This window comes from Ruditapes philippinarum, unplaced genomic scaffold (genome assembly GCF_026571515.1).
Source record: "Ruditapes philippinarum isolate M1 unplaced genomic scaffold, ASM2657151v2 ctg3609_1_1_1_1, whole genome shotgun sequence".
NCBI lineage: Eukaryota > Metazoa > Mollusca > Bivalvia > Venerida > Veneridae > Ruditapes > Ruditapes philippinarum.
This window is the reverse complement of record NW_026859554.1, coordinates 4,388-76,476: the sequence shown is the minus strand read 5'-3', so window position 1 is coordinate 76,476 and position 72,089 is coordinate 4,388. Positions and strand designations below refer to the sequence as shown.

Genomic DNA, 72,089 nt, shown 5'->3' with positions numbered 1-72,089 from the left:
TTCGATAATATTGATACATAGTACTTCTTTCCATTTTAAGTATACCATACTTAAAATAATTATACACATTTCTAGTGCTTTTATATGCAACAGAAATAACAAGAGCTTTCGGAGGACATCAGTGCTGGACCTTTCGATAGAGTTGCCTGTAGGATGTTTTATGGAGTATAAAAAGGGCATAACTATGATAGATAAACTTTATTCATACAAAGGTAATATGCCCATCAGTACACAGAAATAATACAATCAGCAGTTACTTAACTGCAATGGCATGATATAGCATGGTATACATAAAATAGGTATATTAAAATGTCAATTCTTATTCTAATTCATCGTTACATATCTAGTTTTCAATATATGTGATGCAAATACTATGTATATGATAACATCAATGACATGATATAAGCATGATATACATGAAATAGTTATATACCAAAGTCGAATCTCATCATCACTTATCTAATATATGATATATACGACACAGTAAGAGGACAAGGTTATCGTTGATACAATGCACTGCCTTTTTATCAAAACTTTTGAAAACAAATATTGCTAAATTTTTAACAATCCAAATATTTTCAGATTCAAATAATTCTCTTAATTTGATTAAATTAGGTCTCTTCTAAAAATATTTTTTTCATATGCTTTAGTCAAATGATATTTTTTGTGGCCTATGCCATTACCCGCTTTTACCTCTAAATAATAGTCTTGTTAATGCTTTTCTAAATTTAGTAATTATAAAAATGTCTAGATATATTTGTGCATTTGCATTCTAATATTTTAAACCAGTATCTAACTATACATATTAACATATTAGAAAGTAAACTTGCTCGACCTAATTCTCCATAGACAACATTATTCTAGGTTTGGGCACGCACTCCTTAAAGTTGTTTACAATATTGTAAATGTATTATTTATATAACATTTGTTTCCTTATATTTCCCCAATATTTCACACCCATAGTTTAAACATAGTAAAAACGTAACCCTTATCGAGTGCTTAACATCAATTATAGTGAATTAAAACTAAATAAGACTTGAGTTTGTATATTGCCTTTAACGCTTACCCGCTAATGCCTCGTGCGCGTTGCGCTAAAATAACCACCTGCGGTAAATGTAATACCTAAATTAGAATTTTTTAAGAATGTCTACAGTGTGACTATTACATGCGAAGTTCATATTTCTTATGTGTGTGCCACCTTTTCTAAATACAATTACCTTTGTTTTTTTCAACATCAACTGCTAGTTTCCATTTCATACAATAGTCAAATAACAGATCCAAACCTTTTTGTAAAACTAGTTGCGGTTTCAGCAAAAATCACAATATCAGCATATAGCAAATCTAAGTTTTATACCATCAAATCCATGTTATATCAAATGCTCCTCAATGTCGTTTAATTACATTGTGAATAAAAAGGGGAAATACATTCTCCTTGCCCGCGACGCTTAACATACATGAAAAATCAGTGCTAACTCTAGATTTTACATTATTATACATTGATCTTATAACATCTAATATCTTACCTTTAATGCCTTACTTAAGTAATTCATAGCGATATATTACGGAATCCCGTTTCCGCCATCGACTTGTCGACTAAAAATAACCCGAACAACTAGAAATTAAGAATAAATTTCGGACTTTTTCGCGATACAAAATTACCCCGAAAACAAGTCAAGTTGAGGTTTTTTACTCGATAATTATCACAAAATCGTCAACTTGTCGACCTATAACTTAGCACGAAAAGCGTAGAAATTTATTGGCCTTAATTCCCACTTCTCGTGTATTATCACAAGTCGACAAGTGATATATGCATGATAATTATCAAGCAAACGTCGACTTGTCGACCCAAATATAACCCGACAAATAGAAATTATCACTCAAAACCTCGGGTTAGGATTATATATACGTGTCATATGTACTCTTTTCACCGTACACCGCAAGACTAACCGGTGACGATACACCGTTTCCGGTGTAGCGTGAGATTCGTCAGACCCGTGAAAAATGTCAGATTCTAACGAATCTCACGGGAGGTTCGTGAAATGTCAGACGTGAGAAACGTAAAGACTATTTTAGCGAGAACATTTCCTGTTGCAATTAAATTAAATACTGCATCAATAAAGTAATGGTTAAAGCGAAGGAGTTTTGTCTGTTTTTACGAGTAAATAATAACAATTTTAATCAATGTTCGGCTTTAAAATAGCCGCTCTGATGTTCAAGGATTTTCTACAAATTAACTGTGGATTTTTATATTATTGCATACTATAAAGTAACTAATGGACCACTCCTTATGTTTTAAAAATAAAAAAATACAGTAGTGAATGTTGCTGTCCATACACAAATGCGAGTATTAAATTGAAATCATCTTGTTCGGCCCTAAACGAACTCGACGGAGTCGATCATCTCGGCCACGATCTGTATCCGTTCAAATAATCTATATGATCTGTTAAGAAATTATCAACAGAAGTTTTATAATAAGATAATAACATCAGGTTATTATTAATTTCACATAGGGTAGATACTTGAACCCTCACCTTTCTTAGGCTGATGCTTTAAACCTATAGATACCTTTTACCACAGATAATTGGATGCCTTTAAAATCCGCAAATAAAAAATATCTTTGTCAAATCCCAGCACATTTCTGGTTTATATGTAAAAAACCTTTTAATAAGCCGTTTTGGAAAAAAAATATAATTTCAACTTAATATACCACCACACACACGAAGCTCCAACTCCCAAAAGGTCTGTTGCCTTTTACCTGCCACTAATTTGGTGTCCTAAAACTAGAAAATCTTTCTTTTTTATTTCAAGGGAGGCGTCAGTTCAAAGGACAGGGGGTCCCTCAGAATTCTTTCAAGCATTAGCTGGTTTGAGAATACCACTATTGCGGCAATGAAGTGGGTACCAAACATTTATTTCAAGCACCAAACATAATCTTACAGCAAGCACACCAATAAATCTTCCTGAGCAAGCAAAAACCAAGTTAAGGTCCAAAAGTAAGTTAGCCTGCTTAAAACCTTTTATATTTTCCAAATTATGAGATAACCCCCCAACACATGTTTCAATCATAAAAACATGATCTATAGACTTGTAATCAAATTTTCACTTGTCAAGTTATTGCAGTCAGGTAATAAACATAAAATTATAACTGAAGAAATAGAGGATAGCCAAGTTTTTTTCTATACAATTTTATACAATATTTATTTTCATTGCGAGATATTAACATAAATATTTCATGAGTGGTGGTAGCCACGAGTGAAACCATGATAATTTTCATACTACCAGCTATTTATTAGAAAATACTTAAATTTACTTGTTTATTATATGCATTCTCTTTTTTGACATCACAATATGAAAGGCTTACTCGGCTGAATATAGAAGAAAGTAGTCTGGCAAAGACACCGGTGAAAATACGGAAAACATGTTTTCACTGCAGTGAAACATATTTTATTTTGCAGTGAAAAATAAGGAAAATGAAAAATAAGCATTTAATTTATCAATAATTTCTAATCAATTTTTATTTATAAGTATATAATAAAACATAACCCATTCCACTGAGACCTGGAAATACCATGTTTCCAGCTTAGAAAGGGTGCACATCTTCTCTTCGAAAATGTTCTTTTATATTCGTTTCTGCCGGGTACTTTACATACCAGTCACGAATACCAAATATTAACAAAATACCCAGACTCTTTCATATGTATCGAAACACAAATCAGCAAAAGTTGTACAAAAATTAATTTAATCAATTAATTATTATTAATTAAGTAAGTAAAATTTTACTGTTTACTATCTTTATTGGGGATATAGTGGTTTATTATGAAACGGACACTGGAGAAGTCATATGGCAATGTTTCAACCTGAACTGGAGTGAAAAGGAAGATACACTAGATATCATTTCTGGCTTGCACCAGAATAAAACTTTTAAGTATACTTAAGACATTTTACATACTTTATATTTATCAGTATTTGTCCTAGATGCTGACTGCTTGCTAGATAGTCTCATATTAGAGTATTTTTTTCCTTATCAGATCTGAATTATCCATGCTAGAGGTATGGGTTAGCATGTGACAACAACTATTTCTTGCATATCAGACAGGATAATCTACTGTTTACGCCGGTGCTAAAAAACCTTGCTTACGCCCCTGGCTTTAAAGGCAATATCTAGCTTTTCGGGTAACTGTTTACAGAAAACTCTGCAGAGCATATTGCGCGAAAACAACTATGCTTAAAGCTAGATGTTCAGATCTGTACTGACAGCCGGTATAAGATTCTTATGTTATAACCAATATGACTGGTACCAATTTGAATACATTCAGTGGTTTAATGCAAAATCATTAAAACAGAAATTTGCACATTTCACCCAGAGAAAAATCCTTTTTAAGCTATCAAGCACTTTGAATATTTAAATAATAATATTAATAAAATTATAGGTTAGTAATATGCACACTTTTGTAGTTAAACTGATCTGTCTAAGTCACACTTGTTTTGTCTAAGTATGAATCATTTCCATAAATAAATGACTAAGTTATGAATCACTTCCATAAATAAATGACTAAGTTAAGAAAATGTAAGCGAAATTCAATCATCTGACCTGGATGGTCAAGGTCATTTAAAGTTATAGCCGGCTACATGGATTTCATTAATTTGACCTTGACGGTCAAGGCAATAACTTACCTTCAAGTTCAAGATCATTATCAAAGATATTTTGTGGCAAAGTATGAAGACAATACAGCAGGATCTTAGTATTGTTATGATCAAGGTTTTCTGTAAGTTTGCGGATAACAACGGGGAACGCTGCCAATAGTGAATACCTCTATATTTCTTTTTTCCTAAAAAAAATTCTAGTTAAAAAATTCAAACAGGGTAAAGTAGTGATTCTCGGGCACTGTAATTCTTCCAAATGGCCTCCTTTCAATGTGTAAAGTTTTAATCAGGGACATCTCTGGCAGAAGTGGTTATGGTTGTTGACTTCAAAACCACTAGCCCCTTACCACTGTGGATACAAATTCCTGACAGGGACTTTAGATTCTTTCATGTGATGAAGCTATATTAGCTAGCTTACGAAATGTCGGTGGCTCTACCGAGGTTCCCGTCTGGACCAGAAATAATGCTATTTGTAGTGCTTATGATTATGCTTAAAATAACAAATGATACATATGTACTTCAATTGAGTCAAACAAAGTGAGTCCTAACCCTAGACATGAGTGTTTAAGGGTTTTAAAACACAAGCAATTTCAGATGAATTAATGGTTTGTGCAACTGTTTAGGAAGTTTGATGGGACACCAGCTACAATAGCTTCAATTAGTTATCTTTACATATTTTCAAATATGCTTTGCCTGGTTATAATCAACTATAATTGTTTCTTAGGTAAAACTGAATGAAAGCATAAATTGTTTAAATACCAATAAAAAAAGTTGACAATGCAACAAGATAAGGTCCTCTATAATTATTTTTACTGTTGTATTTCAATATTATGAATAGGATATTTACTAAAATAGGAAAAAACAATGACGAAGCTATGTCTATCAGCTGGAATTTCTTGCCAATCCCCATCTCATGGATAAATCAGGAAGATTAAGGACTGGAGTTGAATGAATTGATGCTAGTAATTCCCAGGTTTAACCAAGTTAAAATAGAAGATTACCTACTTAGGTCGTTACATGATAATACTTGAGCTTTTCTAACCCTTTCATAAAGTACAATTGAAAATATGAATGTAAATGTTAAATACACTTTTCTCCATGATGGGTGTTTCTCAGCTTTCTTTCAGTTATAACTTGTTATAATCTTATGATTCTAATTGAATTCTGACTATAATCACAGAGTCTATGAAATAATAAAGATGTAATTTATTGTTACATTCATTTATACCTTTTCTATCTCCTTGTTAACTCCATAATGTCTTCTTTACCACATTTAGTTCACTTAAATTGGTATTTTTATTTTCAAAGTTCGCTTAATTTACTTTCACTAACAGTTTTATTGTCATTTCATCCAAAGTATCATAAAATTCAATATTGACAAAATAAGGAAAAGATACATTTTGCTGTCATTTTTGGCACTCTTAAACATTTAATTGCCCGAATTAACTATATTTTCCATACTTTTTTGATAACTCTGTTTTTATAGCTTCAGTCTTAATTACATCCAACATAATCAAGTGGAAAAAGAGAAATGTGCCTTTTTTATTTGCACTTGTGTCTTCTGGAAAAATATATTTTTTAAGACTGACACTGACTTAAGATGAGGACTGATCCGGTGGGCTACAATTCTTTTTCATTTGAAATGAAAATCTGGTAATTTTACTTATACAAATATATTGAATTTTTGCATCAACATATTTGCATTTGTAAAGTTCTTCTTTCATATTACACATTTTTTGTATCACCAAACAATATGCAGATATCCCAACAGATCTACACCCACTTTTTTCAGGTTGATGTTTCTTGCAGCAAATTTTTGGCCCATCTTGTTTTTTGCGAGAGTTCCCAGAAAAAAAGTTTTCCCCCTTTGGGTTTTAAAACTCGCTGTTTTAGAGAAAAAAAATTTTTTAAACAAAAAATTTCCAAATCTGTTAAGGGGGGGAACCCCCACAAATCGAATAAATTTTTTTAAAGAAAAACTTTATAAGGGGGGGCAAAAAAATTTTTAAGAAAAATATATTTTTTTTTTAGAAAATAGCTCCCATTTCTAAAACTAACCCTTTGGGAAGGTAATAAAATAAATTAAAACTTTAGCTTTTAATGGGTTTTTGAAATAAACCCTTAAAATAAAAGCCAAATTTCCAAAGTCCCAGGGCATTAACAAACAAGTTTTTCCCAATTCTTTTAAATGTTTATTTTTTATATTTTTTAAAAAAAGAAATTTTAAGAAAAAAAAATTTTAACATATTTGTAATAATTGACAAAAACTTTGGTGGGTTTTGAAATTTTTATTACTTTCAAGATAATGTCTTTGTTTATACAATTTTTCTTTTTTAAATGTTTTAAAATCATCAAAGTGTTTAAAATTTTTCAAATGATACCTTTTCTGTTTTGAAATTAATTAAACCCTTAATTTAACCCAATTTTTTAAAAAAAAAGTCCAAAACCCCAAAAAAAATTTTGCGTCGCCCCTAGAATTTTTAAAATTTTTAAAAATTGTGTCACAAAAAAAATTTAAAGGTCCAAAATAAAAAAAACATTTTTTGCATTTTGTAAATTGCCTGCTTTTGTTTTTGAATTTTTGGAATTTTTGGGGAAAAAAAAAATTAATTTGACGGGCCCAAAATCTCTTTGATAAAAAAGTGGATAAACAATTTGTCCCCCAACGAAATTAAAAAATTTAATTTGGGTGAAAAAACCTTTTAAACCCAAAATTTAAAAAAATTTGGAAAACCAAATTAACTTTTTCAAATCGAATGCATGCTTTAATTAAATACCAGCAATATGTATGAATTTTTTATAAGTGAAATAAAGCTTGCAGCCTCTTCAAATATCATTCTATTTTTCGAAATTTCATTTTTTATTTCAAATCTTTTCAACAGCATTTAAATAGGAAACAGTACGGGGGTTTTACATTATTTAAGAAGCTAAATCCATTTAAAAGACTCCAAACAAGAAAGAAAAATGAACATGTGTGTTATTCTTTTTATATATTAACCACAAATTATGGCGGGTTTATAACACGCCTCTCTGCGTTCATTAATTTCAACCCAAATTTCGAATGTACAAAATGAAACCATACGTTACAGGAAACATACGTTCCTACTTTTCAAAGTAATTTTATCAAAAGGGAAATGAAGTTTCAGGAAAGCAGGATATAACAGCAAAACATCAAAATTTTCCAATTTGAAATATTTAAAAGGGAAAAAATTTTTTTTAACTTTGGTGGAGTTTTAAAAACTTGTTAAAAAGAAACCCATGGAAAACCAAACGTTACTTTTTAAAAAACAGACTTTTTTATTTGTTTTAAAAATTCAAAAAAAACCAATTAAATTTTGGGGGAATTTAAAGGGACAATTAAGAAATTTATTCTTTAAAATTCCTAAAAAAAAAAAAAACGGTTTTTAACAAAAAAATGCCCCCGGATTTCCGTTTCCCTTTGTCAGTGCAATTTTTAAAAAAAGGGTTTCCCCCATTCTTTCATTTATAGGAACAAGAATTCCCCAAAAAATTTTGTAAACCAAAATTTTAAAAAGCTTAAACAGGCCCATGGATTTTTTAAATTGTAAAAATATTAAATTTTGCCAAGTCATTGCTATGACTTGTGAAGTGATAAACATTCAACTTTATCAAATATATATAAATGTAACAAATCTATACTTGGCACCCTTGACCTTGACCCACTGACACCTATAGAATATCATGCAAGTTATCTTCCTACCAAATATGAAATACACCTGTCAATAAATAAAAGCAGTATGGGCAAAAATGTTAAAATCTATTTTGCATTGATGACCTTGATAAAACTGACCCCTAACTCCATCTAAAGGAAGAATACCATGCAAGTTATCTTCCAACCAAATATGAAATGAATCTGTCAATAAATAAAGGTTATATGGGCAAAATTGTAAAAAATCTATTTTTAGCACTTGTGACCTTGACCCAACTGACCCCTAACTCCATGCAAAGTAAGAATAACATGCAAGCTATCTTCCTACCAAAATATGAAATATATCTGTCAATAAATAAAGGATATATGGGCAAAAGTGTAAAAATCTATTTTTAGCACTAGTGACATTGACACATTGATCCCTAACTCAATCAAAAGGAAGAATACCATGCCAGTTATCTTCCTATCAAATAAGAAATACATCTGACAATAAATAAAGCCTGTATGGGCAAAAGTGTTAAAATATATTTTTAGCACAAGTGACCTTGACCAACTGATCACTACCCTAATCAAGTACCAAATATGAAATATATCTGTCAATAAATAAAGGATATATGGGCAAAAGTGTAAAAATCTATTTTTAGCACTAGTGACATTGACACACTGATCCCTAACTCAATCAAAAGGATGAATACCAGGCAAGTTATCTTCCTACCAAATATGAAATATATCTGTCAATAAATAAAGGCTGTATGAGCAAAAGTGTGAAAATCTATTTATAGCACTGGTGACCTTGACCCAACTGACCACTAACTCCATCAAATCTTATGTTCCTATCAATTATAAATGACACCTGTCTATAGAATATGGTAAATACACATGTATAAATGTAAAAATCTATTTTTAACATTGGTGACCTTGACATTGGTGACATTGACATTGACCCACATGACCCCTTACTATACCCAAAGAAGGAGGACCTTCCTTGGCATGTTTGTATTAAACATGAAAGACAACAACCAAAAAATAAAGGCTGTATGTTTAAATTTATTTTCTAAACCAGTGACCTTGACCTTGACCCTAAAGACCACTTACTCCACAAAAAATTAGAGGACCATTAAAGGAATCCACCTACCAAATATGCAAGATAATATTAAATAAATTAAGCAATTAAAAGAAATTTACGATAAATCCAACTTGTCGGAATAGGTTAACCAGACAAGGCCCTATTTTCAAAGTGAAAAAAGGGAAATAACTGGTAAATATGGATGACACGGTTATATAACTTGGCAATATCATGTACTTTGTATTGATAAGTAAGTGTGGAAATTATAAAACCATTAGTATAGATAGAACTTAAGATATTTCCAACTTGCCGTTTTAGGTTAACCATTATTCATTTTCTAAGTGCTGAAAAGGGCAATAACTTGATAAATACGGAAGCCATAGTTATGTAACTTGACCAGATCATGTACTTTGTATTGATTAGTAAGTGTGTAAACTAAGAAGCCATTGGTACAGGTAGAACTTAAGAAAAATCCAACTTGCCGTTCTAGGTTAACCTCGTACGGACAGACGGACCGACGGTTCAATTACTATATGCCCGGGAGCATGAAAAGTCGATTTTTCAATTCCGTGATAAAGTTCATAAATAAGCCAGTGTGAAACATACGTTACTCCAATTTACAATTCAACAATTTTTGAAAATTAAAGATAAAGTTGGGATTAGCATGCCTGTTTGTAACGGTTACCTTGTATTAGATGTAAGAAGATACAAAAGTGTTTTGCAAAGGAAAGATATGTTAATAATATGTTGATGTACCAGCAGAAATGTTAAAAAAATTTATTACAAGATATTGAAGTTCTCAGCAACAACTAATTCGTTTCTGCAAAGAGCTTACTGGCCGTATTTCATTCTATATATAATAATGTTAAAATGATATCCATAAATATAAATTATTTTACAAAACATAAAATTGTTTTCTTAAACTTTATTTCTATTTGAATAAAATGAAACATACGTGACATCCTATATGGGGATAAATATAGAACTGATTAGCAGTAAATTTTCCAGATATAAAGAAAGTGAAAAGTTGAATGTTTTGAAAAAATAAAATGCTAAGTACAACATTTGTGTATACATTCGACCTCTCATATAGTATATATGATATCTATCCTTTGAATGAAGATTTCCAAAATCGACTCTTTTTGCTTTTTACGACTATTTAACTTTGAAGAAATTAACTGAAAATTGGCAAGGCGCCAAACTTCCTTGAATTTTCCTGGGTTAGAAAGTCCCTCTAGATGGAGAATTCACAGATTTTGATATATTTTACAGACATTTGTTACTTATAGGCAGCCAATATTTTTCATTATTAGATCAGAAATCTACGTTACCGAGGAAATACAGTGTCAATACCGAAATAAATTCCATCCTGTTATATTATCTGACTATAGTTTCTTGTTGAAAAGATTTCTGGCAAACTTGCAAAATACCCTAAACTTTTACTTCAGCGATAAAAAATGACACAATGACAACACCACATTTTTAATATTTTTCAACATCAAATGCTTTATTTTATTGAGAATGGGCGATTTACAATATTTAGGCACATCATTGGTATTTGGGAAACAGATATCTATCATTAAATAATAAATAATACAACATTATTAAATAATATTTAAATTTAATCACCTAACAGGCACATGTATACACCAACGTTAATAATAGCTATCAATTTGGACCTACAAATGCTTAAATAAGTCAATATTTGGGTAAATCAGGAGTATTGGAATGTATTTAAATAAAAATATTGACGTATTTTGTTCTATTAAACATCAATTTCTTCCTAACAATTTAAAGTTTCCCTTTAATTACTATCTAAAACGGCATGTGAAAAACTAGATCTATTATCTAGATGTGCCTTTTTGGCTTGCAGCCACGGCTGCAAGCCATTTCATTTGGAAAACTTCTTCCGGTTAGGTGGTTTCCTGCTTACATCTGTGGGTGCATGATTGAACGGGAAACCAGCTGCAATCGTGCCAATCGCAACTTTTCGGCCTTTTCCGTCACTCTTCGAATAATGATAATAGCCGATGTAGTTCCGGTTGAAATCGTGACAATTCGGGCGATTCCGTCATACTGCGGAATCAGACGAAGTAATATTACGGAAATCTAAGCTATTTTAGTTACTTCGGTAATCCCAGTTTGTTTATATAAATGGGATTTCTATTTTTACCTGATTTATCGGTTTAAACCGTAATAAATTATAAACGAAATTGTTCCGTTTCAATTGTTTTTCAAGACGCAAAAGTTAGTTTCTTTTATAATTGTTTTTTGTCTGTATTAGTTTTATACACTGTAGTAGTATTCCGTCTTCAAAGGGTGGTCCTGCTTACCAAATCACGCATGATCGAGTTATATTTAGATCTACTGAACTTGGTGAGGTAATCTAAAAATAGCCCATGCATATCATTAACCTTGCCACGTGCTGATCTACAGATAGCGCATCGTCTTTTTGTGATCGTGTAACATAGTTGATACATGCTTATTAATTGGTACCACGTAACGAAGTATTTTAGTGCATTTACTTGTCTATAAAGCAAAGGAATGATTTCGCTGCGAAAAAGGGGAAATGAAATGTGCACACTTGTTTTCCTTCAGTATCACGTTAGTATTTTTACGATTGATCATTTTCTTTATTAGTTTTATACAATAGAGAATAGATTTCAAATCGTTTTGACAAAAAATATTCGGTTTTCCAAAAAAAAAAACAAAAAAAAAAACAACTAAATAAACCCTTTATGATATACAAGTACCGTAATTAAAAAAAATGTGATAATAAATTGAAACCAAAAAAAAAAAAAAAAACAACACAATTTTAAAGGGTTGGGATGAAGGCACAACTGTGCAAGCCTTTCCTTTTAAAAGGAAACTTTATTTAGTTTATATCTCACCTTCATCAGCCTAATGCTCCTTAGCCGCCATTTTTCACGGTGATTTGACTAAATTCTACTCGTATTTTACACGGGGAGAATCACGCCGTTCGTTACCCAAACAAACAAGATGGCGGATGCAGCTAAAAGTAGGTTTTTCCCTTTTTTCTCTGAAATTCGTGATGTTCTGATGTTAAAGTACATATAACAACCTTCTCCACAATTTTCCTGGCACACAAGATTTTATTTTATGATGTTTCGTCCCGTACTTCATCTGAAATGCGCGTCACCAGATTCGAAGCGAGAGAATTTTCCATCGGTTTGATCGTGGTAACGTACGGCTTTTTCTCTAAAATTCACTGTTTCGTTTACATATATGTACATTAACTGAAACCACAGACTTTAAAAAGTTGTAATATGTCGTCATCTAAGCATTCATGCCCATTCTGGCTAAAATAACCGCTGAAAATATTAATATCGGGGCATTTTCTGGAAATGATAACGTATGGCGCACAAAATATTAATGATAACGTACGGCGCATTTTTTCTGATTAATATATTGATTTTCTTTATAATAGAAAAGTTATGTTTACAAGACAAAGAGGATGTGTAGAACCAAATTAAGAAACTGAAATAAATAATATTAGTGTCCAGCTTTATTTGTCACCCAATAAGAAATATTCACCGGTCGCTATCGCTCCCGTCGAAGTTTCTAATTTCTGTAGAACAACACGGATGAACACTTTCATATGCTTCGTAAACACTAGTTTAAGAGTAGCGTAATAATTTTTAAAACCGTTCTTTCATAAGGATAATGACGTCATCTAAGCGGGTTTTCCGGCATGGATAAAAACATTGAAATCCAAATCCGATTTGAAACTTTATAATTGATAAGCAAATTCCAATGTCACTCTTTTATTGCTGATACCTGCAATACTTAAAAAAAAAAAATATTTTTTTTGTTGGGGGGTTTGTGGAAAAAAAACGCCAGAATATGATAGACAATTTCTTGCATGTAATTATTTTGATCAAATTATGACGTTCCTTTCATTTACAATTATGAAATCCGCTATTGATGCGAAGGGACCTTCATTTTTTTAGGATATGTGTATAAACATACGGTAATTGCGTTTATGTGTTAAAAATCGATTAATATACAACAATTTTGCATTAATGGTTCATGTAATGTATGTTTTTTGTATGTATGTACATGTATATTATTAGTTATAAAGATTATTGACAGGTTATATGGCCCTATATAAACGGCTTTTTGTAAATATAACCCGAGCCGCTAGGCCATATAACCTGTCAACAATCTTTATAACGAATTTATAATACAGCAAACATCATTTGTTAGAAAAAAAATAAGATTTCTTCATGAATCGACAACAGCCGTGTATATAAAACTATATAAACGTCACGATTATCCAATGAAAAGCGACGTTACATACGTGCAGTATTATAAGTGTGTATGTATATGTATATACAAGAGACCTATAAGTTACTGGTTTAAAGATCAATTTTGAAAATTTAAGTTATGTAACTCCTTAAGAAAATTTCGGATGGTATTTACTTTATTAATCAAAATTGATCTTCTTCAAACCTTTTCATGATTTTTGATATTATGTTTATATGAACTGTTCGTTATTGTGCATGTTTTATGTCCTCATCGGCTTTAAAGCCTATTGGAATAAAATAAAATGTCTACTGTCTACTTAGTACTATAATAAATCAAAGGACAGAAGGCGCTGAATTTGATTGGGTCTCAGAATGTCAGAAAGGTGAAGGTTTTGAGATTATAAATTTGTTTTTGTATAGTGCCACCAATGCTTTCAAGTGTTTAACTGTAGTAGATTGGCTATAAGACTAATTGCAACACTGATATTCAATCCAATGTTTATTTGACTTAAACAATTAAAAAATAAATTGAATTGCCTTAACTTGGATTTGAACTCAAGACCTCTCGATTCCTAAGCGAGCGTGCAAACCCCTCGGCCACTGTGAAATTATATGTTGACCACCTGAAGAAAACCATATCATTCTAAATAAGGGGATGTAACACTTATTATTTCGACTTAACACAGATGTAAATAATCATGAAGCTTACGATAAGCATGCATATCTATAAAGATTAAAACAATATTAGAAATATTCGGCCATTCGGAAACTATTTTGCTTGAAAATTAATGCGCCTGTCATTTGACAATCTTTACGCAGTGATCTCCCCTGAATTTTTCGGCGTTAGTGTTCATATAAAGGGAAGTAACCGCTTCAAAAAAGCGGACTACTTTCGGCATTTGCAATTAACAGCATTAGGGTCTGAAATTTTGCTAACATTATTTGTTTGGTCTGGCGACCCAAACAAATAAAAAACTGTAAGGCTTTTTCGCGTAAATATATCTGACGTCATAGTGGCACAACGTCACGCTAAATGATAGCGTTTCAATATTAACCGCCCGTCAAATAAACAGAAAATTTCTTATTTACTGAATTCATTGAATTTTTTCGCATAACATTATTTTCCAACTCATTCAATAAATTCATTATAAAACCTACACTCATTCATTATTCTCTGTAATGTATTTTTCTTTCAATGAGCGACCAGATTGAATAAACACAGGCTCATCTCATCTGGGTGTAAGCTATTCGCAATCAATTTTCGTTTTGTTAATGTTTGACGGGTTCAAATATTAAGATTTCCTTATCAGAAATTTGTTAGGAATGATTTTAGACTTTTTCTTTGGAAAAGAAAATATATCAAGCCGTCCGTACCTTTTTAACATTATTGCTCTGCTGAATGCGTTTCTTCTTTCTGATAAGGGTATAAGACCATAATTATCGCACAACACTGGCGAAATTTAATGTGAAGACAACACTTCACAAAGGTTTCCTGAAAGTGGAGGCTTTTCTTTCTATTCTGCATTTTATACAAACTATTCTCAAACTGTACACGTGTGTTTTAATTGGTATATTAACAACGGATATCTATTATGCCACCAGCTAGAAAGATATTTATTTCCGATGGTACAGCATTGTTCAATTAATTATTTCTGACCTGACCAACACATTTTTCAGATATCTATCATTTCCTACATAAAAGTAATTCATTATCAGCTGATTGGACAAATGGAAATCCACCAAGTAGTAAAATGCGCCGTACGTTATCATTGATATTTTGTGCGCCATACGTTATCATTTCCGGGAAATGCCCCGATATTAATATTTACAGCAGTAAATCTAACCAGAATGGGCATGGTTGCTTGCTTGACAACATATTACAACTTTTTAAAGTCAGTGGTTACAGTTAATATACATATATGTAAAAGAAACAGTGAATTTGAGAGAAAACGCCGTACGTTACCACGATCAAACCGATGGAAAATTCTCTCGCTTCGAATCTGGTGACGCGCATTTCAGATAAAGTACGGGACGAAACATCATGAAATAAAATCCTGTGTGCCAGGAAAATTGTGGAGAAGGTTGTTATATGTACATTTACATTAGAACATCACGAATTTCAGAGAAAAAGGGGAAAAACCTACTTTGTAGCTGCATCCGCCATCTTGTTTGTTTGGGTAACGAAAGGCGTGATTCTCCCCCGTGTTATATGTTACAGGTAAATGATCCATATCGGACATTTAATCCTACTTCGACAACTAGAGGTTTTATGGTTAATTTCTACTTGTCGCGCTAGATTATGGATAGACAAGTTGACGTTTTTGCGATAACTGTCATGCAAATATCAACTTGTCGACCTTTTGATAATACGCGACAAGTGGAAATTAAAGTGATTTAACATCTACTTTTCGTGCTAATTTATAGGTCGACATGTTGACGATTTTGTGACAATTATCGAGTCAAAAACCTCGACTTTTTTTAGTTTTCGGGGTACGTTTTTACCGCGAAAAGTCGAAATTTTATTATTAATTTCTAGTTGTAGGGTTATCTGTTTAGGCGGAAACGGGATTCCGTAGTATATTGATAAAGCGTTGATTTTTTTTGCATGTACACTCAAAAAAGCCCGTTGATAATTTTTATCCATGACTTACTGGTACAACCCTCGTATACTTCAGTAAAAAATAAAGTTTAAAGTGTTAAAAGGATACATGTAGTATGAGTATTTTATAATTAGAAAATAAAGACATGTGAGTTTGTATGAATATATACATCTGCAAAATATTTTTCACAAACATTGAATCCCAAGAAGGATACACGAACGTAGACAGAATAACAAAAAACTGGGAGAAAATAGACTTTAATACAGTGCTAAAGCATAGATACAAAATTACTTTCGGTGTATACACGCCTTCATCAGGGGTGTATTACATGTATAATATGCACACAATAGAGCACAAAATCTCTATATATGTGTACTGTATAGTATCAGAAATTGAACTGGTTGATAATATAAAGAATAGATAAATAATATAAACAAATTCAATGAAATGAAATTTATTGTCATATAATCAAACGGTACATTCGCTGAATGTATCATTTCCACGAAAACAAAATCGTTTAAAGGGAACATAACAATCGATGTCTTTAACTTTTCAAGAATGTTTATCGTGTTCTCGCCATTTTGTTAGCAGAAACATCTCTTGATGTCTCCCCAACCAGTATTATATCCTCGTAACCAACTCGTTTCATATACTATAACTATAGTACATATAAGACACATATACGTATCTATCTACCTACCTACCTACGTATCTATCTATCTATCTCTTTATCTCTCTATTTATATCTAATTTATATGTAACAGCAAACTTCCGGCGTTGTTTCCATTTAAACCGAAAAAAACGTATAAGTATTTTCTTTAGTGCTTGTTGTAAATCCATTTAAAAGTTGGTGAAAAATGAGCTACGACAGATATTTAGATGCATGTTTGGCAAAGGTAAGCTATTTTTATTCTATTTACTATGTACACTCGTATATATTTAAGAAGTTAAGCATAATATCTTTATATGATATATCTATCTATGTATGTATATACACACACCAGTAAGCCAAATCGAAAGTAAAATCTACAAAATAATTTTTTAAAATGTTTAAGTTCCAAATAGAGAAAAACAAAATCCCTAAAGAAAGCCCTACGCGGCATAATTGAAAATGTTGCTGGCGTGGTTTGATTGAGCCTGTTCATGGACGGTACTAGAAATTACCGTCCAGGCCCCTAATCACCGGCTTAAGCAGAATTCAACATTAAAGAATGAAAATTGTGAAATTTTGAATTAGGAAACATCCGCAGATGTGTTCATACGGCGGTTATCACGGAACCTTCAATGTGACACGTTCCATGAAAAGAGGTGTATGGTTCCCAATTAAAAAAATACGTGTGCCCTAAACGAGAAAACAATGGGTGGAACTAAATAAAATGGAATTTTGAAAGGGGATCTGAGGCTATGAAGCCTGCATATCACAGACAAGACCCCCCCCCCCTCAAAAAACAAAAAACAAAAAAAACAACAAAAAACAAAAACAAAAAAAACACACACACAATTTTATAAAACTAAGGTATAATGATGGTTACGCAAGGTCTTTTATGTGCTGTCGCATTTGTTTATTTCCTTTTAGACTTTTGTCTAAAGCATTTATCAATAATGTGATTAAAGAAGATTATAAAGATTTCGTTTTTTAATGATATGTCCTATGTTATTATACGTTTTAAATTGAGATAAACAATTACATCATTATCTAGATTCTCAAGTCAATGTCAAATAGTTTTATTGTCATAAACAGTTTACATGTTCATCGCCCAATGTTTGATTTGCGTTTTATAATTTAACGTAAAGATTGTATATACAAGTACATTCGACCCCCCCCCCCCTCTTTAAGGCCTCAAATTTTGAAAAAATGTCCTGTCTGGGCCCCAAACACACGTTTTCGTTTGAGAAATGTTGATAAAAAAGTGAACACTTTTTTGCGCCGCCCCCATCCAAACAGTACATCAGGGGGTTGCCAGAAGCAGGATGTGCCTGTTTGGGGGGTTTGAAGTGGGGTGGCAGTCCCCCTCATCGCCAAGAAAATTTTGGACTTGTGAGAGGCCAAACATGACCCAAGGTCGATCATTAAGTAACGTGTTACCAAAGCCTTTGACTCGTTCTGAATCCATTGAGAAGTTGCAGCAGTTAAAAATCAATTTTGATGGAAAACATCAACGCAAAATAGTGATTTTTGGCAATTTTGAGATGTCCCCTCGTTGCCATGGTAACAGGAAATATAAGACTGAGCATGTTGTTTATAGCAATTTGAACTTGTAACGAGGGAATTTTCAATGAAAACAGCTATTTTACACAAAATGCTCATGGATTTATTGGTTAATGAAAAAAAAAATTCTACAAAACAACAATTTTTCATCAAAATTATATGTCAGGCCATGTTTTTACATGAAAAAATGTGATTTTGGTAATTTCAGGAATTTTCATCATTTTTTGTTAACCCTTTACATCATATTTACGCGAAACAACGCACATTCGACCCCCCTCGTTCAGGCCTCATATAAAGAAAAAAAATTCCTGTTTGGACCCCAAACACATGTTTTCGTTTGAGAAATGTTGATAAAAAAGTGAGCACTTTTTCGGCGCCGCCTCCTATCCAAATGGTACATCAGGGGGTTGCCAGAAGTGGGATGTGCCAGTTTAGGGGGTTTGAAGGAGGGCGGCAGTCCCCTTCATCGCCAAGAAAATTTTGGACTTGTGAGAGGCAAGAAATGACCCGAGGTCAATCATAAGGTAACGTGTAACCAACGCTGAAAAGCCTTTGACTCTATCTGAATCAATTGAGAAGTTGCAGCAATTTGAAATAAATTTTGATGGAACAAATCAACGCAAAATAGTATTTTTTGTCAATTTTGAGTTGTCCCCTCGTTGCCATGGTTACAGGAAATATAAGACTGAGCATGTTGTTACAAAGGCAATGGTCAACCCATGTCATTGTTGTCTCGGTCACTATAATTAACTAGGACCAATTTCAGGTTTGGGTAATGCCATTTTCTTTTAACAAAAAAAAATCCTAAACTGCTCTTGATTAACCATCATGATACACATATTCACCATAAGAGATAAACAGATTGAAAAATATTATCAATACTGATATTCTATTACAATATAAAATCAAAGCACTGAAAGTACTGAAGTATACATTGCTTGATAATATAATCCATTTTTGTCATCAAAGCCATGTTGATTTTAATCACTGACCTCGAAAACAATAGGGGTCATCTTCTGACCAAGGTCAATGTCCCTAACAAGTGACTCACATGCACCAAGGCTTTTTTCTTCCAAAGTTATTAATGAGACAAGGAAGATGTGATGTTCCATGTGTGTATTGCTAGGCAAGCTGATAGATGAGCAACAAAGAAATCATTTTCGAAACACCCGTTAAATGGACTGCAGTATAGAATATTGAAACAGTCATATTGAGTTTCCAGTGATGCTATCTAATAAAATACATGATCTGGCTTGAACTCTATACAAAGTCAATTAATTGAATCATCCTACAAGACTTAATTACCAAATTATAGTACATCTATGTACTGTACTTTGATGCATTAATACATATATTCTGGTGTGTTGTATTCATCTCTACACATTGATTTTCAAATGCATTAATTTATCGTTTATTAATAAAAATGAAATATATAATCAAAACAATTCAAATGTAAGTTGTAATATTTTCATTATTCAATAATTGTTACATATAGTCTTCATATACAACCTTTCCATGAAATTCATTTATATTGGACAGCAATTTAAGAAGGGTTTTTTCCATTATCAGGTAGTGTTACCAACTTCTTAACTTTAGATAAACCATTGAGCTAAACATTTTTTCTATTTATTGGCTACTGTGACTTACTTCTGATTTTCAACCAATGTGATCCATGTTCAAACTCGAGCAAAACATGTCACACACATTCTTACGATGTTGTGTGACAATTGGGGCAAAAGTGTGACCAGTTAAGTGTTAACAAACTAAATGACCAGCAGATTGTTAACAACTGTAATGTCATCGTCGGATACACATGGTTGATTAACATTTAACATGACATAACTGATAAATGTAAATGGTTCGGCCGTGGGTATCCGACGATGCTAAATGTGGACAGACCACAGTTGACATAAGATGGATGGCCAACATTCAACAATCTAAAACCTCACCCTCAGCCAACCTATAGGTTTCACCACTGAAATAAATAATAAGATACTGCGTAATGATTAAGTAAATTATTGCTTTTCTATATATGTTCTTTACTCTATTGTAACTACGCAAGTTCAAATAGCATATAAATATAAAACGACTGCTCGATTAGTTTTTACTATAAACAAATAAAAAGTGAAAGTTAATTATTTAAACGATTGAAAAGCCTAATTTTATGGGTGTTTTTATTCATATACCTTTCTTATCGCGAGTCCAATGTGGTTTCCGGCTTTCTCATGTTTTTAACGCTGACTGTTAAATAGCCGAAAAAACACAAGTTTTTCATACTGTACTTATTACAAAAAATAACTGACATTTTACAAAGGTATTAAATTTTATGTAATAGTTATTCATTAAAACGGTTGAAAAATGTACTTAGCAGCACTTTTTTAAATATATCTATTTTATCGCAAGTAAAAAGTGTGCAGGATCAGCGAATACATTCATCAGCGTATTTTATTATATTATCGATTTAAAACTGATGTTATTGAACACATTTCATCAAATAACCATCAAAAATTGTTTATATTGCTGAAGTTAATCACAGCCTAAATATTTTTTTTTGTATATTAAGTGTTGTTCGGTATTTTTTGTGTTTTTCGGTGTTTTTCGGCAATTCCATGCACCCATTAATGTAAGAAGATTAAAATAATTCCTATTTTCTGAACATAATTTAATGTATTTATTTCTTTATGCTTACACTGATTTACAGTTAGTTTCAAATGATTATATCTTATCGTCGAATCTGGCCACAGATGCCTATATTAAGCTCCATGCTCTAGCTTAATCGTCAATATCCCAAGTTCGACGAATTGTTATGGGTCGAATGGTCGAGGGGCCGAATCTTTATTTTTACCCGTACTGAATATCAGGAAATATACGCGGAATTTCGAAACATATTTCATATTTCAAAAATCTAAGGCATACAAAAGTGAAAGGAAAATGATGTGTTAAAAAGGTATTTAAAAGAATAGCTTACGAAATTTCTATTTTTCGAAGCAACGATAATTGCCAGGTTTAAAAAAAACACCAACAAAAAAAACAACAACGTTTCCCGGTATACGCAGGTAAATTTTGTTACGGAGCTCCATACTCATTTTGTAAAACATTTTAGGGCAATTTTATTGCATAAATGTAAATCGGGAATTTAATTTGATTAAACATCTATCTGAGATGTTTCGTCCCATTTATCTGTACGAAATCTGCTGTGGTCATAGTATTATTTTTACAATAGGTTTATCTCTTAGATTTGGTTCGCTAAATTGCTAATCATGGTCATGCAACTACATAGTTAGGTGAAGAAGCAGGCGCTTGTTTTGGTTGAGTCTATTAAGTTTTGTTTAGGGGGTTGAGTTGTCATACACAAATTTACAATTTATATGCATTTATTTTTTTCCAATGATTTTTATTATCTTAAATGCTTCTGGGATTGTTGTTTTATCAATTCATTTGTAAATAAGATTGTTATATGTCTATTAACGGAATAATTTTAATGAACACGAAATTAGTTCACACCTACATGTGTATTGGTAACGTGATGGTTTAAGCCAATGAAAACACGTCAATATTATTATACTCAGGCAGAGAAAAAGTGTGCAAAGAGTAAATCGATAATCTTTCTGTACCCAGCAAACTTTGAATTGCAAGTATTTTTTCATATCTTTTCGGCAGGATAAACTGTCCGAGGATTCGTATCGTAAAATGGCTGCCATTTACAGTATCAAGTGATTATCCCAAGCACCACCGCGACTTAGCGCGGGAATTTTAATTATAGCTAACCTCGGCGCGTATTACTTTTTCATATTTTATTGTAATACATATTTACAAACTGTGTCTTTCGGGGTTTTTTTTATTAATATATACCCAATAATGAGGTTAATATGAATAAATAATCATATTTCAAATCTTTGACTATGATTTACAATGAAATTCTACCTTAAGTGTATTAAAAAGGTTTTTAATTTCCTGTAATTTTATTTTGTGATTATGCTTCAAAGCAGTCAATTTACCGTGAATTTTCTTTTCATATTTCGATTTCCTTGAAATCATTTTTCTCATCTGAAGGCATGCAACTTTAATATGATACATTAATTACATTCCCTGAAAATGTTTAAAGATATGAAATATCTCATGACATGTTTGTTCATTTTACATTACACCTTTAATTCAGCAAACATAAAGTCTTCACAAAAAGTAGTATGCAATTGTACCTATATTACATACGAATGTATGTAATATTTTTCTTGTATAATTCTGACGACCTTACTATATTTACGATGTATTCATTCATGCTAGCAAGCGCATGCGTATATGCGAAGTTTAACGCGTAGGTATAAACTACGATTTTATCAATGAACTGTTATTTTTTGTTTTCTTTAAAGGAATGTAGAGTCTATTATTTCATGAAAATGAATTATTTGGAAATTTCAAAGCATTTAAACAACTTTGCAAACATTATTTTAATGATGTGTAGTCGGAATGTAACGCTACTGCAGAATGAAGAACTAGTTTCTATAGCGGTTTTTATCCGGGAGTGGATGTTGTTCGGTAATGCATTAAACCTGTATCTTTTCTGAGATATAGCTTATAACTCTGTATACATTGCAAGCAATGTATACAAAAATATTCCATTATAACTTGCTATAGATAAAAAAGAAGCAACGATAAAAATACACTAAGCACATTCATAGGCCTACGAATAAAAATAGCTCACTTTAAAAAAAAAGAGTATTACATTACCATATTCTATCTGAATTCTTAGGTTAAACTATTTGTAGCAAAGTTTACTGTTATTCAAATGAAAGACCAGATATTATATTGTCATATCAGGTTTAAATACGGTGATATAACATTTGATTGTGCTTTCTTATGAAACAAAAAGTGTCAAGACTGATTTTTGAAAAAAGTTCAACCATTCAGAAATAGCATTAAGAATTGTGAAACTCGCATGGAACCAATCATGTATCTGTAATGGTTTCAATGATATCAAAGTAATTGTACTTTTTTTTAAGTATATACATGTTCTCAGAGTACAGTAGATATGATAGACAAATGATATCACAGACCTGTAAAAGCAAATAAAAGAAGACTTCTAAACAATTTTTTAAAATAAAAATGGGCTTAACTTCTGACAAATTTCATAGAAGAGTTGTAGAACTTTGCCACCTGTAAGAATCCATAAACAAATTTCAAGCAAATCCAAGTGTTTACTACTAGTGGTGTTACAAGTCAAAACTACTTTGATTCCGTTGTGATTGTTTTCACTTTAATATTAATTTTGCAGTAATCAAAAACCCAAATAAATAATAAATGTTTCTAGAAATATAATAAGTACAATGCATTCATAATGTTCAATACACAAAGTGGAGAAATCTTTTTCTATTTTAGTCTGTTTTAAAGCTGCAAGCTTTCAAACGATCAAAAATGTATCATAAAACAACCATGAAAATTTTTTCTTAGAATTTAAGAAAAGTAGAATAATCTCAATACGAATAATAATTTGCTTATTACTGTATATGTAATAAATGATTTTTTCGCAATATTATCCCCGTATTTCTACTGTGTGACTAACGCGGTATGGTTTTTCTTTTCTTTGCATCTGTTAATTTACGTGGATTGTTTGTTATTTGTTTGTTTTGGGTTTTACGTCACATCGACACAGTATAGGTCATATCGCGACGTTCCAGCTTTACTGGTGAAGGAAGACCTCAGGTGCCCTTCCGTGCATTATTTCAGGCACGAACGGGCACCTGAGTAGAACCACCGACGTTCCGTAACGTGGATTGTTTGTGTGGTTTTCAATATGTAAATTACTTTCTATATTCACTTGACAATATCTTCCCTACATATTTTCATGAAAATCAGAATGAATCTGGAGGCATGCAGCTTTAATATATATTATATCCTAAACATTTGTCAATATCAATTATTGATAAGTCACCATAAATTGTCATTCTTTTGAAATACTAAGCTAAGTCAGCAAATAAGAAATCATAATGTTGCTTTAAATGCTTAAAAAAAAGGCATAACTTTGTTGAATACAAAAATTATGTATAAAACTTGACATGTTTATCTTGCCTGTGGCCCTTTCTCCATATTCTCAGTTTAAAAATATTTCAAAATACTTTAATTGGATTCTTTTACATTAAGATTATTTTCAAAGAAAAATATATTTTGAAAAAGTTATATCAGCTTGCTTATATACTTGAAATATTCAAGTATAAAAGCTTTAACTTTAAGCTTGATTATTTCTCTAAAAGCTTTAACTTTTGGCATGTTTAAAAATAAGTTTGTGCGGTCTTAAATTCACGCATTCGCGGTTTAAAAAAACCCCACTTCATAGCAATTTCTATTTACTTGAAAAAATCTAGAAGAAAAGAACAAAGATTTGAACAACTTTGCTCTTTCGAACGTTGTCACCTATCTCGCGTGTATACATGTCAATCAGAGTCAACTAAATGATTAACATGTAGTGCACTGATAATACAATAGAAGGTAAATTGTTATGTACAAATACACGAACAAAGTCCTTCGACCTCGAGGCCAGCGTGTGATAAGATATACATTGGATAAAAATACAATTTGGAAAATTTTGCCTATGTGTTTAACGTCATAAGGCCAAAACAAAATGATCTTGAGGTTCTGGTAACATGCTGAAAAATAATAGGGTAGGTAGATCGGAAAAACTTTTTTCATCAGTATTTTATTAAAATTTAATTGTATGTGAGATATATACACTATAGGATACTTTATTTTTGCAATAAAATGTTCTAGATGAGGTGCGGAAATACAGGGTCGGTCAGCTTACTGGAACCACAAGATCATTTTGATTTGGCCTAATCTCGCGTAAATGAGTATCGTGAAAATGTTCATTTAATTTTTTTAACATGAACGAATATCTACGGTGGCACAAAGGTGACATGTATGTGTTTTTATTTATCTCATTGCAACGAGATACTATGTCTTGGCCACTAGTTACTAAGTTACTATATGGGATTAACTCATCGAGTGTGAGTGTAAGTATCCATTCTCAATACGAGCCTTATTCCTTCTCATGTTATCGTATAAACAAGGTAAACAGACCGCTGTACGTACAAACTGACCAATTCGATCACAAAATTGTCCCAACAAAGGGCTATAGTCAAAATAAATGTCTGGTGGGCCTTGGAAGGTGACTTTCCTATATGATTCTAAAGACAAGTTCAAAGTGATATCTTTAGTATTTAAAAAAAATCATAATATATATAGTGTATTCTGAGTGGTTAATCATTTCGTGCGCACGACTTAGTTATCTCGTTCCCAGGACTTAGTAACTCGTGGCCACGACATAGTATCTCGTGGCCACGACTAAGTAACTCGTGGCCACGACATAGTATCTCGTGGCCTCGACTAAGCTATCACGTGGCCACAACTAAGTAACTCGTGGCCACGACATAGTATCTAGTGCGCACGACACCTTTGTGCCACCGTAAATATCAGTATATAATTAAGTTATAATAATTATTTGAAAAAAAATACGCGATGAAATAATTCAAAAAAAAAAAAAAGTTTTTATTTAGACCATTGTAGACACTCGACTAAAGTTCTCGCTAAGATAAACAACATCCAATGAAAATGCGGCATACACACCACGTGGTTTATACACTCATCGGGGTTTTAAAATACGAAGGAAGTGACCCGAACGGCTAACCAAAAGTTCTAGCCGTACGTGAGTCACGTTCGACTAGCCAGGACACACTGTATTGTCTAGCCGTACGGAACTTTTCAAAATTATATGAAAGTCGAAAATGCATATGTTATTTTGTGTCTTTTAACGAGGATTTTAAACAAGTCCCCGCATTTGCCCTCGTGAGTTCAATTTAATAAAGATGATCCGCCATTTTGTAAAAAAATGAATACGAACGTAATGTAATCTTGATAAAACTGTCAGAGTTGCATGTTAAAAGCTGGGACGGAAGATAACTTTCTGTCCCAGTTAAAAATTATAACGTCGTTGTTTTTCATGCTTATGATTTGTTGTTTAATTTGTATATGTTGTATGAAAGATAAATTGTTAAATGAGTTTTTTGTAAATTAAGCGCAAGGATCGAATTCATAACGGCATGATCGGAGTGGAATAGGAATAGGCAGGCAGGCAGGCAGGCAGGCAGGCAGACAGACAGACATGCAGACAGACAGACAGACAGACCGACAGACACATAGATACATAAATAGATACATATTAGATAGATACATAGATAGATACATAGAAGTGTAGAAGTAAAGTCATAAAATAACATATGCATTTTCGACTTCAATATAATTTTTGAAAGTGCCAATACAGTATGTCCTGGCTATACGTACGTGACTCACGTACAGCTAGAACTTTTGGCGAGCCGTCTAGCCACTTCCAAATAAGTGACTTTTTTGACGAAAGTGAGCAAAAGTGACTTTAAAAATATGACTTATAGCATTTTAATAAAATTTTACAATCAAATTGTAGTTTGCAGACGAATAATATTCGAAACTTATTATACTTTTTATCAAAAATAATCATAATATTGATTTAATCTCCATTCATTTGTATAATTTCTATACACAAGTTCTGAGATCTTCCTTTCAGTCACATTGAAAAATACGAAAGTGACTTATAAGATTTCAAAAAAGCTTTTAAATTGGAAATTATGCTAATACGCGAATTGTAGACGTATATTATCAGAAATTAATAATATTTATTGTCAAAAAAAAATAATTATGATGATTTATTTGCATGATTTTTGTATTCAAGTTCAGAGATCTTCCTTCCGCTCACACTGAAAAATATGACTCTTAAAATATTAAATACATGTATAGTATTTTAATTGACATTTACAATAATTTTGCAGTTTGTAGACGAATTTTTCATAACTGATTGATACTTTTCCCCAAAATAATGATTATGATGATTTAATATCAAATTATTTGCATAATTTCGATACTGTATACAAGTTCAGATATCTTCCTTTTGCTCACAGAGAACAATACGAGTGATTTATTCGGATGACTGTGAGCGAGAGGAAATGAAAGTTAAAATATTAAATGTAGCGTTTAAATTGAATTTGCAGTTTGTAGACATATATATTATGAACACTAAATTTGTTTTAGTTGATTTTTTTAAATCATTCAGAGGATTTAATCTTCATTTATTTGCACAATGTTTATACATTAGCTGAAACATCTATCTTCCTTTCGCTCATGGTGAACCTGACGAAAGTGACTTATTGAATATCAAATATAGCGTTTAAATAGACTTTAATATTAATATTGCAGTTCAAAGAAAGTACAGTATAAATACGTTACATTTATATATTTTGAATAAATATTAATGCATCATAAAGATCTTTATGCCCCAATTTTCGGAGAAAACATAGCTTCAGTATGTTTTGTCCTGTGATCCTTAAAGTTGGTAGGGAAGTTGATCATCATTCACAGATGACCCCTATTTATTTTAAGATCAGTAGGTCAAAGGTCACTAAGAGAATGTATGAAGTGGGGGGATATTTCGTGTTCTACAAACTTTTGTTCATAATATACACACAGTGCAATTTTTGTGACCTCGTGTACATGCATGATCGCCACAACACGTAACTATACAAGATAAAAGGAAATTAGAATTCCTTCTTTCCTGCATTAGATATGGCCCTTCCTTACTTTTTATACTGTATTCATATTTCACAAGACCGCCTCCGTGGTTGAGGGGTTAGAGTCGATGATTTCTAATCCATTTACCTCTCTGGCGTGGGTTCGATCCCCGGGAGATGCTTTGATAGTTTAGAGCGGAGGAAGGTAGTCTAGTACTGGTGTAACTCTCCAGGAACGATGGTTAGGAAACTACCCGCCTATATGTCTGAAATACTGTTGGGAAAAGGCGTAAAATGAAACAAACAAACATATTTCACAAGTTGTGTAACTTCAATTACTGACTTTAACAAAAATTCTACTGCCGGCGAATAAATATTTAACTTGTATAATTATGTACAACTAATAAAGTTACTACTAGTAATACTTTGAATCAATAAACGACACTGACGAGTGGCATGATTCGGGAAATGTTGTGACCAACGTATATCTTTCGGACACATTTGATATTTTTGACAAATTTGTTTGGTTTTATATTAGCGCTGACTAACATTCGCGCATTTGTCCTAGCGCAAACTACGAGAAAATTCATCCTACGTGACTAAAAATGATTCCACTATAATTAAACCGTATTATGTTTGAAACAAATAATATGGGTTATCTTCCTAATTTCTGAGTTATCTGCCACTGAGAGTAAGTTTTATTTTATTCTTTTAGGTCACTCTTTGAAATGGTATATCTCTAAATTCCCATAGAAAAAGAGGGACAACTAAAGATTATTGATAATTATATTACACTTTTAATGTTTGCTAGGATGTACTTTCTTTCTATTTGAGGAAGGTTAAAAAACTCAATAAGCATAAAAATGCGATAATTATTGAAATGATCTCAATAAAGCATTTTGATTAAATTATGACATTTGCATTTAATCAAATACTGAGTAGCATAAATGCATTGGAACTTACTCTTTAACTACACTCATCAAATTAAAAAACAAATAAAGATAGAATAACAATGTAATAATTTATGGTGTAGTAGTTTAAAATACAATGTATACTTAAATTACACAGAAAATGAATTTTTGTATCAAATACCAAAGCTACTGTCCTGGTAAATATACATATAAAACCTAAGATTTTAAGTCCAATTAATTGCAACAATTCCCTAGCTTCTATAGTTTCTTCTATTGTAATCGCTAAAATGTGGTTAAAACAGCTATACTTAACAAGAAGGCAATTATGAACCTGTATCACTGTGTATATAGTGTCTGAATTTTAAAGTGCCTTAAACAAACTAAAGCTGCCAACAGAATTACAAATACCTTATCTAATGACACATAATATCATTATTTTTGAAAGGAAATAACTTTTAGAAAATTAAAGTATAAGTGCTGGACAAAATGTTCTTATTGCTTTTTTCAACATTTTAGACAACTTTGAAGAACAGACTGACGGTAAATTTTCTCGCGCTTTAATGGACGATACCGACCATCATATCTGTGGCTGTTTTTTGTTTTTGTAAACGTTAAGTTCTGTTAAAGCCGGTGCTAGGGAGCTTACATTTCCCAACTACCGCCCATCACAACTACCGCCCATAAACATTCTGAATCCAACACTGTAACATTTTCAATGCCGTGTCGGACGTTCGTTAAGGAATACATGTTTTCTTTTTATTGGCACGTGTGAGCAGTGTGGCGGCTGTAAAATACAGCCCTGTGTATCCAATCATTGTGAAAATATTTCATGATGTTTTACTTTTAGTATCAGAATCCAGGAAGAACCAAAAGTCAAGTTGAAGAGGTGATGTCGGTATTTCAAGACTTTAGGCCAAAGTTAGAAGAATTTAGTAAGTTTGTTAGGATTAAAACTGCAACAACAACAAAAACTACGAAACTGTGTTTAATTATTATGAAATAATGCATGTTCTTAAAAGTTGGTATGCATTGCGTTTTGTTTGAAATAACTTCGTCACATATTTACATCAAGTGATAAAAGATGACAATTATTCACCCCCCCCCCCCCAAAAAAAAAATAAAAAAAAAATAAAAAAAATAAGGTAATATGTTTTCGTCGGCTTTTTTGCCAGTGTGAGTTCTTCGGGTTATTGACACTGAAACAATTATACCTCAACGTTATCATCACAAATGGATGAGTGGAGCACCACACTATAGATACCGTATTCCGGTGACATTCGGGAATTTCGCCTTTTTACTTTACGGAATGAACTTTAAAACTTTCACACCGGTTTTTATACGATTATGAATGAAAAATATAAGAATGGGCGATAAAAGAAAACATACGATATTTGCCTTTTGAGTGATCGTGATTTCTGCAAGCGTCGAGAGGTACTGCTCCAATCCTATTTTGAGTTAAATCCCATGCAATTTACGTTACATTTTCAAGTCAGGAAGCTTCCTTAATATCGAAGATTCTATATTTATGTCCGCTCCATTCTGAAATGATATGAAGTGATGACATGTACTTGGTCTCGTTTCCACCCAAATTATTTTAAATCCAAAATTAATTAACTTTCATTTTATATACAAGTCTCACAGAAATGGGAAACAAAGTAAACCAAGAACTTTGCAAATAAAAGAAAACTATAGAAACTTTTAGTTAGATACATGTATAAACAAACTTACCGATTAAAATTTCTATGCTGATTTCTATTAAAGTTATTATTTATGCATATATTTCTATCCTCTTTGAAAACTGAACTGAAATTCATCACCGATATCGTTACACAGTGTACATGTTAGTTTTTTATCAGATTGAAAACTTCTTTATCTTTTGATATAGAAACTTCACCCGTTGAAACAAAGCTTCTGCTTCAGCTGCATGGAACAGTTTCCGTAGTGTTCCAGGGAACATATCCCGCACCTTGGATAGGTAATTAGAACTTCAGAACTTACTTAATGCTTTTGAAAAATTTATTTAATTAAAAGGCCCATTATGCCTCAGAAATGCAATCATTTTATTACTCATATTTTTTATGTTTCTATATATTTGTTTTAGTTTCAAAAAGTTAACTCATAGTGCAATATGTTGCTTCTTTTGCTTTGATGACAATTGGTATAATTATAGTGAATTAGTATTTTGTATGGAAGTTAAAATACTACTTTGTTTACATTTTGTTACCTTTATGAAACATTATCGCACGTTCAGTGCTACATTTTCAGTTGTTAGTGTTTCTAAATTGCCCTAAATCCATGCTTTACATTTCATTTGAACTGAAAAATATGGGTTTCTGATGCATAATGTGCCTTTAATAGTATCGGAGTTTGTTTCTGAAAGAAAATATTGAGATGAACAAAGACTTACCGATTATAATGGCAATGACATGACGGAGTTAACATCATATTTTAGCTAATTGAGCATCATTATGATTTAAAACTAAGACATATACTAAGTTTATACTACTTCTGACATGAATACTACTAATAGAAAACTAAAAAACGGGAGATACATCAAAATTAATGATAACAGCAATCTTATATAAATATTGCAAATACAGTTTGAGTCTCCATCAAGCACCGTCTTAAGCTATATCCAATCCTCAATACTAACTTGCTGCAAATTCATTTGTCCGTGTGAGGGGTTTCGGTGGTTGTTGTACCAAATATCTTCTACAAATAATTCAATACCGATAAATGCTACCTACAAATATGCTGAGTAGTCACCATAGTGACCAGTCCACTGTTAATTGGAAATGTTTCTACATACACTATCTAGGTAAAACGTTTAATACACCTATAGCTGTATGGATATCAGACGACCATCCTAACACGGCGCCGGCGGTGTTCGTAACAAGTTCAAAGTACATTCTCTATAGCTATATAGATACAGATGGAAGAGTATATACAGAATACATAAAACAGTGGAACGTACGTTTTCTATTCTAAGTCACTGACTACCTCGTTATAAACACAATCTTTCACAACTTGGTCATATAATCAACTTCTTGAGTCAGATCAGATTATTGTATTATTTTTTCATATAGTACTAACAGTACATGATAGATAAACTTTATTCATACAAAGGCAAATATACCCGTCAGTACACAGTCATAAGACAATCAGCAGATACATGACATCAGTGGCATGATATAGCAAGGTGTACATAACATATGTCTCTTTATAGTCAATTCTTATTCATCATAACATATCTAGTTTTTAATATATGTGATGCATATAAAATGTATATGATAACATCAATGACATGATTTAAGCATGCTATACATGAAATAGTTAAATTCGTAGTCGATTCTTATTCATCATAACTTATTTAATGTAATATATATATATAATTATGTCACAGCGAGAGGACAAGGTCATCGTTGCTACAATGCACTGTCTCTATTATCAAATTTTTTGCCAACAAATATTACTCAATTTTTAATAATCCAAATATTTTCAGATTCAAATAAATCTCTAAATTTGATTACATAAGGTCGCTTCCATAAATATTTTTTCATATGCATTTGTCTTATATCCTGGTACATGGGACATTCTAATAGAAATATGGAACTCATCCTCTAAAGTATTACAAAGTCTTCACTTTCTTTCGTCAAATGATATTTTTGTAATATATGTCATCTACCAGCTTCTACCTCTAAATAATGTGATGACACTCTTGTTTATGCCTTTCTAAATTTAGTAATTCTAACAATGTCTAAATATGACTGATATCCATAACATGAAAAAAGTTTATATGTCCTGGCTTTGTCGAATGTTCTAATTGAGCTTTCCATAGTTGTAAACAGTTATCATACAGTCTTTGCTTAAATACATCTATTAAAATATTTTATTTCCAACTCCTTGGAATAGCCACACATGTTTAAAACCTAATGAGTCAAGATTATATGCCCATGAAATCTTATTACAATATATTTATAAGTCTCTTAACATCATATCGAATACATGTCTTACATATTTTGTGCATTCGCATTCTAATATTTCACACCAGTATCTTACTATACATATTAACCTATTAGAAAATAAACTTGTTACCATTGACAAAATTATTCTGGGCTTGGGCACGCACTCCTTAAAAGTGTTTACAATATTGTAAATGTATTCTTTCTATAACATTTGTTTCTTTGAATCCCCATATTTCACATCAATAGTTTAATATAGGAACAACTAACTTATCGATTGCTTAACATCAATATAAGTGAATTTAACTTAATAAGAGTTTGTATATTGCCTTCAATGCCTTGCCCGCTAATGCCTCGTATGTTGCGCTTAAAGAACCACCTGTGGTAAATGTAATACCTAAATAAAATTTTTTTAAACAGTGTCTACAGTGTGACCAATATATGTGAAGTTCATATTTCTTCTGTTTTCCACCTTTTCTAAATAAAATTACCTTTATTTTTCAACATTAACTGTTAGTTTCAAAAATTTCATACAATAGGTCTAAATAACCGATCCAAAAAACCTTTTGTAAAACCAACATAGTTTTCGGTTATTCACAGCAAAATCAAACAAATATTCATTCAGCATAAAGCAATAAGGAAAAAAAGTTTTAAAACATATCTTAGTTTATACCATCAAACCCATGTAATACGAAATGCTCCTCAAAGTACATTGAGAATAAAAAACGCGAAATACATTCTCCTCGACGGACGCCCACATGCTTGCAAAATCAGTGCTAACTGTATTTAAATGCTTAACTCTATATGTTACATTATCATACATTGATCTTATAACATCTTATATCTTTTCTCTTATGTCTAGCTTAAGTAATTTTTATACCATATTTGTATCACGTACAACAAAATCAAATGCCTTTGGTAAAAATTCTATCAAGGCATACAAAAAAGTTTTTGTTTTTTGTTAACCATATGATTTATTAATCCACGTAGAATAAAAATATTATCAGTCGTTCCCATATTTTTCGGAACGGAACCCTGCCTGTGCTTCAATATACACAATTGTAGTCTTCGGCCCAAATATTTAATCGGATATTTAAAACTTTAGTAAATAGCTTGCCTATAGTACTTAACAGTATTTTACAGGGAAATAACCGAGGTCAAAGATTTTGTTAAATAATTTTTAAGGAAAGATAGAAATCTATTTTGAGACCCATATTTTAAAAAATCATTTAAAACTAAGTCTGGGCTGCCGCTTTTCCTTATTTCTCATTACGCGCATTTTAAAACGTCAGCAGAATGAAATTATTATCTTGCACAATTTCACCACCAATACTGTTTAATTTTGAATATAAAAAAAATCACAACACAATGATCACATATAATATTTGGATCCTCAACATTAAAAGATGTAACATATTTCATCAGGTCGAGTCTACACTCTATGACACTTCTACCTTGCTCTTTTTAAATTTACCCAAGTTTTTAATAGCGATAGTTCTCCCGTTTAAAAATCTCAGTGGCCTTACAAAAATTTAATAAAAGTTTGCCATTTTCATTCCTTGCTTATCCTGGCTTTTTCTTAACATAACAGTATCAGCGATGTAATCTTCCGGTAATAAATCTACATTAATTAAAAACTCATTTTCGACATAATCTGGCTTCTCTTCAACTCGTGCATTGAAATCTGCAGCAATAAGGAAATGACATGTACTGTCATGAACATTTTAAAACGCACATGTCACCAGATATTATATCGAATATACTCTGTTCAAGAATAAATTCTCTACTATTTCCAGTAGGTACATTGTAGCATAAACATAAAATACATCATAATCTAAATTAAACATCTTGCCATCTAATTGTAACAAAATGATACAGTCTTTTACACTTTTAAGGAATACAACATTGCGTTTTATCTTACAATTACACCTCACTGTCTCTCTTTTACTTTTTCTATTTACAGCAAAAGAAATGTACAGTAAGAAATGGTCCCTATTGAGTGTTCATCCCTGAATCTTATAGGAAATAAAATTTGAATCACACAATTTGATGTAGTCAACTTACGAAGTCATAGTTTCATAACTTCTTTTTATTTTTTGGTATACACACAACATAAAACAAATGTATACGTATTTTTCAATAATTCGTATATTTATCAGGAAATGTATTTATAAATAGTCTGTTTAAATATTAAGATATTGTTGTGTTATTTTAGATATATATGTTTTTGTTTCTTTTATAACTCGTATATGTCATTGGGTGAGAAAAATGTGCAGCATGGCCGGAACTCGAACCCGAGACCAACGGAATACCGTTGTGCGATCTACCCACTAAGCTATTTTTGGCCGCTTCCACATCTTCTCTCCTAAATTGTGAACAGTTCTGAACCGTGACATACTCCCCCGCTACGGTGAAAATCGTCCTCTAATTTTTTTTAGGGTTACTTTGTAATTGAAAAAAAACTGTGGTTTATAATGCATCATTGTTTTCCACGTTGGGCGCCCAAAAAAAAAGTTTGAGTCTAGGGGGTTCGAACCCCAAATCCTCGGAAAACTGTAAAAGCGGGGGTCATCACTGACTTCCGGCCCTAACAGATCTTTTCCCTAAATAGGTAACAGTTCTGAACCGTGACATACATATTCCATTTCGTCTTGAGCAAGGTACCATCGAATATAAACTCTTTGTAATCTCAAAAAAAACTCGTTTATGCTGCGTAATTTGTATCTTCCGGAAGTTAAACGATGTCAAATTGTTTTCTGTGTGTTTCAGCGAAACTCTACATTGCTGGAACTAATTTCTGATTTGGTAGAAATGTTCGGCCAAGAGCTACCATTAAATGTATACGAAGAACTTAGTTCGGATGGTAAGTACCTCTGCATGTGTTTGCGGGAAGGTTATTGGTTCTACTCAGGTACCCATTTTACGAGAAATAATACATGAAGTGGCACCTGGGTTCTTCCTTCACCTTCACTGGGAAAGCTTGAAAGTCGCCTCATGAATTTAACGGTGTTGGTATAACTTGAAATCCAAAAAATACATACATACATACATACATACATACGCACACACACGCTTGCACGCACGCACGCACGCACGCACATACATACATACATACATACTACATTAGATTAAAACGGTAACAAGTTAACAAGTTTGTCTTGTGAAATTATTACCGACTTTGACATGAATTTACAAATACAAGCCGCGCATAAGTTGCTTGTTAAAAACTTCTTAAATATTATATTGCAAACGTATGAAGGAATCAATGAACATTTGCAAGACAGAGGAAAATTACTGATGCTGAATACGGTTTTGTGTCTACGTAAACAGACAGTCATTTCAATAATTCGCACTTTTTTGTATCTTACTTATTAACAATTACATCAAAACATGACTTGAGACATGCACATAATATTGCAAAAATAAAAATGACGCATACAGATTAGTTTATTAATTTCAGATCGATCGAAATACATTGAGAAGCTTCAACTTTCCAACGTAAGTATCAAACAACAATGATACTGATAATATAAGTACACGTACTTTTTTGTAATTTTATGAAGTTTGATATTTTGATGTCGACCATAAAATATTTAATAGTAATGTGGTTGAACTGTGTTGAAATGTTCATCTTTTCCCGGTTTTTAAAGACTAAGCTTGATCTATTTATGACGTCACATTCTAGTAGTAGTATATATACTGAACAAAAAAGAAACTTCCCCTGCATTTAAATGCCGATATACACAAATATGAAAATCAGGATTAAAGTAGATTTGCTTGTATTGTAAAAGAGTTGTATTATTGCGATTTTTGTGAGAAAATATTGCTGAGGGTTTATCCAAAAAGAAGTGAAATGTACCTAGTTAAATGCATAAGGGGTCGCCAAACAAAATCACAAATTAATATCGGGTATGACCATCTTCAGCAAGAAGGACTGTCTGGCATCGTTGGCGAGCGTATTGATTTCGGCCTGTGGAATGTTGTTCCATTCCTGAATGCGTGTCTTAGCTGAATGACGTTTTACGATGGAATAGGGTTTTGTCTAACACGCCCAAATTATCCAAAAAGTGTTTAACGGTTTGATGAGTTTTAGATCAGGGATTATGGCAGACCAGTCATTAATAAATGCAATGTTTTCGCCCTGAGGGAATTCACAGTGTCCCTTGCTGTATTGCTTGTGGCACTATCATGTTTAAAAGTGTGATATTGGCAATATACGAAACAGTGGGATAACATGCCTCGCGAGAATTTCATCTCGGTAGCGTAGGGCATTCAAATTTCTTCGAAAACAACGAGATTAGTGTGAAAGCCATGTGTACTGTCTGCTCAGACCAAAACAGAACCGAAGCCCCAAAAATGTACTCGATCAAGTACGCAGCAGTAGGCATAACGCTCATTTCTCTTACGGTGTAGTCTAACCAAGTCATCAGTTCGATGAATCGAAAACCTCGACTCGTCAGAGAAAAGAATGCTATTCTCCATTGTCGACTAAGATAGCGTTGGTATGTACGTGCCCAATAACACGATTTAAGCGGCGACGTCGTCTCAAAACACAACCAACGTATGGTCGACCTCCATTTACCACCACCACGCACAAGTGATTACGCACAGTTTGACAGATATACGGTTGATATGTGTATCAGGGGTGTTAGCTGCAGTAGTTGTGGCAGTTCGGAAGCGAGTGCGCAGGTTTGTGTTCCGAAAAGAGCGGTCTTGGGCACGCGTCGTGACGCTCGGGCGTCCACTACGTGGTCGATATTCTGTACGGCATGTTACTTGAAAACGCTGTCTAAGGTGTCGAATGGCACAAGAAGAACATCCAAAATTGAAACGTTTCATAACATAAACACGTATTTACTGGTCTACATGCACATTCAAATCGCGGTCAGCGGATTTCTCCTTTAAAACAAGTTAAAAAAGAGTTAAAATTTGTTTTATCTGGCACATAATTGTACGCCTGAATATTTGTAGCTTATTTGACTTTTCGTTTTTTTAAATAACACTATATCTTCACTTTAACACAGGAAAAGTTACTTTTTTGTGACAGGTTATATAGTCCATAATAACGGTTGTTTGGAATTATAACCCGTTTTAGACTATTTATATGACCGTATATATATATCTTAATGAAAAATGGTAATCAAAAGGTTACCTAAGTTATATACTTTCATAACAACCTATCTTTATATAACATATCAGTCAGCAAAGTTATGAAAATCAGTCAATAATAGTTCAAGAAATTTATTTGCATTATCATATGTGGTGTTACATCGATCCTCGAGGCATTATTTCTCCGTGAAAATTGATCTTAGACATTGAACCTACAGATCGTTTGCCTTTCACCGCTGATTCAGAAGTCATGTCGGGTAAGTAGTCCTTCACTTGTGGGGAAATTAGTAATTAATGGTTATTTATCCAAGAAAACTGGTCAGGTGCGTCGACCGCCGAGATAATTATAACCAAAAGATATGTTAAAATCGGCATAACCACAGAAAACCAAACAAACATTATAAAAATTCATCTTTTTTGTCATCATCATCATCATCATCATCAATACGGACAAAATTAAACCACATTTGTCATACATAATACCTTTTTTCAGTATATGGACCAAGAAAAGACCAAACAGGATGCTCTTACAATTTTTCCAGTCTTTTCAGATATCAGGGGGTCATTTGGAGAACAAGGTGATATAAGTTATACCTAAATAATAATTATCATCGTGTGTAAGGTATAAGTAACAAAGTCAAACTCTTTTATTTTGTGCCAGATGCAAGTTTTGTCTACATATCTTAAAGAAGAAAAAAATCAAGTTTTTCTTTCTTAAAGCTGCATGCCTCCAGATTAGCGAAAATATTTCAATTAAATCAAACTTGAGAAAAATGTCCTAGGAATTAGGAAAAGTAATAATATTCAAGATTCGAGTAATACTATGTATGATATGTGCAATTAATGACTGATTTTTCAGTATTTATTTCTATATTTCTACTGCATTTCTAACGCAGTAAGGGCTATTTGTTGCATATTTTGTCCTCTTTTTACTAGTTTATGTGGGTTGTAAGTACCATTGATAAAGTTAAATTGCTTCCTTTTGGTTATGTCACTAAATAATACTTTTAAACAAATTTTCAAAATTTCCATGAAAATAAGCACGAATCTGGAGTTGTTAGCTCCTGCTATGTTTTTATTTTTAACCATTGACATGGACCGCTGAACTTACTACTGGTAGTTTTCCTGGCATTTCAGTTCTTCCAGACGGGACAAAAAAGCAAATACTGTCCTTAAGTGGAACAGTGCCCGTCGTATTTCAGGGTAAGACATCCATTATTCACATGTTCGAGTATTCAGTCATTGGGAACATTGATTGCATGTGTGTGTGTCTGTGTGCGCGTGTGTGCGTGTGTGTGCGTGTTGGTGCGTGTGCGTGAGTGTGTTTATTTTCCCGTCATTAGCATGATAGGCGTCGAGGAACATCCTCCTATCAGCCTTACAATGGTGCAAGTATATACGAATATTTGATTGTGACAACATAACATTAATAAAATAGAGTAATTTTTCATGTTTTTCAAATAATTTATAAGCTTAAACTGCATGAATACAAAATATGAATACACTATACTATAAATACATAGTTTTTTAAAATAGACATTGTTACAATTGAAAAAACAGTACATATTAATGTTACATTTCCCAGCAAAAATTAATTTGATTGGATAGTATGAATTTAAAGGAATAATTAGAAACACTACAGATAATGTGATGAATATTAGATTATAGCAAAGGTACCGAAAACGAAAGTGGCAAGGTTGAAAAGCGAATTAACTCTTTATTAATTAATGCTGGATTTTAATTGCGTCCCTTATATCAAAGATGATATTTATAAAAATAATATCTGTCACAGTTTCATCTTTATTTCTGCATTTGTATTCAAATTGGTATTTTATATCATTAATTCTAACACTATCGGAGATTTTTCTCATATAAACAAAGAAGGCCGGAAGCATGCGTTATACTACAACAATGCACTCGCCGTTCTAATTTCCTACCTCTGTATTTGCAAACCTACGCATTGACGGCGCCATTTTGTTTGAAAAATCTGATAAATATAAAACAACTTTTGTTGAATTTTGTTCGGAAAACTATCTAGAATGATAGAAAATGGTTTAACTAAGAAAATAAATCCGAACACTCTTACCTTTGATTCAGTCATTAACGCTGTACATACAGACGCTTAAAGTAAAGACGCCACAATGTAGCGCCAAACAGCGCGTGCAAAAAACGTCCAAGCAAGAGCGCTATTTCAATGTCGCAAACCAGTTGAATTTCACCGGTCCTTTCCAGCAGTCTTCGGATAAAGACCTCGAACACACTAGTATGAATACACAGAACGGTAACCTACGCTAAGAAACTAGAATGATAACAAATAGTAATTTAATGCTGGTAGTTATCGTTGTTGAAAAGTTTATTTCCAATACATCAAGTGAATACCTGCCTAAAATCAGTGAATTCATAGATACACAAGCAAACAATACATTATTTGTTTATCTATTATTATGGTTGTAGAAACCGAAAGTACAAAATGCCAACCTAATGACAACTAGTCGCATTTGTTTAAAATTGTACATCAGTGGGCATATTTAAATAAAAAATGGATGTCAGTCTTATTTTCAATCATAATTGTACCGAAACAGACTTAATTTACTTTTGGATGTCAATCATATGTACATTCGTTTTACATTATGTTTACATCTGAAACACCGTATTGTTTCCGAGGTTATTATAGATAACAGCCGAGGACGTTCGATTGGAATTTCACATCACTATAAAATAAACACAAAAAAAGCTATCAACGTTTTTCAAAATTTGTTATTTTCAAAATGTTTCTGCAAACAGTAAATTTAATAACAGTTTATTTTCAACCGACTGGAACAGCTTTAAAAGAACGTTTCTATTGGAAACTTTGAGGCGAAAATAAATTTAACCACAAAACATATAGTCCAACATATTCTCCAACTATATTTTTTCAATGACGAGTTAGAATGGAAATAGATTTTCGTGCATTGTGGTATAATAATGCACGGGTTTTCGTTAAAATGCTTTGTTATTATTTGAACTCAAACCGTGCAATATTCTACACTCAAAATTGATATTTATTCTCTGAACAATTTTCTTTACAAACTAGGTATTGGATGACGTGTATAATTGTCTTTACAAATGTTACCATATTTCAAACTGCCCATTTGGTAATTGTTTGTTCAAAAGACTCAAAAAGTATTAGAAACATCAGTGTCTAAGATTTTAGCGAACTAAAGTTAATGAGTTACACATATCCAGACATTACATGTACAATCACATTCCTAGAAAAGATGAAACAATTTTTTTTCTATGAGACAACATTTAAACCGTGAGATAAATTCATAAGACACAACTTGTATTCTGTATAAATTACATGGTGTAATGATGTCCACTGAAAATGTAAAAAAAAGAATAATAAACTTGGATCTATATTTTTTTAAGAAATAATATACTGGTATCCCAAACTGTGTTTTTATCGCTCAATAAAATCACTGTTTGGAGTTCGAGTGCGAGGAATTATATCACAAGTGATTTTATTAAGCGATAAAATCACCGATTTGGATATATTATTTCGATTCTAACACGGCATAAACAAATAAATTCTGCAATACCTGATATTTATCTAAATTGTGCCTGATTTGTTTCCAAACTTACTTCAGCGCGACGCTTTTTTAGTGGTTACATCACATATGATAGATATATAATGATTACGTATCATTTCTAAATATAGTACGTCAACAGTGATTTTATTGCAATATAAAAGTCTGGAAACAAAGTGATGCCTCGGAAGCATTATTCACAACAAAATTACAAGAGAATTGCAGACTCGGTTTGATTGAGTCTGTACATGAGGGATAATGAATGTGTGCTACATCCACCAAGCCCCCTAGCACCGGCTTGAGCGGTACTCAATTCTCAATACTTAATAGTGCTGGCATCAATGATCCCGAAGGACCAGAAAAATATAACAACACTGAAGTGAAATACGGGGCAACGTTTTACAGCTGCCACACAGCACTTGACACCTGCTGTTCTGAAGTATAAAAGTCTGGAAACAAAGTGATCCCTCGGAAGCATTAATCACAACAAAATTACAAGAGAATTGCAGACTCGGTTTGACTGAGTCTGTACATGAGGGATAATGAATTTGTGCTACATCCCTCACGCCCCCTAGCACCGGCTTGAGCGGAACTCAATTCTCAACACTTAATAGTGCTGGCATCAATTATTATAACACCCACTTTCGGTTCTTCTATGTTCAATAGGGAAAATGCAGGTCGTGTTAGAAGCCATTGTAACTCAATATTTAGTAAGATCTCCTTTTTGCTTTCAGCTTTTAATTTACCATTTTTTTGATTCCATATATGAGATATCTGTTTAATTTTAATATTTTCAGGCAATAGTTTTGTTCGTGACTTGTTCATTAAGACAAATCGTCTAAGTGTGTGTAATTCGACACTTTTTTAATAAGGTCTTTCAAGGCAGTTATATACAATTTAGGATTGCTTGACTTGAGAATATGCCATTCGGCAATACAATTGCGCATACAATTTAATTAGTGTCTGTGCTAAAAATATTATTCTTTTCAAAGTCCCGGATATCTTTTTAAAACAATATATTACTTTTATAAATGAATTGAAGTATAATGGTTTCTTGTGAAAACGAATTTAATTTGAAAGATAAATTTTCTAAAGAAGAACATTAACATAGAAAATAATAATTCTGTCTTTCCCATTAGTAAATATTAAATTATATATTAAATATTTTTCGATTGCGTTCCAGTTCTGTAAGCGAGAGTGTTTAACTTTGTATGTTAGTAAATAATTATAACGATTGGAAGAATAGTTGTCAATAAAACTCTTGTACTTTCACTCTTTAATCATTTGTTTCTTTCTTTGCCTAATCCTCCAAAATATTTTTTTCTCCATTTATTATGTTCTTTCATATATGAATTACAAACATTCCAGTTAACATACTGTTGTTACATGTATTCAACATAATATATTCCATTTTAATAATTATTCAATTCTAAAACAGTAATGTAAACACACACAAAAACGCACGCACACATACATGCAGACACATACACACACGCACGCACACACGCACACGCACGCACACACACACACACACGCGCGCGCGCACGCACACACACACACACACACAAACACGCATATACACATACATACACAAGCACTCTTGCATGCTCTGTCATGCTCAAAATTATTTTCTCCCTTTTTAGCTCACCAGAGCCGAAGGCTCAGGGTGAGCTATTAGTATCAAAGGGGGATGCTCCGGCGTCCGTCGTCCGTCGTCATGCGTCAACAATCATCTTCTTCTCTGAAACAACTGGGCAGATTTACTTCAAATTTGGTCTGTAGCATCCTTGTGACAGTCACACTTGAATGTGCTCATGTCATTCCAATTGGCCCCTTTTAGGGGTCAGCAGAGCTAAAAATAGAAAAACCTTTAAACATCTTCTTCTACAGAACTAATTGATGGATGATCACCAAACTTTGTCTGCAGCATTCTTGGGTACTCTTTTATCAATTTTGTTCATATTAATTTGATTGGCCCCTATTAGGGGTTTCTAGGGCTAAAAATAGAAAAACCTTTAAACATCTTCTTCTACAGAACTACTTGATGGATGATCACCAAACTTTGTCTGTAGCATTCTTGGGTAGTCTTTTATCAAGTTTGCTAATATTAATTTGATTGGCCCCTTTTAGGGGCCGCTAAAGCTAAAAATAGAAAAACCTTTAAACGTCTATTTCTACAGAACTAATTGATGGATGATCACCAAACTTTGTCTGTAGCATTCTTAGGTAGTCTTTTATCAAGTTTGCTAATAGTATTTTGATTGGCCCCTTTTAGGGGTCTTTAGGGCTAAAAATAGAAAAATCTTTAAACATCTTCTCCTACAGAACTAATTGATGGATGATCACCAAATTTTGTCGACAGCGTTCTCGGGTAATCTTTTATCAAGTTTGCTCACATTAATTTGATTGGCCCCTTTTAGGGGCCGCTTAAGCTAAAAATAGAAAAAACCTTTAAACATCTCCTACTTCAGAACCAATTGATGGATGATCACCAAACTTTGTCTGTAGCATTCGTGGGTACTCTTTTATCAAGTTTGCTTATATTAATTTGATTAGCCCCTTGTAGGGGCCACTAAAGCTAAAAATAAAAAAAACCCTCGAACATCATTTCGTTCTGAACTAATTGAAAGATGATCACCAAACTTTGTAGCATTTTAAGTAGTCTTTTATCAAGTTTGCTCATATTAATTTGATAAGCGCCGTTTAAGCTTAAGCTTAAATGCCCCAGGTCATGAGAATGCCACTTGCCATGTTCGATGAAATTGTGCAGAGACTGACACCAGCCCTTACCAAGGGGAACACCAACTGGCGAGCACCCCTTGATCCAGGCCTGAAGGTTGCCCTCACCCTGAGGCACCTTGCTTCTGGCGACAAGTACCGTGAGATGCAGTATGGCTGGAGGGTCCCTCACAACACCATCAGTCTGGTGTTGCGCGAAGTGTGTGCGGCCATCGTCGAGTAGTTCCGTGACGAGCTGCTCGCGCCACCACAGACTGATGCAGAGTGGCGTCAGCTTGCACCTCCACTGTGACTCCTGCCTTGGGCTTCTTGGCGGCCTCCACTGGCACTGGGCTGCCTTCATCTGCTGCCTTCGCCCTCGGCTTCTTGCTCGCACGCTGCTTCTTCCTCAAGTTATTGTTTAAACATATTCTATGCTTAAGTTTAATATGAGAATATATTGACATTCCAACACTGAAAAGCAGTTGTTTCTGGTGAGCGACTCAGGGCCATCATGGCCCTCTTGTTTTGTATAGTGATTAAAACAAGTCTTATTAGTTTTCTTTATAGATATGTTTTTGTTTGCATTATTTTACTCTTGATTTACTCGACAGTTCTTATGTTACAGAAGATATTCCATTTTGTATTATGCGCTTCCAATTTATCTTTAGATAATGCAATTAGTTCTTCTATTTGTATTCTACTGTATAACATTTTTATAAATATTTCAAAACTTGGTGTATATTTTTGATATTTTGAAAAAAATCTTAAAAATGTAATATTTCATTAGAATGAGAATGAAATTAATTATATTACTATACAGATTATGCTTTAAGTTCTCCAAAGAATAATATTTCTTTCGAAAGATTAAATATAATTCCAATTAAGTTTAGCCACTCAAAAATCTTATATTCAACAGATAGAGACGTTTATTGTTTAAACATATTCTATGCTTAAGTTTAATATGAGAATATATTGACATTCCAACACTGAAAAGCAGTTGTTTCTGGTGAGCGACTCAGGGCCATCATGGCCCTCTTGTTTTGTATAGTGATTAAAACAAGTCTTATTAGTTTTCTTTATAGATATGTTTTTGTTTGCATTATTTTACTCTTGATTTACTCGACAGTTCTTATGTTACAGAAGATATTCCATTTTGTATTATGCGCTTCCAATTTATCTTTAGATAATGCAATTAGTTCTTCTATTTGTATTCTACTGTATAACATTTTTATAAATATTTCCAAACTTGGTGTATATTTTTGATATTTTGAAAAAAATCTTAAAAATGTAATATTTCATTAGAATGAGAATGAAATTAATTATGTTACTATACAGATTATGCTTTAAGTTCTCCAAAGAATAATATTTCTTTCGAAAGATTAAATATAATTACAATTAAGTTTAGCCACTCAAAAATCTTATATTCAACAGATAGAGACTTTATTCTTTGAGTCCATGCAAGATTAGAAAAAAGGATGTTTTGATAAAAAATGATAGATTTCACTGTGCTTATAACGGCATTTTAAACTACTTTGGTTTGGCGAATCATAACGAGCAATGGTAATTGTAATGGCTAGATATTGTTTCAAAATAAATTGTTAAATTGTGGTTCTCATTACCAAGAAACCTCAGCGAAATCAGGTACACACATATTGGAATGATACTTTAAACGCTTTTGTTCAATTACGTAAAACAAATTTTCTATATACTGATAAACTGTTAGAATATCCATTCTTTTATAACCTTAATATATTGATTGGTAAAGAAGTATACTTTTAAAGTCATGGTTTTATGTAGGTGTTCAGTGTATAGGTAATATGGTTAAAACGAATAGGGTTTTATATCAGGTCCATGAAACAATAAAATCTATAATGTGACTGCTAATTCCTGCACTTTCAGTGCATATGCCACGCAATAGTTAAATATCTGAAAATAACTGGTTGCTCTATCAGTGGTTTAAAAAATGCCTCAAGACCTTTTATTCCACCAATGCTATCTCTCATTTTGAAAAATAAAAACGGTTCACAACCAATGCAGAATATATTAAAATTTTATAACTATATACATGTTTGTAAACTTAAATGGGAACAAAAAACTAAATGCTAAATTTAAGATAAAGAATGGACCAATTTTTATCTCACCATACCTAAACTGCTGGGTGAATTTTCCTCAAATTTGGTCTCTAGCATCATTGTGACAGTTACACTAAAATTTGCTCATGTCATTTCAATTGGCCCCTTTAAGGGGTCAACACAGCTAAAAATAGAAAAAAATCCTTTAAATACCTTCTTCTACTAAATGATGGATGATCACCACATTTGGTCTGTAGTATACTAAGGAAGCTTTTTATCAAATTTGCTCATGCTAGTTTGTTTTGACCCTTTAAGGGGCCGCAAACGATGAAAAAGGGAAAACAACTTTTAACGTCTTCTTCTACTGAAATAATGGGTGGATTACCACCATACTTTGTCTGTAGCATTCTTGGGTGGCCTTTTATCAAGTTTGGTCATAATAAGTTGATTGGCCCCTTTTCGGGGTTGCTTATAGCTAAAAATAGAAATACCTTAAAACATTTTTTCTACTGAAACAATTGATGGATGATCAACAAACTTTGTCTGTAGCATTCTTAGATGGTTTGTTTTCAAATTTGTTCAAATAAATTTGATTGGCCCCTTTTAGGGGATTCTAGAGTTATAAGTAGAAAAAAACCTTTAAAGTCTCTCTCTCTCTCTCCCCCCCTCTCTCTCTCTCTCTCTCTCTCTCTCTCCCCCTCTCCCCCTCTCTCTCCCCCTCTCTCTCTCTCTCTCTCCCTCTCTAAGCGAAAATTACCGGTCATGGCATTTCTCTCTCTCTCTCTCTGTCTGTCTGTCTGTCTGTCTGTCTGTCTGTCTCTCTCTCTCTCTAAGCTAAAATACCGGCCATGGCATTTCTTCAATTATTGTTTAATAATGAAAGGGAAACAAGTCATGTTGGAATATTTTTCATCAAGTGTTCAAGTTATGCAATTGTTCTAAGCTGGGAGAAAGGCTTGATGTCATGAGCTGTTTTTCTAAGATCTTGCAATTTGATTTGAGGTCATGTGCCTTGTATGTTAACAGTTAACATATCTGTACATTGTCTTTCATTTGACATTTTCAAATAGAACCTCACTAGACACTACTACACTATGGCAAAGTTCAATTGGATAGAACAAAATATATTTCTGGAACTATTAGTGTTCACAAATGCAATGGTAAAAATGAATTCATCTTCTATCATTCTATTAATCTTTCTGCAGTGTCATTTGTAGGTCAATGTAGAGAATTTTCCCCAGGAAATAAAATTAGGCCTTAAGAAAGATTACAACTTTTGTTGAATTTGATCTGAACTTGGAGAAAGCACATTTCAATACATTTTGTGACACACCATTGAACCTGCTGTTTCATGTGCACTGGGATATTGTCACATTTTGTTTAACATATAAATGATTGATTTTCACTGAGACTTATTTTCAGTATCTGTGGTATTATATGAGAATATAATAATAATATATTGAATAGCCTGATCCATGGACCTGTGAGTTTCCCATTAGCCTGAACTGGTATTCTCCAGCTGCATAAATCTGATCTCAATTATTTGTTTAGTTGTTTTTATTTCATTAAGTAATATTAAAATAATTTTTCAATAAAGAAACACTCGAACTAGTAAGTTAAATGTTAATAACATTGAATTTATTTCATAAATGTAGTTATGGCTAAAATTATTTTTTCATTTTATTTTACTTTAATATAGTCTTTTATAACTTAGCATTTTACATTAAGGAACAAAACTTAAGTTTAAGTGAACTCATGTCAACTTTAGCAGTTTTCCTAATGTAATTTGTCATTTTTTATTCTTTGTGCTATTTCAGTATCAGTTTCAATTATTTCTATTCAGAATCACATTTTGCAAACTTGGTCATCACTTGTTCAAAGTAATTTTGCACTGTTTCATACAATATCACTTTTCCACCCTGTATGTAAAGTTGTTTTATTAAAAGAGTTATCTTGTTCACTGAATACATTTCATCAAAAAACCTTTTCTTATCTATGTAGTTAAATGTACAATTTTTCCTTTTTCTATTAGGGAGCAAAATAATTCAACCTGAAACGTTGACTTTCTGGTCGAGTTGACTAGTATACTTATATTATCTTAAATAGATATTTAACGGTAGTGTCATCCTGACAAACAGTATACATGTATATCTAAATACTGAGATTATGTAATTATCTAATTTTTAAGATAAATAAAAGAAAGAAAGATCGCAATTCCGAAAGACAGTCATAAGCAAATTTTATCACAAATTAATGGATTGATGATCACCAAACTTGGTCTGTAGCATTCTTAAATGTATTTATTATCAAGTTTGCTCAAATTAATCTTATTTGCCCCACTTAATGGGCCGCATTAGCTGAAAATGGAAAGAATCAATTAGCGTGAGTTGATATGCTTAACTTATCAGATGAACAGTAACAATAAACTCGGGACATTTGTGAAATGATCCCATAATTTTTACTATAAAGAAAAAAACCCAAAACAATCAGTGTCAGGAAACATTTTAACTAGAGAGGCAAGTTGACGTTGAACTGGACTTGTCTTTCTACAAGTTTATTTGAAAATTTATTACCTAATCACTGAAAAACAGTTGTTACTGGTGAGCAATTCAGGGTGTTCATGACCCTCTTGTTTTCACTTACATTTGACACAACTAAATACACCAATTTACAATGGTTTCAATAGATTTGAATACTTGGTAAAGGTTACAAACCAACTTGAATATAAGATACATTATAAAGATAATATCAGTTGCAGTTTTTGGAATAATAATGTTGAAAGCTTAGAACAGTTGTTTCCGATATGATTTATTGTCTTTTCCAAAAATTCTCATTTGCATTTAACAAAAATACATGTTCTTTCAGGTATATAAAATGCAGATTATGGAAAAAATCCTTTGTTTTTGTTTGTAAAGAAGTACATATATTATTGTAAAATGAATTTTAAAAAACCTTTGAGTTTGGTAAACATTATATTAAGTACCAATACCAAATCGAAAGAAAAACAAACACCAATTAACAAGGTAGATGATTTTGGAAAGCATTAGGAGAATTTGAAATATATTCCATTTCATGATTAGTTTGTGGGTGTGGACATAGTATTGTGAATTCGATATTTTTAAATTCAAAAGCACTACAACAATTTCTATTCATTACAGGGATAGACTATAGGGCTATAAAACAATATATATATATATATATATATATATATATATATATATAGAAAAGTTTATAGAAATTTTGCAAAGGTTTCTTATTTTTGTTTGAAAGAAGCATGTGTAGTGTATGTGCTTTGTATGTTTGTATGTATTTATCTATGTCTATAAAATAAAGGGTGTTACCTTTAAAACACACACACACACACATCCGCACGCGCACACGCACCTACGCAACACAATATTTACACAATTATGAAATAATATTCATAGCACATTTCATATTGTGGATCAGTAAAGCACTTGAATGTTTTTTGTTACATTGTATGTTCGTAAACTATATTTTGGCAGTGTATATATAAAGATTATGAATTCAAACACATAAAAGAAAAAAAAACAACAACACCCCTCCCCCACAAAAGAAAAACAAACAAAAAAAACCCAAAAAACTTTGTATATTATTATAATATTAAGACTAGCCTGAATATTAGAAAAATATTGCAAACCTTAAGACCTCTCTGTCAACTAGAATAGTGTTTTTGAAACTAACGTCCGTTTAAACTGTGCGGTTTAATTTCAAAATTAATATGTTTTCAGAACAAGAATTTTCACTTTTAAAGCATGAGTGTGTTTAAATAATACTATGTAGTCAGTATCTCTACTGGTATCCAAAGTACTGTTGTACTCCTAAGAGCCCAAAAGGATATTTTCCTTCATTAATCTACATGGAATGCATGAATAAATAACATAAAATATACATTTTTGTAATAAAATTTTACGAGAAAACATTAAAACATATGGTTTCTGTCCATACAAATCGTTTTTGGCAGTAATTGAATATAGTATAGAATAATATTTATACTTTTATTTCCAAACAGTATATTATTCTTTCTGTTAAACCAGTTTTTTTGTTCCTAGATTCTATGGACAATATCCCTTTGTGTATATATCTGAAGGAACAACACCCTTACAAGGCACCTATTGTTTATGTAAAACCAGCTTCTAATATGGCGTTAAATAAAAACTGTACTTATGTTGACCAGATGGGGCTAGTAACAACTTCCTACATTAAAGAATGGAAACATGTAAGAAACAATTTGATCACTTTCTTTCTTGTTAATACCGATATCTGTTTCTAATTCTCGACAAAAAATATATTTTGTTTCTTTTTAACCTCAATTAAGTACACTGTTCGAAGATTATGTGACTTATTGAAAGTACATTTGCTATACACGGTTTGAACTGGTGAAATATAACTTTTACAGTATTGTTGTGAATCTAGAGATCAGATGATTGTTAAATTATATTTAACTTTAAACATAAATTTCAGCCAAACTCTGACCTTGTGGGATTATTACAAGACTTAATGGTAACGTTTGAGAAGATACCACCGCTGTGTAAAACACCGGCCACCGTAAATATCTTACATCAAAATGTTGAAGGTAATAATACTTATTCCGCATTATAGTCCAGTCAGTGGTGCCAAAAAAAATTGGTCAACCTATAACAAATTGCAAAAGTTTTGTTTTAACATTATTTATTTACATTAATATTTTGTTAATCATCAGTAAAAAGATGCATACATATAATATTGGCAAAATCAGTAAAAAGTGGGTCAAGTAAGTGCACTGTTAAAAGCGTAATGCATTGTTATTTTTAACAATCGAGAAGAGTATATCTAATTGATATGAAAGCAATGCTTTTGAATTTGATTATTTTATACAAAATAATGTTTTCATAGATATTCTTTTCATTATAATTTCTTTAAGCCAGTTCTATTTAATTTCCTTTATTTTCTACTATTTAAAGAAAACATATATATATGAGTTAAGTACCCCATCCACTTTTGTAAAAATGTATTTCTTTTACTTTTTAAAGGTTAATGAAAAATTCACAAAGTAGTATTGACCAAGTAAAATAAATTGTTTGATATCATACAAATTTTTAATACAAAAACATCAAGAAGCAATGTCATTAGTTGCACTTCTTATAAATAATAACATGAACTTTGTGCAGACTAAGTATTATTTTCAACACAATGAATTCCTAAACGTACTATCAAATTAAAACAAAACAGTTTAGAAACAATGACAGGAAAAACTTATAAAAATACAATTTTAAATATAACTACACTATTTTTGATAGACATTATGGTCATTATGATTCCTTTTTATGCTAGCAAATTTTGTTAACTATTGAAAAACTTACCCCACCCTCTTTTGTTAAAAAGAAAAAAAAAGAAGATTTTTTTTCCAAGAAACATATACAATATGTTATTAAGTATGTAAAATTAAAGGTTTGGTGTAAAAAAAACAAAAACATAAAATGAAATGCCATTTGTTGCACTGCACCTATTTATAGTAATTATTACATTCAACACATGATATACCAATAAAAGAAAATATGACATGAAAAATTCAGAAAGTTGATGTAATTGGATAATTTCCAATAATTTTAAGTTGAAACTTATTGTACCAAAATTTAATATCAACATTTATCGGATTAAAACAACGATAAATTGAAGGGTATAAATAAACATCAAAAAGTAATTAATAGGTGCATTGATCCTCAGTAATAATATATTGTGTGTTGCATTTTGCATAATAGTTTCAACATTTAATATATTATTCAACCTACTTTTATATTAGAACAAATCAATTCACAAACATTGGCATGAAGAATTCATAAATTGCCTACACATGTATTCACAACATAACAACATTTATCTTTCACGGTATTATGCTTATACTATCATTTTCAATAAACAACTTGCATTAATGATTTCTGTATTGTTAAAAATCTTCAAAATCAAGGGTTGACATTATTAAAGAGTTTGAGCATGCAATACCCCTGCATTCTCCACAGCCTGCTGTACATTCGAGCCCATTTTTTCGGCACGAACAGCGATCAGAGTCGCACTGACCTTTACAGTTACATTGAATAACCATGAGAAGAAAATCAGGCGCTGGTGGTAAGCTGGTTTTAACAGGAAGGAATGTGTCATTTTCTAACTCCCAGCCCCATGCTAAAGGATTGAGTCCGTCATTTCATATCCACATTTGTGTTTGAAGACTCTCAAACTATGGTTTGCGGCTGCAGCAGACATTGATGGCAAAGAGGTGACTTGGACAACAGATGTTGAGTTTGCAACATTATTAGAAAACTTCTGATACCTAAGCTTGTCAAGTGTGGGTCCTTTTTTTCCATCAAACAGAAGGGATAAAACTATCTCTCCAGACTGATTAACAGATGACATTGAATTTGCTTTCATAAATCTCTCAGCTTCTAGTCTAAGGGTCTAACTACAAGTGAAAAGTTTCAGTGCAGAAGGCTTTGCAATACCATACACTCTTGAAGTTGTATCACAGCCAGTCATAGTATGAATAAGTGGAAGCAAATTACAAATGTCGGAACCTAAAACCGTTTTTGCTTTTTGAATATGCCATGCTTTGTTACTTTTCTGCATTTTCCTACTTCTCATAGGCACGGTTTTCATTGTGCCTGTCACATGGCACAGATGTAAAACTAGAAGATCTGTGTCTTCGCCAACAACAATAGTTGGCTTAATAACTGCCAACTGCGAAGCAGTTTTGAAAATTGTAAAAACGGCATCAGCTGTACATCTGAGACATCTTACGCCTTTTCTTGACAGATATTGTGCAAGAAGTGATATGAACGTTTGTTTGTTTTCAGGATTTTTCAAGAATGTTTCCTTTTTCCCTCTAAACGACGTAGATAGAGAAAATAATATTATGGGACAATTATTCCTTTTGTTCTACGGACATGAGAAACGTCTTTAGTTGTGGGTCCAAAGTCATAATCGTCAAATAAAACTACAGATGAATTATAGCGAGATTGAATGTAGTCGAAATACTGTTCAAAAATTGTTTCAAACGAAACGTCTTTTTTCCAGGTCACTGTTTGTAGAAGTGATCCTCCATCAATCACGTGTACCAAAACTTGACAGTCATCTGGCTCATCTTTAATCCCACAGGTACCTGTTTTCCAAATAGCATCAGATAATGAGGACCTCTGAGCTTCTCTCAATAATCCTGACCCGTCAAACAAAGAAGATTGAAGTCCACACAACCCATACTTAAATATATCTTCAACGTTGTCAACATGTCGACTAGTTCCAGTAGTAAGCCTCTGGAAACGCAGTTGTGGGTCTATTTCAATAGAATATCCGGTAACCTTTACCGAGTTTTCTTCATTCAGTGTGACAATTTGTTTTCATTCTTACTTGTATTCATTTAAAGCCTGTCCAGCCATTTCGTCTACCAAAGCAACTCCAATCTTTTCTGCCAAATCAGCGTTTACTTTTTCATCTGCAGATACACCATTAAAAGTTTCTGCAAATACTCAGATTGGGCTTCGAATGGACTGTGGACAGTCAAAAAAGATAAAAAGCATTTTACATCTTTATCATCCCTAACCATTCTTGATTTACCCTACTCCTTATGCTGTTCACTGGTTGTGTATTTTTTCCCTGTATACTGCTGCATTACAACATTCATTTCAGTAGTTGCTGGCGTTGAAAGTAACCAAAGTGCTCGCTGTCCTTCTGTCATTCCTCTGCCTCTTGTCAGTTCTCCTGGTGTTTTCAGGGACCTCATATGTACCTGTTCTATTGCAAGGTCTGTTAAAATTCCAGCCAAATATCTGTCACTTCGTCTTACAACATGCTTTCCGTCCAGAAATTGCATGTACACATCAGGGTGTGTGTTTTCTAAAGCAAGCATGTTCTGTAAATACATGTAAGCAAGTTTCAAATACAAAGTAAAGTAAGGAAGCATTTTCCTAAGCGCTGCAAGATGTCTAGTCCAACCTCCAGTTCTCTCAGCTCGTATAAACTGCTGCAGAATTGAAATCATATTCATATACTGAATCCTTAATGTGGGTGTTCTATATTGCTTCAAGTTGTCTTTTACTTTTGAAAAGGGGCCAATCAAATTGATATGAGCAAACTTAATAAAAGACTACCAAAGAATGCTACAGACAAAGTTAGGTGACCATCCATCAATTAGTTATGTAGAAGAAGATGTTTAAAGGTTTTTCTATTTTTAGCTCATTCAATTGTGACTGTCACAAGGATGCTACAGACTTAATTTGAAGTAAATCTGCTCAGTAGTTTCAGAGAAGACGATTGTTGACACATGACGACGGACGCCGAAGTATCCCCTTTTGATACTAATAGCTCACCCTGAGCCTTCGGCTCTGGTGAGCTTAAAAAGTAAATCACTTCTAGCTCCTTTTCAATCTAACAGAAAATTTTGCATTTACGTGTTTATATGTTACTACGGTCCATATTTAAACCATAACAATATAGCAATGCTCAAATGACTGAAAACGATTGTGTTCAATTTATGCCAGTCTGTCAAAGAACATAAACTTACCAAGTTATTTGAAAGTGTATATTTTGGAATTATTGTTCTAAATACAAACTATTCCAAGGCTTTATCCAGCCGTATTTTTCTCCTAAAAAGAAACATCATCATCAACAACAACATCAATAAGTTAACTGTAATTCAAAGATTACCATGATAGTTTATAATTTCCACCAAACCTCCTTTCAACATACGTAGCTAATCGCTATTGCAGAAACTTTGAGAGACTGCCCATATTCTCCTGCAAATATTGAATAAATCAATTTCAATGACGAACAATTAAGTAATTACTGCATATTTTTTTTAAAAAAAAAGTTAAAACTTTCAAGAATTACACTGTAAATGCTTTGAAAATTATTTGTTTTTAAAGATATAAAATGCTTGCAATGTTGCGGACACGCTTCCGTAGTTTTATTGTTTGAGTTGACTTTCGCCAAACATATTGAAATTTAAAAACACACTGTCTTAGTTTTTAACATTACTGTACTCCAAAGATTTTTTATAGTACTGTATCATTGAATATGACACGAATTTTATGAATAAATCAACAAGCAGGTTACAATGGACTTGGACGAATGAGTCTGTGATACTCGAGGAAAACATTATGAAACAATTCAATATTAAAGGATTGTCAGTACCGCCAGACCTTCATAGATAATAAATATATAAATATTGACTTACCAATTCAATTGTTACATCGAATGGTCTTTATTTGAATTATATTTCGGATTTTGTTGACGAAAACTTCAAAATAAAACTTTACCGGAAATTATAAATATCACCGCTACGCGCACTTTTATATGACGTCATTCGTATTATTTTGGTGTATGACGGCCTAAACGGGCTATACAATTTATTGCTAAATTTACAAATTTTAAACAAAAATTGTAGAAAAATGCCTGCTGCAAAATTATGCAACTTTTTATAAACTTATATTACCTTATCCTCTATCGTGTAGTATAGTTTTAAAAACTTTTGCAATTTGTTCTACCCTAAAGGGTACACTGACTGGACTATTATTTCGTATTGAGAAATTTCGTTAGTATAATATAGTCAGTCGTTCTTGTAGTCTTGAATAAAATATATGTTCTGTTCTGTTCTAAAGTGATTTCACGAATGACAAGTAATTACACAAACAATAGTTCCAATTAAGAATAAGTTCTTTCAGGAAAATTCTAGCTTTAATTTTAATCTACATGGGAAGATTATTAAACTTTACAAGCTCAAATTTGTGTTTGAAGCACAGTAGTACCTCTATCGCAGCATTATAAAATTGCAATATGCGCTAATGGGAGTCAAAATAAATAAATACCAAGATGTCAAAGTACTCGATACAAAAATAATGCATAAAAACATTATAGTTCCATGTGTCGGGGATGTCAATTTTCTTTATAATAAGCCAATCGAGCCGATGTCAAATAAGTCCTGCAGTTTGATGCATGTTAACAATGCAATATGAATTACTTCATATATATTTACAAATGAGAAAAGTTCAATGTTTCCAATTGTTTGAATGGTTCATTTTTTATGTGTAGGTTCATAAGACACTTTTATTTTTCCTTTTTTTTTTCTTTAATTGAAAAGTTGAAAATATGAAATATGTCTCAAGAAAGCATGATTTGCATCAAGCCAAATCGAGCCGACGGCAAATGAGTCTCTCGTATTTATGTCGGAGAAGACTACGCTTCATGTCAAACAACAACGACATAGTTCTTAAATAAAAAATAATAAAAAAAACATCACACAGCTATTTCAAGTGAAACAATTTATCTGGTGCATTTTTCAAAGGTACATACTGTTCTGCAGCGAGAAATAGCTATCCTGACAACGGTAGCGGCCTGGGAAGACAACCACAAGAAGAAAATAGCAACAACATAGCGATGGATGACGCTGGGCAAGTAGTTGGTCGCCGTAAATAGAGATAAAATATTCTCTAGAGCCTGTCAAAGATGATGACTGATGTATAATCAAATACTGTATTATGTCTGGGAGAGATCTCGTGTAGAATGGAAGGAAAACTTTTGTAAATAAATTGACATAGTGATTTTACAAAACAAAATGATATTTAGAATTAAAGACATTAAAGACACTCCACTCAACATAACTGGACTAGAAATAATTTTATTAGATTAATATTCCATTTGATGTTGACTGAGCGAAATGTTTTTTTAATTTCCTAACTCCGTTTTTTTATTCAGAATAAATATTCCAATTGTGAAAAAAATGACACACAAATTGAAATACGTTTCAACTCTTTGCTGAGAAAGGCATAAAATACGATTTGCAGTTTATTTCTGAGTATATTTCCTATATATCTTTTGTATATCTTTCTGTTTTTATTGTCCCAGTCGATGTTTGTAAGAAATCTAGTTTTATTCTTTCTAAGCTTTTGGACCAACTGGAGTTCCTTAAGGTCTACGTTTTCAATTTTGTTCTAAATTATGATTTATTGTGATTATAAATGCATGCATTTTACCTACCTTTATTAACTACGTCAAAAGAACAATTGATAGAAAGACAAGAACATTGTTCCAAGTACTGTAGTATTTGACCTTTGCAACTTAATTACACGATAGCGTTGTAAAATTAAACATTTTCACTACTATATTTGTAAAACAGAACTAACAACTATTTACTCCAATCATTCACAATTTATAAAAAGTACCTAGTCTGACGCTGTGAAGTGTTGATCAACTATGACAGCGATTCTGTTTTATATATGTTTTACATATAACGTCACATGAGTGCTTATTCCGGAAATATAAAATCAGTTCAATTAAAACAAACGCTTTCATAAGCTTTCGACGTTTAGTCTTCTTCAGAAAAAATTGACGTTTATAAAATGAATAACAAATGAAATAAAATTCTGAATGTAAAGACAGTGCCCGTTCTTATCTTGTATTGTTGAATCACCTCGTCCCGGCAGTCGGGCCTTGGAGTTACTAAAGATGCGTCTGCTGCTACTATTTTAACTTTCAATTTCCTGAATTGAATTTCAATGATTACTTCCTCTTTGAAAATAGTTACGCCAACATTCGGTGTTTTTTCGAAGATCACACTTTACCAGGTCTTTCCTGAAGAATCTTGCCCCTCAGGTCACTGGACATATGTATCTAGTTATCATTGGTCCATGGACACTGTCTCAGTGTCTCTTGAAGAAATGAAACTTAGGTACACATGTCCAGTGGCCTGTGGGACAAGATTCTTCAGGAAGCACTTTCAATAGGAATCCGCCATGCTGACAAGAATCTTATGTTTTAAATTGATTTATATAGAAAATGGACGAGCCACAGTATAACAGTTTTACTTAGTTAAAAACCTCTAAATAAAATACTGTTTTTGCCCTCCTCATACCAACTACATTACAAATTCATACCACATGCATTTCATAAACACGAGGTAAAATGGTGCGATACCGAAGAATGGCGGATTTTAGACTGTTTAGACGCGTCAGAGTAAGTATATTTTATAATAATGTTAGTCATTGACAATCAAAATTGCAATTTTTGTGTGGAGGATGTAGGGCTCCTTTGACATCATAGTAGTTAAGGTGTAATTGTAAGGTAAACTGGCAGAAATGAAAATGTTGCAGGCTCGGTTTGATTGAGCCTGTTCATAAACGGTTCTCTCAAGTGCAAGTTACCGTCCACGCCCCCTAGCACTTGCTTAAGCATAATTCAACATTTAAACACGAACATGGTGAATTTTTGAATTTAGAAACATCCACAGAGGTGTTCATACGACCTTCATGGCACCTTCAATGTGACATAGTAGTATCATTCCATGAAAAGCGGTGTATGGCCCCAAGTAAAATAACGCGTGTGTACAATGGGCGGAACTAAACAAAATGATATTTTGAAAGGGGAATCTGGGGTTATGAAACATGCAAATCACAGACAAGACGTCAAAAGACAAATTTTAAAAGCAGGCAACATATCCTAAGTGTGATTATACATTGTTCAAGTAGTAATACTGGAACCGCCCAAGTTGAAAAAGGCTAAATAAAAGAAACTTGAAATACCACATTACATGTATGTAACACATCAATAATGTGTGTTGAACGATCTTAAGGATCGAAAATAAAACATCTTTCAATTGATTAAATGTACGAGGAGATTTTTTACAGCCAATCTTGGCCATGTATATGGTTTTCTCTCTTAATGTCTACCTGACTTGTGGAATTTCTGGGTGAAATTTCCGTCCCTACCAAATATCATACTACATTTTTCAAATACATATGGGCTTAAGAATACACTCAGGCAAGATCTTTCACAACCTTGGAAAACATACAGTAGGCCAATACGCACTGTCATGTGTGTCTAACGAATCCTTCGTTAAATTGGGCATGCCACACACATTCCACAATCTTCAGTATGAAACTGTGTCTAGAGCTATTTTTTCCAGATACACGCGCACCACAACTATTTTACTGATAAAAAAATACATGTCGATTTAGATAGTCTTCTAAATAACATAGTATCCTTATAGAAAGAGATAAAAGACATTCGGCATACGAAAGGCAGAGCAACAGATAAGCTTTAAAGCAGAACGCCTCCAGATTAATGCTTATTTTCATGAACATTTTAAAAATGTATTTAACAGTATAATATTGTATAGTAACCAAAAGGAAGCAACTAACATATTTTCTATGGCACTTACAACCAACGTTAAAAACAAAAGGAGGTAAAAATATGCAGAAATTGCCCTACTGCGTTAGTAACGCAGTAGAAATATATTTTAAAATAATGAAAAATTAGCAATTAGTCACTTGTAATATGCAAATTTTTACTTGAATCTTGATTCTTTCTACTTTTCCTAAAATCTTAGTACATTTTTTCGAGGCATGCTGCTTTAAAAGTGTATTGGGTATTACTACATCATTTCCTTTGGAATTGGGTATTGGTTCCATTTAATTGGGTATTCCAAAACTCCATACCCTATGATTTCAAGATCAATTGGGTATTCAATTATGAATATATGAATTTTATGGTTTCTATCAATAAAATTTAATTTTTTTAAAAAAGAAAATAGTATTAACAATTTACTAGAACTTTTCACAATTGTTTTATTTTTTACATAAAATGATCATGTTATATTTCATAATATTTTTAACAAGACATTTCTGACTGATTTTTGATTATTTACGACTGTTTTGTTTCAAATCATTTTCCCTTTTGTACGACGCCATATTGCTTTCAAAGTGTCTATTGATACAGCTGGGACCTACTTATTGACGGTCTCCGCAAAATCAACGGTCTCTGCCGGTCTGTGAAGACAAATCGATGGTGTCATTAGTCGCCGGTAGAAACCGGCGACTATATTTGTAACAGTTTAATATTATATCTATGGTAGGAGACGGCCTTAATGAAATCTGAATATAAAAGCAAACTAATTACTGAACAATTAAGGACCACAATTATTTTTCATAATCTTAAAAATTCAAACATAAAGTAACGTTGCTAAATGAAATGAAATATACAGATATTGACATCTTAAAAAGCAACATTACAATTGTCATGGAATGAATTAATAACGTATTCCTATGAACCATTCATTGAATTCAGGGATACTGTTACTTTTTTTCTAAGTGTCAATCGTTGCTATTTAATGATTGATAAATCATGAATGACATTTGAAATGTTTATATCTTATGAGACCTATTATATTTCATTATTTTATCTAATTATAAACAGATTCTCTCTGTTCTTTGTACGAATCACGTGACTACATGTTGTATGTTATTGTTATAAATCTATTTATAGTAACAGATTGATGATAAAACATAAAAGTAACTTGTGAATAGTTGGCAAAAGGTATGGCGGCTGATAAGATGCAAATGTATAAATGATAACAAAGTTATCTTTCATTAATCAGTTTCATATTTTATATCATTAGAAAGTCTGTATACTCATAATTTTCACATAAAAGAATAAGTTTTCAAAACCTTTTCATTTTTTCTTGGTAAAGGATTAAACTTGGTCATTTCTGTCAACGTTCAATAGTTTAGTTTAGGTTGAACATCACAAAAATAGATTTATGCTAAAGAGGCACATTTATTGAAATAAATAGTGGTAATCGTCGTCTTCGTTATATTCCGTCGATTTCCGTCGCGCAGGTTACCAAAACGGTATGACGAAAGGGATCCGGAATCGTATTAGATACATAATAAAGAAAACTAATAAAATATCTTTTTGTTAATATTCTTTCGAACTAAAAGGCAATTTAATATTAACTATATCGTATGTAACGACAGGAATATTGATTTCAACTAAATTATTTATTTTTTCGATAGCGCATAAAAATATTTTTTATGCAGATACCACTTTTACGGTAGAATTTCATTGTTTCATGCAATAATTTAAACATATTATATATATTTTCAAATATTTGATGGCCGTTAATTATTTGGCGGTAATTATCGGATTCTGAAGTATACAATACGGATATCGATGTCTGGTATAACTGTATATGTATAAGGTAGAACTACAAGTAGAATTACAAGAATATCACTCACCTTTCAAAATTATTTAAAATTATGAAATAAAAAAATGCTAGAAATGAAAAAAAATTATCAACTTATATTTCATATAGTTAAAAGAAAAAATAAAAAGATAGTTTTATGAAAACTGCAAAAGGGAATTTCAAAGATTCGAACTTGACCTACTAGGTCACAACTTCGTCATACGTACCACCACTAGGCCATCGAGCAATATTAATTGATTTAATATCGAGATCTATACTATCAATGAAATCTTTAGCATTTATCAAAATAAGTTACGTAAACTTACGAAACACCTCTCGAAAATTAATAGGCCTCAGGTCAATATTGCCAGACAATACTAATTGCTCATTTAATAATCATAGCAGTTTGCTTCATATATGATGTTTTATTGTGAATAAAGTTACTCAACATTTGTTCCTCTTTTCTTTATACTTGAACCATTAATTAAACATATATTTTCTTATATTTATGATAATACAATCATTTTCTATCCGGAGACTTGATGTTTTAGCATCAAAATCTCTACTTGTGCTTTATTGATATGGCTTAGTCGGTCTTTTAGACCGGGGACCGCCGAAGACCGGAGACCGTTGATTAGTGAGCATGGATTCGTGAATATTCGGATAGCATGCATATCCATATAATTTGTCCAAAACTACAAGCGTGCGACAGATTAATTTTGCAGTGATGAAAATGACAATACGCACGGGTTTTTAAGACAATTGCATATTTTATTTTTTCAATGGGTTTTGATACGCATTCTTAAAAAATCAATTGCGTATATTATAAAATTAATTGCGTAAATACGCAAATACCTTATCTGTTGCTCTGGAAAGGTTTTGAAAATACGTAGATATGTAGGAAGGGCCTTCACATCTTGACTTGCGGTAATTCACGTTTACTTTTACCGATGCTCATTTTTGAGGTACATATTGGGTTACATCCCCATGTTATATATCCATTTTCGAATGCTGAGACTATATGCATAATTCAAGTATTATATAGTTAACTGTTCACTAAAGGAAACTGCTTTCATCCATACTAGTAACTAATTGTCCATGCGTAGGAAATAGATACTGATCAGTCGGTCATGAAAACGCATCGTAATGAACCAAAGTTTTTGCGTACAGTTAGTTTATCGGACCATTTAATATGCGTACAGTGAGCAATACGGAACTTTATTAGATATATGCAAAAACAGATAGTTAAAACTTTTTGTGTATTTTGTTTTGCTATTTATAGTAAATTTGTTGTTTCTGTAACTAATCAAATATCTGTTCATTAAACGTCTGTTATTGTATTCTTTAGATAAGTATATCAGATTGCCGGTGACATTTGAAGTAATGACTTTCTCCTTACAATAAAAAATTTGTTATTTTGACCATCATATACAAATATATCTTCCGCTCCGCATGCATTATTTCAACAAATATTACAACATACAACAAATATTTGAAGCAAACTGGTTCATATTATGTGTTACTTTCCTCCGCCATTATTCCGTATGGTACGATTTCACCTCGCTTAAAAAAGTACCGCACTCTATACGTTCGACCCCCTGACTTAATAAATAATTATTAATAAATAAGAAAAAACATGAAAGCCTAAGATTAAAATATTAATCTTGCAATTACCAATAATTAAAGAGGACCAAATTTACACATTAAAGTCAATATGAAATGCTTTACTATAAACAGAAGAAATTTAGAGAGAATAACTTAAAAGAATAAAAGATAAATAAAATGCTTTTAGAAATAATCAAAATCTGCCACATAGGTAACAAAGCTATAAAGACATCTTCCGTGTTGTGTTTAAAGCTATTTTGTTTAAGTTGCACCTTACCCCAAATGAAGTCGGAATCGTCTATGAATTTCTAATACATTTCTATGTAGAGCGATGCATTTTTGTGCCCTACGCAGTTTGCGCATGCGCAAGAAAATACTGCTGCCCGTCAATTTTTATAGCAACGGACCACGTCGTAAAAAGATCTTAAATTTTAGTATATATGAAGTATAAGTTCTGACTTCCAAAACTTTATATGCTTCTTTTCATCTGTTACGGCAAAACACGTCTTGTCATATAGTTTAAAGACGGGTTCGCTGAAGACCTTGAGCTAATAAAGTCAATAATTTGTATCGGCAAAGTTATTTTATCGCCTTTTTGACAAGCATGTATCTTCACTAAAGTATAAGGGAACCTTTTCATGTAATAAAGGCTGCACGTGGGCATATATATATTTTAAACAACTTAATTCATGCTTTTGCATATTAATACTGAAGTTTAAAGCTAAGGAGCTACATAAAAAATAAATAAAAGAAGTCATTTCCGATATCCAAAAAAAACATACAGTTACACACTAAAATTTTAAGATTTTCTGTTTGTAAAATTTACATTAGCAGGCCCTTAACGCGTAAAATTTTTAGTCAAATTCAACCAAATCTCTTTTGAACGTCTCAAATAATCCATAACTTAAAGAACCCCCACCCCCCCCCCCCCAATAAAAAACAGTAAAAGAAAAAAAGAAACAAACAAACACGAATCAAGCCATTGCAAACTCTGATGGCGATCAATTAGCTAAAGTTTCAAAGTACTACAGTACGTACGTATAAATTAAAATATTAAAAGAATTGCATAGCACAAATTTATTGGAGAAATACGATTGTTTTGAAGAATGCCTTAAGACCTTTTTACGACGCGGTCCGTTGCTATGAATAATCGAACATGTCCCAGATAGGTAGATAATAACACATATCTTATTTTCAAAATAAAATCAAGTTAAATGCACGCCACACTATTTTTCTCTTCATATAATTAATATAACATAGGTACATGTGTATTTCAAATTACGATTATCATAATTTTACGTTATAAACTATGTCATGATTTTAAAACGTCTTGGTTAAATGATGTTGTACACTTACTGGATAAAAACAACACTTGTATAGGGCACAAACAACAAGTCGTCTGTTTGACATTTATATCTAGCCTCCTTGCCAATCAAAGGAAGTGTATAGTACCAATTTTGTGATATTTATTATTTAATGCAAGGGTAATAAAATTTTATCTTTAACATCCTGCCGTTTCAATTTAAATTACTGATGAAAAAGTCGTCTTTAAACAGAGACTGTTCGCGCTTCTTGATTCCAACATTTTTTCTTTTATCTGTTATAAATATCATACCATGTTTTACGTACAGATTTCAGTCATGACAAAATTACTGTATTCCGGGTGACATCAATTAAAATCGAGTTTATTAAAGCCTTTGAGTATGGGAATAGAAAGAGAATATATTTATATAGATTTCACATTCATGACATCAAAGTTAGGAGTTACGTGCTTCAATTTTTATTAATTGCAATTGCACACCTTTATCTTTACCGGCCCTTATTAAAGAAATACATATCCGAGTGACTCATTTCAGCACAATAAATTGCAAGATATGGTTTAGTTCTAATGCTTGTATAAGAGTGTTTGAATGGTCTTTCAATATGCTTAAATGCAGAAATGTTCACGTTAATTACTTAAATTCACAATTACATTGGTTATTTCTCAGAATAAACTATTCTTAACGAATTGTTAAAAAAATTGAGATTACATCAAATTGTTTATAAACTTGCTGAATACTGATATAATGTATTTTTTCTTCATTAGTGTCTTTTTTGCGCTACACAAAATGCGCATGCGCGAAATGCTACTTCCGTTTCTATGGAAGTATCGTATTGTAAAAAGGTGAGTAGTTATGAAGCCTGCACATCACAGACAAGACGTGAAATGACAAATACAAAAAGCAGACAACATACATACAGTATTCAAGTATAAATTATGTAAATAGATCCAATTAATGGAACTTAAAACAAACACAACAATAATGCCATAATGAAATGAAAGATATTGGAGAATCGATAATATATCATATTTGACTGAATGCACGGGATGGCATTTTACGGTCTCCACACAGTAAAAACAATACTGATATGCAATAAAATGAAGAAAATCGCAACGCCTATAGAATACTTAAAACAATCGCATAATTTTAGAGGTTCCGGTTTAAAATACCGTTGAATTCAATAATGTTTTATATCATTTTTCAAACGAGATATCAACAACATCATATGATATCATTAGTACAAATATGCTCTTTGCACTGAGTAAGTTGTTTTCATTTTCTAACTATTTTTGAAAGATTTGTTTAGCATGATATAAAATGTGTAACGTAATTCGTTTGTGTATGATAATTATATAAGTTTGCCCAACTCGTTGCCTTTCTGACTTATATCGGGGGCTGCTCTCAGTGAACGTCTCCCATCCTTTCCCCGTCTTCCTCGTATAGCGTCATATCATTTCTGGAAATGGATATAAAGTTATTCAAATATTAAATCAGTTTCTGATAGAGCCTCCTTTTGCCAGTTAATTAAAGTACTGCCGCAAGATTCCATAATTTATGCAGACGAAGATATTGAAATTAATAAATCCATGATAAACTACATGTAGTATATTTATTTCAGCAAATATTGTAACTTTGAATGAGCGTCGAGTCAAGGGAAACGTCTATACGCTGCTTTCATCGACTATCAAAAGGCATTTCAATCTGTTTCTAGAAGTGCATTTAGCTAATAAAACATGGAATCGATGACAAACTGTCAAAAGTGTAATGATCAATGTACGCAAATGTAAAATCGTTTGTGAAGCAAATAGACAAAGTATTCGACTTCTTCAGTTGTGGTACACAATGTGTAGGCGTATTTCAAGTAGTAATAACGTCAAGCATATTATTAGACCTCGGGTGCACGCGGCGTCTTACTATACATTCGCCTATTCAGTAATGGGGAAAATTTTAGACTTGTTTTTGTGTATTTTCTTTTTGTTTTAACAACATCACACTGTTTTCAAATGTTCTAATACACGTAATAGATTAGCTTTTATGATGTACAACATACCACCGAGCTCTCAGGCATTAAAATAAGCGTTTAACTGAAGTGATAGTGTCATGTTTGAATATTATATTCTTTTTATGATCATCTAATTTTTTTACCTTATAAATAAACGTGTCAATGAGCCAGTCTATGGTTCTAAACCCTAACCATTGAGAGAGGTAACGACTAAGACAGTGCCACTCTCTTCAATAGCATAAAATTTATTTTGAAAATAGCATACAATACTTTACGTTAGTGAAATTTTTTTTCAATACACACCTATGTTTTCTTTTTTTAATCATCTTATGATATTTTTAAAGGCCCATTATGCCTCAGAAATTCTCTCAAACCTTCAATTCTTGGTATCTTGTAACAGGTCTGAACTATTTTTTTTGCAAAGGTATAATCATAGTGCATTATCATTTTAATACTACATTGTTTACAATTTTTCTACCTTCATAACACATTACTGCACGTTAAGTGCAACTTTGAATAGCTTTTAAATATTTTTCTAAATAATTAAAAAGGAATGAGGCATAACGAGCCTTTAACAAGACTGTTTTATTTTAATCTTTGTCGTTTGTATTTGCAAATATAGAATTTTAATTATTTTAATGTCATAAATGAAATACAATGATTTTGTACATAATCCCCACCCCCTAAATAGAGAAGACACGGCAACAACCCTGTTTGATTGTGATGCTGTAATATCTGACGACTGAAGCGGTAAAAATTATACAGATATTATTATTTGATAAATGTGTAGAATTCTATCTCTATTATATTTTGATTATGCTTAATGTAACATATATAATATATCTGTTTATATTCCTGTATACTATGCTTCTCGAAAATTTCATGTTTACATGTATTTTTCTATCATTTGTAATTTGATATAAGTATGTATTTTGAATTGAATTAAAGTTACAAACTGGATCTAAATAATGTAACCCCATACTCGTTTAGTAAAGTATATAAATCATGTTAAACTAAAGTTAGAGATATTGTTTTTCTATGTACATTTTAATTGTTTGTTTTGTTTTTTAATTAAAATACTCAGACGTCATCAAAGTTTTCTTTATGCCATGGTTATTCATGACGCCATGAAGATATTTTTCTGTCTTTAAATTTAAATAGATTGGAAAATCTATGTCAATCCCAAAATTCAAATATTAAAGATATTGTTTTACTTTGTACATTCTAATTGTTTGTTTTGACAATGACAAATCATTCGAGGACTTGAACCCAGAATCATCGACGGTCACAGTGACAAACACAGGAACAGTTTCATGTATAAAAGGAATTCAAGAAATTCCCAACTTAAAATCGTATAAATTCACTTCTATTTGGCATACGTACTGATATTCCACGAGCTTAATATACTCTTAATAGTTTATACTACTTGTATTATTCCAGGTATTATTCCGAATATGAAATGTGCACACTCCTCCGAAAATCGAAATTTTTGATAAAATTCAACTTCTGACATTAATATAATGTGATCATCTCTATCCCTAAGTATCTGTTTTTAACATTTATTCCCTCAAATACTGTCAATTCGCGTATATGATGCACTTAAATGTATATGGGATGAAATTTATTCAAAATCAATACTCAAAACTAAGTGGTATTCAGTATTTAATACACCCCAAGGTAGCCCCCTCCTAATCTCACAGATTCTCAACTTTACTGAATTTACTCGACACTTACTTTATTATCTGAATACCACTTTACTGAAAAGTTGAAGATTGTGTAGACCGTTAGGCAATTATATAGGATTTACTCAATTGAATGTGAGTGTAAGTATTGATTTTGAATACGGGCCACAGTTTGGATTATCTCTTGACCAACTAAACATTTACCTTCTACTCTATGCGGATGACTGCATACTATTGAGCGAATACCCGGAAGAGATGCAATCACATCTCGACCTGCTATATAACTATTGTGTAAAAATTAATGGAAATTAACCGAACACAAAAAATATAATATACAAAAGATGTAACGGGTGTATGGGAAACATGGACATATAACGGCAACGGAATAGATATTGTGGAATCTTTCAACTATCTTGGCTACGTACTTATAAATGTAGCAGTAATGGTTCGGCGAAACAGGGCATTGATGCTCTTGCACCAAAGGCTATAATGAACAATTTATTATCGATAACAAAAAGACATAGCAATACCAGTAAAATTCAACCTATTCGACTCATTTGTTACATCTATTCTTTGTTATAGTGCTGAAATATGCGGGTTTTCCTCTGCAGAAGTCATAGAACTTGTACACCGAAAGATCATTAAAGTAACATTATGTCAATCTAAAGGTATATAGTAATTAATCGGATGAGAGTCAAAATAAATTTTCATTTTGCCATAATTCCTTTTGATTTAATAATTTACTTCGCATAAACAATAAATAACCCCCGGATCCAAACGAAATTTTCTGTAAATATAATTCAGAATTTACCTGTACTGCTCAATTTATTAAAAGAGTGGGGCAGTCTTTTTATATTTTAGGCAGATTTTAAATTTTATCCTAAACATTTTCCAATATAAACTGTTGGTCAAACACCATTTAAACAGTCAATCTTTTGAAATATAAAGTCAATTCAGCTCAACTTGACTGTGAAAATATGAGCATAATGTCACTTTAAGCGAGTCCTAAATGTGAAACTATCGACAAGTAGCCATGACATATACGATGAAACGGGTAGGCATCCACTAGTTCTTAACAGAAAAGCTCGAATTGTTAAATTTTGTTTGAAACAATTACACAAAGGACAACGGAACGGGTTATAAAATTTTAAATTTTAAATGTATTTTTAATCTATTTTGGCAAACGGGCTGAAAATGGGGCAAAAAACGGGGGCCCCCAAGTTGTTTTAAACTACATGTTTTGGGAATAAATTTGTGGTGGCTTTTTTCGGTTCAGTAAAATTATTAACCCCTTTTTATACGAATATTTTCGTATTATTTTTAAAAAGAACCGGATACAAAATTTTTATTGTTTTTTAAACCATATTAAAAAATTTGGAACGGCAAAAATTTTTAACTTTTGAGGGAAAAAATTAAGAAATTTTAAAAATGTAATTACGAAAATAAGATTGCCCTTTCTCATTCCCTTTTAAAAGGGGACTAGGTGGCATGGGAAACTTTCGGGGCAGTGTTTTTTCACTTATAATATCTTCAACAAATAAATAAAAGGATAAAATTCCCTTTTTCATTTTAAGAATCCCCGTAGTAGAAATATCCCCACATTTTTTACAAGCGGGGCCAAATTGAAAAAATTTAAATTTAAATTTTTTTAATAAACCCCAAAGTGATGTGCATATTTTATATGGGATAGTAAAACTTTTAAATCAAACCCGTTTGAAGAAGAAAGACCTCTTAATTTTAAAATTTAATTAAATTTAAAAATTTTAAATTTCCCCAAAAATACTGTGTAATTTTTAAAAATTTTTCAAAACCCATAATTATATTTTAAAAGGTTAAAAAATTTCCCAATGCGATTCTTTTAAATTTCCCTGCCCATAATTTTTAGGAAAAATTGTATTTACTTCACCATGGATTAAATTTTCTTTTTTCCCTTTGTACGATTTTATGCTCTCAATACATATTCAAATGTTTTGCAGTATATTATTTTTAAACAATTTATGCTTTTCGCTTTACGCTATTAATAAACCCCGGATACACCGAAATTTATAAAACAAAACTTTTTTTACAAAATGAAAAGTTTGGGAGCTATTGATTTCCCCAAAAATTTTAATTATTTTTAAATTAGTTAAAATTGTTTGTTTGGGTTTATTGGCCATATCTTTTTAAAAGGGCAAACATTATAACCCAGCCCTGGGCCAAATTCTTTTTTTAAAACGGTTTCCATGTTTTTAACCCGAGCCAAGGCCATATTTTTAATAAACGTTACGGGCGTTTTAACCCAAAACCTTTTAGGCCCCATTTCTATATAAAGTCTACATGCATGAAACCCAAAACCTCTGGGATTTTCTATATAAAGGGGCAAACAGCATTAAAAACCCGACCCTTTCTAGGAAAATATCTTTTTAATAACCTCTACATGCATGTAAAACCCCGAGCCTCTTAGGCCTTTATCTAAAAAACGTCTACATGATTTAAACCCGAGCCTTAGGCCTTATTATAAAAAACCGGCTAAAATGCATTTTAAACCCCCGGGGCCCCTGGGCCAAAAATAAGCTTTAAAGTAAATATTTTTAAAACCCAATTTTACAATACAGAAAATTTTTTACAAACGTGAAAAGCAAAAAATTTAAATTTAAATTTCCCGGTCGGGTAAAAAGGCATTCAAAACATAGGGTAAAAAACAAATGTAGATATATATTCATTATGCAAGTCATAAACAAAGGTAACGTTACAATAATACTACACGGAGTGTGAGGCATTAAATTACATCTAAGGCTTTTACTTGTTAGCCATGTATGCTGAAATAGGTAAAGTCATAACATTTTAAATTTAGAATTTTACGAGTTTCTTCTTGCTTTTTTTTCACAAACTCAATGAATTAATAAGATATGAAACCATTAGTATTAACGTAGGCACTGCATTTTATCAGATAAATTTTAATATCATCAAGTAGAATATGTTTAAAGCCACTTTTCATCATTTTCCCATAAATAACATACAATTATATGCTGTGATCATTAACCGTGCATTAAATTTAAATGCATAAATATTATGTAACGCACCAGTAACCAGCGACAAATGTTAGCTATTTACTTAAATGTGTATCTAGGTTTTATTGCATATAATATCTTATATTTCGGACATTATTTATTAAAAGGAAAGATGACCAAAATAGCAGATGCCACATCTGCTGAGATAGACGATGATCAAGATGATGCGGATGGAGACCAGGAAAGAACGGTTCTGTACTCAGTGGACGAAACTCCACCCTGGCATCTTTGCATTATTACTAGGATTTCAGGTATGATTTATTTATCCAATGAACATTTCTAGTTTTTTTTTGCCAATTACCTTCAGCATAATTTAAAAATATTCGATTATTTGTTCTCGCATTGTCATTTATTCCCCAATTTCATCTTTGATTTTATATATTCAAAATAAATAAATATCGTTAAGTTTTTATCCGGGATACATAATTTCTTGACTTTTTGTTTTAAAGTTGAGATTTTTTCAAACATGACGTTAGGTTGGCACTTTAATTAATGACGTTATATTTGAATTAACTTACGGGCTTTTGAAACCCTTTTTGCAGGGCTTTTTTCCTGCCCCTTTAACTTTTAAATGTAAACTCCAGACTATCATTTTTATCAATCGGTAATTTTTTGAGAATTTTGGAAATGAAAAATTTAAACCGGGAAAAAATAAAAAAAAAAAACCAAACATCTGAAAATTGCATTTTTGTAGGTCTGTTACCCTTTATCGATAAAAGAGAGAAATGGAAGTGCGCTAAAACCCCAAAAACCCCCCGACCCCCCCGACCCCCCTTCCCCGCCAACCGATGGTCGGGTTTTGGGGCAGAACTAAATTTTTTAACTTTATTGAATTTTTCAATCAATAAACCCCAAAATTTAAAAAATTTATATTTTGTAAAAATTTACACTAGTTTTAAGGGTTAGGGACAATATTTCGTCGCGGAAAGAACATTATTAAAAAAAAAGGGGAAATGGTCGGGTTAGCGTGCCCAAGGGCAAAAAAGGGATTTTGTTTGTTTTTAAAAATATCACTTTAAAAATTTAATTAAAAATTTTT

General features: G+C 32.1%; 1 protein-coding gene across 1 annotated transcript; it reads left to right on the top strand.

Moving 5' to 3' along the window:
• Window positions 1-17,010: 17,010 nt before the first annotated feature.
• On the top strand, window positions 17,011-57,679 carry LOC132756951 (uncharacterized). Its single transcript, XM_060748097.1, has 11 exons — window positions 17,011-17,144; window positions 29,803-29,887; window positions 30,841-30,930; window positions 31,774-31,925; window positions 35,687-35,780; window positions 36,378-36,415; window positions 38,520-38,604; window positions 39,164-39,229; window positions 50,459-50,625; window positions 50,871-50,982; window positions 56,716-57,679. The coding sequence occupies exons 1-11, from the start codon at window positions 17,106-17,108 to the stop codon at window positions 56,844-56,846; spliced, it is 1,059 nt and encodes a 352-aa protein (XP_060604080.1). The 5' UTR covers window positions 17,011-17,105; the 3' UTR covers window positions 56,847-57,679.
• The last annotated feature ends 14,410 nt before the right edge of the window (window positions 57,680-72,089 follow it).

Excerpts from the sequence above, each read along its gene's own strand:
- LOC132756951 (XM_060748097.1), top strand. The coding sequence starts at position 17,106 with ATGAGCTACGACAGATATTTAGATGCATGTTTGGCAAAG. Across the intron at positions 29,888-30,840 it reads GCCAAAGTTAGAAGAATTTA|AAACTTCACCCGTTGAAACA; the intron begins GTAAGTTTGTTA and ends CTTTTGATATAG. Across the intron at positions 38,605-39,163 it reads GGGGTCATTTGGAGAACAAG|TTCTTCCAGACGGGACAAAA; the intron begins GTGATATAAGTT and ends CTGGCATTTCAG.